Source organism: Tasmannia lanceolata, unplaced genomic scaffold (assembly GCF_043159265.1).
Source record: "Tasmannia lanceolata isolate RefF3 unplaced genomic scaffold, GAP_Taslan_0.1 ptg000005l, whole genome shotgun sequence".
Classification (NCBI taxonomy): domain Eukaryota; kingdom Viridiplantae; phylum Streptophyta; class Magnoliopsida; order Canellales; family Winteraceae; genus Tasmannia; species Tasmannia lanceolata.
In genome coordinates, this window is record NW_027518682.1 from 295,370 (window position 1) to 350,712 (window position 55,343).

The 55,343-nt window shown below is 38.7% G+C and overlaps 3 protein-coding genes across 10 annotated transcripts in view; 2 read left to right on the plus strand and 1 right to left on the minus strand.

Annotated features, from left to right (window-relative positions):
- Window positions 1–6,736, plus strand: part of LOC143876969 (zinc knuckle (CCHC-type) family protein) — an 11,311-nt gene extending 4,575 nt beyond the window's left edge. Inside the window, exons 6-9 of one of the 8 annotated variants that reach the window (XR_013250499.1) lie at window positions 1,046–1,160; window positions 1,248–1,578; window positions 3,417–3,476; window positions 3,840–4,069. Coding sequence is in view for 7 of the 8 variants with exons in the window: in XM_077378648.1 (XP_077234763.1) it covers window positions 1,046–1,160; window positions 1,248–1,549 (417 nt within the window). In the remaining variant the exon portion in view is untranslated. Of the gene's footprint in view, window positions 1–1,045; window positions 1,161–1,247; window positions 1,579–3,416; window positions 3,477–3,839; window positions 4,070–4,239; window positions 4,699–4,721; window positions 5,072–5,175; window positions 5,337–6,266 lie in introns of those variants that run through there. The other 7 variants (XM_077378648.1, XM_077378651.1, XM_077378646.1 and 4 more) reach the window with 7 other exon arrangements.
- A 5,570-nt stretch (window positions 6,737–12,306) lies between these two features.
- LOC143876970 (F-box family protein) lies at window positions 12,307–39,325 on the plus strand. Its single transcript, XM_077378654.1, has 9 exons — window positions 12,307–12,526; window positions 12,793–12,951; window positions 13,064–13,137; window positions 22,195–22,270; window positions 22,735–22,845; window positions 22,954–23,131; window positions 23,235–23,353; window positions 30,510–30,570; window positions 39,017–39,325. The coding sequence occupies exons 1-9, from the start codon at window positions 12,449–12,451 to the stop codon at window positions 39,085–39,087; spliced, it is 927 nt and encodes a 308-aa protein (XP_077234769.1). The 5' UTR covers window positions 12,307–12,448; the 3' UTR covers window positions 39,088–39,325.
- A 1,673-nt stretch (window positions 39,326–40,998) lies between these two features.
- Window positions 40,999–51,604, minus strand: LOC143876972 (tRNA (guanine-N-7) methyltransferase). Its single transcript, XM_077378656.1, has 8 exons — window positions 50,918–51,604; window positions 50,778–50,831; window positions 50,482–50,557; window positions 49,062–49,141; window positions 48,834–48,883; window positions 48,671–48,755; window positions 48,360–48,458; window positions 40,999–41,300 (listed from the first exon to the last, which is right to left on the minus strand). The coding sequence occupies exons 1-8, from the start codon at window positions 51,140–51,142 to the stop codon at window positions 41,076–41,078; spliced, it is 894 nt and encodes a 297-aa protein (XP_077234771.1). The 5' UTR covers window positions 51,143–51,604; the 3' UTR covers window positions 40,999–41,075.
- Window positions 51,605–55,343: the final 3,739 nt, after the last annotated feature.

Sequence of the window (55,343 nt, forward strand, 5' to 3'; positions counted from 1 at the left end):
CACCGAAACGTTTCGGCCGAAATTTAAAACCATCCTTTAAACTACCAATTTCCAACTTCCAGGATAAACAATATTCACTAGTAAACATACACAAGTACTGGTTGTTTTTTTTTTGGGGGAATGGTACACACACAAGTACTGGTTAAGCTCTAGAACAATGGAGAAGCCATGATAAACTGTCTAAGATTACTTGCCACCTAGGTAACTGTAGAAGGCCGAAGTGGGTAGCGTGTTTTTGGTTGCTATTGAAGAAGATAAAATGTGTTAAGTTTTACACTTTGAATTTGATTTGTACACCTGCAAACTAGCTGTTGCACATGTTTTTTTGAAGTTATATATATATATTTTTTTTAAAACAATCTCCTAGCCCAAGCTACTCAACTGGAGGAGCATAGAATGTTGTATGACGTTGTAACTATGGACAGAGTTCACTGCTATAGATTTTTCTTCCTCTCATATGACCCTCTCTCTTTATGCAGGAAACTTTTTTGTGAAACAAAGAAAATCCCTATAACTATTATTTTTTTTGGGAAAAGTAACAGTTTTCATTCCATTAAAGCAGAGATCAAGTTACAAAGTGAGGGGGACAAGCCGTCCCGAAAAGAAGAGCAGACCATGTGATCGTCTACTACATAAATACATAAGGAATCAACTAACACAGCTACGAAAATACAATAAAAAACCAAAAGAGCTGTCAGAGATGCTAGCAATCTGCTATCTAACACCATATTCATGATGGATATTTTGAACAACCTCAACTGTAGACAGATTCACCCCCCTCTTTGCTAAGCCATCTGCAACCTCATTGGCCGATCTTCTCATATGTTGAATTTTGGGGCAAATTGCACGAACCAAATACCTATAACCATTATATATTCCCCAAAATCCCTATGGACATTCTATACTCCCCAGTCTGCACTTGCCCAATTGCATTCATGTTGGCCGAGTTTAATAGCTTTATACCGTAGTCTAGCATTAATGGTTCCTTTATGAAATTTCCAATGTGAATGATTTTGGCTGCATCCTGATTTGTGCTCATTTGCAGCCTTTGAAGTGGGAGCTGAAGCAGAAACCAGGTATGAGTCCTCCTCGTGGCGGCTTCAAACCAGATGATCCCAATCAGCAGATAGTTGCAGAGGATATATTTGATGAATATGGAGGTAAGCTTGTCTCATGGAAATAAAATAATTACTTAAATTTCTTGTTTGCTTGGCTCAGAGATGTTGCATCTTTCTTTCCCAACACAGGATTCCTGAACGGTGGCAACATTCCTGATCTGCTGACCACTTTCTCAGCCAACAAACCTAGGAAGCATTCTAGAAGTAAAAGTAAGCACAAACACAGGTCATCGACACCTGGTAATGATTCCAATGTTCATAGCAAGACCCGGTCACTATCACCGTCAGACTCTAATGGTGATAGGGAAAGGAAAAGGTTGAAGAAGAAGAAGAAGCACACGAAAAAGAAACGACGTCACTCTGATTTGAGTATGTCTGATATCTCGGAGTCTGATCGGTATCGAAGAAGAAGCAGACACCAGCATCCTTGAACCAATTCAACATCCGGGTCCAAATAGAGGTTGGTTACTTCATGTACATTTTTAAACAGTTTATCAACACAAATATGGATATGGTGAATACTGTATTCTCTTACACCTATGATTCATTTATTAGGGGGCTGATAAATTCGCCCCAAAATATTCCCATCCACCCCCTTTACTGGTATTTAGCCCCTTTTACTGGTTGTGAAGCCCACAACCGGTAATCTCTCTCTCTCTCTCTCTCTCTCTCTCTCTCTCCAAAAGGCTGTCATCCCACAACCATAAGCGTACATGTTCGAGCTGCCCCAACACAACTGCCGGTTTTAGCAAGTTCAAACCCTGTCCCAAAACGCCAGTTTTTGCAAACCTATCCATCCACTGGCTCTCCTTCCTTCCGGCAATGTCGTTTCCCTTCAATTTCTCTGCTTCTAATCTCTATTGTGGTGGTTATGCCGACGACATGGCCTCATGGGATGCTGATAATTGGATTCTCCGATCTCCAGAAACTCCCTACGCCTCCCCATCCATTGACTATGACTAATCGATTGCCCGTCCCTTTGATTCCAAGCTCGACTACATGCCTCCATGGTAGATATCCTGCAAGAGATGTACGAAAAAGAGACAAGGTGGAAAAGAGACGAAGGTGGCTGTGGTGGCGGAGATGAAGGTTAAGAGAAATAGCAAGAAAATAAAAGAGAGACTAGTGAATTTGCAATCTGTAAAGGACACAAATATCAATAAAAGAGTGATTGTTGTTTTTTGGGGGTGGGGGGGCAATTGGGAGGGACTTATCACAGCCCTTCATTTATTACCTTTTGGTTGTTCTTTTTTTCTTTTTCTTTTTTTTTGTTTTTTAAGGAATTTAATTGTTTTTATTTCTCCACGCTTATTTTCAAGCTTTTAGGCCATGTTTGGTCACCATGAAAAATTATTCCAAGGTATACCTTCTACCAAAAGGGGCCACGCCCCCTCTTGGCGTACCATCTAAAGCCCCAAGAGCGACGCTTTGTCTTCCGTCTCATTAGCGTCATAAAATCTAGCTGCTCCAGAAAATGACATCACTCATCTCCCATTTGAGTCGCGAATAATACCCACAATTCCCGCTCACCCTGGGTTTTCTATGGAGCTTCCATCAATGTTAAATTTCAGCTAACCTACTGGTGGCGGTGATCATTTTGGTGCAATGGTATTGATGGGGACCATCGTAGGGCCATATTTTATTTTTTAAGTGTGTTTTAGGTGTCTTTTAAGTCCTTTAAGTTATAGTAATGGTATTTTAGTCTTTTACATCAAAATAACTTAAGTTCTTTGAGTTATTTATGTTTTAAATAGGCCCCACATGTGTATTGCGAGATTTTCAAGTAGGAAGCATGCGAAAGGGTATTTTGGTCCAAAAGTGTTAAGTTTTCTTTCGGGTGATGATATTTTCACCCCCTGCAATACGCATTCGGCCCCCCTTTTAACGTGATTTGACGTCAAAAAGCGTTAAAGTTGCCCACTGTTCACGTTATAAGGGGGGCGAATGCTTACTGCAGAGGGGGTGAAAATATCAGATCCCTTTCTTTTAGGGTTTAGAACTTTCTAGTTCTCTTCTTTCTTCTTATATATTGTAGAGAAATTATATGGTGCAAGGGCTTACAACAATAAGGCCTTTGTACGGCCTAAGTACCATCCTTGATATCTGATCCAACAGCAGCTCCTCAAAAAGTGAGCTGCTGTTGGATCAAATATCAAGGGTGGTACCTCTACCGTATTGTTGTAAGCCCTTACACCATATAAAATCTCTATATTGTAAAGATATTATGCTATGTTATGTTATGTTATGATGAATGAAAAGATTTGAAGTTTTTTCCTCTCGTGTGTATGTGATGTCTAGTCTTGCGATGGTGCAATACCTTGATCTTCCCTATGGTGCGATGCCTTGGATTTTTAGTTGGTGAGATTCCGACCTTGCTATTTATCTCTTTCATATTTTTTTTTCTACTTTTTCCCATAAATCACCTTTCCAGGAACCCGAAAATCTCTCTTCCATTATTTTCCTCTCATCTTCTACACAAAACCCCTAGAATACCCATATAAAAATTTCTCCAACTTAGAAACATCATTCAAACCCATTAATGCCCTATGCCCTTTTCATTTTTCCCAAAAAGTAATTCTACACCTCGGCATCCTTCGAAAGCTTCCCGGCATATGTTTGCATCACTCTAAACCTACCCTAAACCTAGTAGAAATATTTGTCCAACCTCATAACATATTTTAGGAACCAAAACCTAATTTTTGCCCACCCTTTTCACCCCAGCATCTCTTCTCCCACTCTCCATCAGATTTGGCATCGGACGGAAATATCAGTCAACTTTCGATCGTCCTGCATCAGGTATGATTTATTTTCTTTTCCATCACTACCGATTGTCACTTTCTAAGCACCTCTCCCACATTGTATTTGAGTGTCTCCTTCTCATTTCTACCCAAGAGAATGTGAATTTTAATGTCTCAGATGATTTTCCCAACTGTTCACTTTTTCTTCGAATATTCAGTTATTTCTTTCTTTCCAAATGTGCCACACTAGTGCCAATGGGCTCAGCCGCCATGGTTCATGTCCGATCTCCCCAAAAGGTCCATCTCTCCAGCTTTGCAATAGGGTCTTTATATATCTTGGCAGCACCCATGGTATACTGAAACCTTTGAAGATTGCCTGCCAGATATGGTACAGAAATGGGCAGTGCACTGTCAAGTGATCCAGCGACGACTCCATTTTGCAGAAAATGCACCACCTTGCAAGGTGAAAAACCAAATATTCAAAGAGAAAAAGGTGGACCGACAAAAAAAAATGGTTGATTCAACTCTATGAAGATTCCTGGGAGATAATCTTTATATGAATTGAACTGGTGAACTTACTGCTTGGGTGGATACCCCTCCTTTGATGGAGAAGTAAACGTAATTGTTATTTCTGCGCAGCCAGGAAGCCCAAGCTTCAAAAATAGTACTGAAGATAAATTATTATATAGACTGAAAATCCTACTGAACATAAACTATTAGATAGAGTGAGTTATGCAATTTACACATGGGTGATGCTGAGAATTTTTTGTTTGTTTGTTTCTGATTAATTCATATGATGAAAATGTTATATATTCAATCACGAGCAATTTATAACTTCAGCATTATTTTCTCTGATATTTGAAAGCATTTTCAGTGGTGATTTTGCCGTGGTTGGTGTGGATGCTTAAGCACAGATGATCCATTAACAGAACAGTATTGTGAGAGTACTGATCATCACTTGTTACTGGGCCAACCGGTGCCAGATTTTCACCTGGGCCATCATGAATTCTTGAATTGATACGAGCAAGAATTTTGGGGTTTCTTAGAATCGTAACAACCATAGATATTAAGAGAAACAATGGTTTTGGTCCACGCATCTATTTTCTGTAGCACGATATTATCTATGTAAGAGAGGACACTACCTATCTATGCCAATGGGACTAATCCAACCTTGGGCATCAGCTTCTCATGGCTGCATTTTTATTTGGCTATAAAGCTTGGTGATTTTCTCTGGTTTGATTTCCCTGTCAATCGAATTGGTGATTTTGTGGAATTATTTAACAACGGAAGTTGATTTTGCTTTCCCATTTCTTTGATAGATGCAATGTGTACGTTGTTGCAGAACCCTGTGAATAAGAAAGAGATTCTTTGTGACGAGAAGCTGAAGACCATATTTGATGGGAAAGACAGAGCTGGGTTTCTGGAGATTGCAAGGTTGCTGTCGCACCATTTCGTTAAGACTACCTGACTATCTCCTTCTACCTTCCCTTGCACTAGGACTATAGCCTATTTTGAGCTCCTACTACCACCTTATTATCAGCTTCGTTGTATGTGTTTCAGCCGTGCATTACCAAAAGTACTGCTTTCTGAAAATGGACTCTATGTGAGTTGGATTGTGTCTATGTACAAAATAGTCTGGCTGTGTTGCTTTTTTTCCTCTTCGGTCACCTGTCATGGGGGCTCTTAAAATGCTGGGTTTTGGATGGTCCTGTGCCTGCTAAATTAGGTTGTGTTGTTTAACATGTTAGGTACCTAACCAATACGCACGCCAAGCTCTAGAGCTGATGGAACACGTTAAACTAGGCCCTTTAAACTTGTCCATAAGAGGCCGGCCACACCTAGTCTCATACCTAGGTAGGCCCCTAACATAACACTTCTCGATTTAGGGGACTGTTTTTTTTTTTTTTTTTTCTTAAGAGCTGGTGAACTATGTAGAAGAGAAAAGTGGAGCAGCATCTCGTTCCAAAAAAAATCCCTGCAAAACGACTCCAAAAGAAGCTCAAAAAGTTGAAATTGGGAGAGATGCGAAGAATGGGTCTGATTTGCCGAACGCCATTCTCCTTTTTTCGAAATCATTCTCTGCAATGACAAAAGTGAATCAGCGCTGCTTGATAGAGATACAAAAATGCAGCTTGTGTCTGAACATTGGAAACGATATTTCCTTGAAGCACGGATACGACTTGTATAAGGATAGTAGTGCTACCATTTAGAAAAAAAAAAAAATTTGGAAGGATCGTAGTGCTGCTTTGCTTTTGATTTTACTTCCGTATTTCCCTTGAGTAGTCAATGCTGGTTCGACATTTCATACGTTCTCAGAGTTCAAAATTATAAAAAAAGTGTTCATTTGTATGTACATAGGAAAGTTATATACACAATCTTGTTCTGATAATGGCACTCTCACTCTTCTTAGCGGCTGTTTATAGCCTTTTGGATACTACACTGGCTTTTAACTGCTTACTTAAAAGGTGAAACAAAGAGGCGAGCCAATTATCAAAAGATGAAAGTGCGGATACCGGTTCTTTTGCGTGGAGACCTTAAAAGCACACTTTTGAAACTTGCAACTAGGTGCGGGGTGCCTCAAACGAACTGAAAATATCACCAGAGGGCCTAAAGACAGTGAGGATGGGTCTTTTTTCAAGAATGAACTTCAGTTTAATATGGTCATCTGTTCTCATTTTGTTACTCACGGAGCTTAGAATTGGAGAATTGAAAGACAGGGAACTGACACATAGGTGGAACTAAAAGATTAAGCTATCTTCATACATTGGTGTCTTGTTTTTATTCATATAGGCTGTAAGGCAGATATTCCTAACTTTTGTTATTTTGAAAGTCTGTATTTTGCATGTCGATTTGAGAAATATAAATTTTATTGTTTTTGTACTCTTGTATTGGAGGAGGTCTGAATGTTAGCGTATGCTAAAGGATTACCTAAGAGTTAATGTGCATAGCCAAGAGTAGCACAGTAAAATAGTCAACTTTCGTATATTATCATGCAAGAAGATATCATTCCCCAAAAGACATGCTTCTTTTCTTGTTTGTTTTTTTCCCCTTAAAGGAGAGATATTTCATCATCTCTTTTCCCTACATGTAACACTCCTTATTTTATCCATATTTGGATTAGCGATAACAATATCTTATGTAACTTAGGTCTAGTAAACGCAAATATCTCTCTCCTTTAAGAAACAACAAGAGACATCTCATAGTTTTAGCAACCGGCCAAGACTCTATATCTCTCCTTCCTAATCTCATTAAGAAACAGCAAGGGAGAGTCTATTAACTGTTTTCCAGCCATCTTTAAGATTTTGTGTTCGCTTCTTTGCTATTTTGTTGTCAATGCAAACATCTATTGGCACTCTACAACAGAAAATTACATACATACATCATCATGGTCCTGACTCCTCCTAACTCTATCAACACAGCCAATTAAGATATGTAGCTACTCCAGTCAGCCTTGGAGAGGGGGCTTGATCCGTCATCTCTACCACCAGGAACTGTCATCTCCTTACCATCACCTGAGCCTAGACATCCATCACTGAATCAACTGTGAAATATGATCCTGTGCGCACACACGTCACTTGATTTTCAATCAACCAAAAAAGCACTCAGAACACCATAATTACTGTGTTCCTCATTAGATGATATAAATAGTCACTTGAAAATGGACAGATACTGTTTGTCCACTAATCTGCCCATTTTTTCACCCATCCTAAGATGATCCAATGGAGCTGATTTTTGGCGGACACCATATCCATGAAAGGGCCTTCCAAATGAATGCTTTGGATCCCCCAACAATGTGGTCCCACCCCTGTTTTTGCACTCGAGTGCAGATAAGCTTATCTGCACGCAGAAACCCTTTACTCATATATATATATATATATATATATATATATATATATATATATATATATATAGAGAGAGAGAGAGAGAGAGAGAGAGAGAGAGAGAGAAGTGTAGCTACACATACGTGTAGCTAACTTAGCTACACCGACGGCTTAAAATACAGTGGGCCCCACATTGTTTGGGTGATGCAAACCATTCATTTGATGGGACTTCACATGGATAGGGTGTGCCCAAAAAATCAGCTCCATAGGATCATCGCAACCCTACGATTTGTGGAGGCAAAAATGGACGTGTAAAAACCTTCAGAAATCTGTCCATGTTTGCCTCCATAGTTTGAAGGGTTGAGATCATCCAATAGAGCTGATTTTTTGGGCACACCCTATCAATGTGAGGCCCTATCAAATGAATGGTTTGGATCACCCAAATAATGTGGGCCCACTGTATTTTAAGCCGTCAGTGTACCTAAGTTAGCTACACGTATGTGATGAATGGTTTGGATCACCCAAATAATGTGGGCCCACTGTATTTTAAGCCGTCGGTGTAGCTAAGTTAGCTACACGTATGTGTAGCTTCACTTAACTTATATATATATATATATATGAGGAAAGTGAAGCTACACCACCGGTGTAGCTAACTTAGCTACACCGCCGGCTTAAAATACAATGGGCCCACATTGTTTTGGTGATCCAAACCATTCATTTGATTGGTCCTCACATAGATAGGGTGTCCACAAAAAATCAGCTCCATCGGATCATCCCAACCCTTCAAACTGTAGAGGCAAAAATGGACAAATTTGTGAAGGTTTTTACACGTTCATTTTTGCCTCCACAAATCGTAGGGTTGGGATGATCCTATGGAGTTGATTTTTGGTGGACACCCTATCTATGTGAGGGCCAATCAAATGAATTCTTTGGATCACCAAAACAATGTGGTCCCATTGTATTTTAAGCCGGCGGTGTAGCTAAGTTAGCTAAGTTAGCTACACCGGCAGTGTAGCTTCACTTTCCTATATATATATATATATATATATATATATATATATTTGCTGCGCTCGAGCCCAGCTAAGCTTAGCTGCGCTCGAGCACAGAAACAGGGTGGGGCCACATTTTGGGTGGGATCCAAAGCATTCATTTAATGGGCCCTTTCATGAGTAGGGTGTCCACCAAAAATCAGCTCCATTGAATCACCTTAGGGTGTCCATTTGTAGGGCAAAAAATGGACAGATTTGTGGACAAACAATATCTGTCCATTTTTTGCCCCACAAATGGACACCCATTGGTGATCCAATGGAGCTGATTTTTGGTAGGCCCCCATCCATGATGGGGCCTTCAAAATGAATGCTTAGGATCACCCCCCCCCCCCCAATGGCCCCACCCCCCTGTTTCTGTGCTCGAGCACAGCTCAGCAACCCTTTGCTATATATATATATATATATATATATATATATATATATATATATATATATATATATATATATATATATAGAGGAAAATTATTGTACGCTCGACCGTACCTAAAGTTAGGTACGGTAGAGTGCCAAATCACATGGGTCCCCCATTTTTGGTGGGCATCTAAACCATTCATTTGCAAGGCCCCATCATAGATAGGTTGCATACCAAAAATCAGCACCATTGAATCATCCTAACCCCTCCAAAACTGGAGGCCAAAATGGGCAGATTTGTGGACAAACACTGTCTGTCCATTTTGGCCTCCACAAATGGATGGGTTAGGATGATCCTATGGAGCTGATTATTGGTATGCACCCTATCTATGATGGGGCCTTGCAAATGAATGGTTTAGATGCTCACCAAACCTAACTTTAGGTACGGTCGAGCGTACAATCTTATTCCTCTATATATATATATATATATATATATATATATATATATATATATATATATATATATATATATATATATATATATAATCTAATCTAATCTATTGTGATTGTAACCCCTGTAATTATACTGTTGCTACTTTTCTACCGATTTCAGAATCCATACTAAACAAAATTTGCTTTTTTATTGTCACTATAATCAATCAATTTATGCTCTTAACCATCACCTAAATTAGACTTCCAACTAATCTCATTTGACAGAAGTACCTTGTGGCTTCTTTTAATTTTAGTATATCCTTCCCGAACAGTAGCATGATCACCATATAATTATAAGAATTATCCTTCCCAGACAGTAGCATAATGCCATAATCACCATATGAATATAGGAATTAGGAAGAAAAGTGGAAGAAATACGGTATTGTCTTCTTCTCGTATCTTTTCATCAACATTATTATTGGAAATATTCGTAAGATAAAAGAGCACATATATGGTAGTGGGCCAGTGGCTTAAAATCTATAGAGGCCTCTGGAACATTAGCTTGCAATTGATATATGCAATCTCGGAGATTTGTTGAAGTCTCTGGAACATTTCCTACACAGATGGAAACGTTCCCTGCAAATAGATGGAAACAATAAATCAGCAAGATTCTATGGAATCAGCAAGATTCTATGGAATCATTTAGAACAATTCAATTGTAACATTCTTTGCATATAAATTAGACCTGGCAAAAAGTGACCCGGAGTCCACCCGGCCTGCCCGTAAATTCAGGGTCCGGGTCACCAATTTGTGACCCGTTTAAAATTGACCCACGGGTCCACTCGGCCCGTCAAAACTGGGCCGGGCAGGGTGGACCCGCGGGTGCCCGTAGAGAATTACAAAAGTTTTATTGTGGCATTTTTTTTCCAGTAATTGTCATATTTTTTTAATTTTCTTTGTAGTTTTTTTTGGTAATTGTCATATTTTAACACCTTTTTGTATTTTTTTGTAATTTTTCTACACTGCTTCCCTTTTTCCATAATTTTTCATTTAAAAGTTAGTAACCGTGTGAATATTATAAATTGCTATTATTTTATTGCTAGCCACCTTTGCGCAACTCGTACTTCTGTCAGATCTTTGCAGCAAAGGATGGGGACAAGCTGAAAAGTAGACTCGGAGAAGGTGGCTAGCGAATCCCTATTTTTTAAAAAAAACCTTAAAAATAATGTCAGAAATCCGGGCGGCCGGCGGGTCGGCCCGGCCTGCCCGTTTGCCAGGTCTAATATAAATATACATGCTGTACCTAAGACAAGGAACACAGAAGGATCAATATAGAGATTTGTTTCCTCTTTATTAACCTTCTCCTGACTTTAGCTAGTATAGCTACCGCTTCAGATACAATTAGTTGGCATTTTTTGATATGAGAAACTTTCCAAACTTTTCCTATAATTTTGGCATAAATTCTTCCTCAATGGAGTGAAACTACATCTTGGAGGGAAATAAAATGACTAGTTAATTTAGTGGGGTTATTATCATAAACTGAAGGTTCATTTAAGTAAAAATTGAATAGGGTTGGTTCAAGTCATCGTTTTGTTTTGTAAAGAGGTAAGAAAATTTTAGAAATTTTCTTCCTTTTCAAACTTTTTCAAAAAATTCCTGCATTCCAAAGTCCAAACAAGGCATTAAGAAGGATACATATCACGGGCTTAGCAATTTCGTTAGCTAAAAGCGTGCATCACTTGCACTTAGCACCCCAATGCTTAGCACAAGTCAGCCTTCTACCCAACTAGGGGAATGCTAAAAGTAAAAGAACAAACTGAGAGTTTAGAAAGAAGGCTTCTATTAGTTGAAGGATGCTTACAACTTTCTGAGGTCATCTACAAATGAAGGTTCTCCCCCTTTTATAGGCATAAGGGGAATCTTCTAGATCTCTTTCTACACATTTCTTCTTTTAGGATATTCTAAGGATATTCCAAGTACATTCTTTACAAAATATCTAAACCTCTTTTAGAATATTCACATGCATCTACTTGTAGAGCCTTCTACCATTCTACCCAATTCTAGAAGGTTCTAAAATATCCTACATAATTCTAGAGAGTCTAGAAGATTCTAGAGTTCTCTGCATAATTCTAGAGATACCTAGAACATTCTAGTACATTTTAGAATCTTTTACATTATTCTAGACATGTGTGCAAGGTTCTAGAAGCTTCTCCAAGAAACTTCTATATAACTCTAGCCTTTTGGAAGGTACTTTACTTTTGCATGCTTGTTTTTGGCCTCTAATATACTTATAAAATGAGATGTGGTGAGCCCGTGACAATATGGCTTCGGATGATCCTGGGATTAATAGACATTGATATTCATTCGATTTATTGTTATTAGTAACTATGAGAGAAAGAGAGAGATGGTTTGGTATACAGGAGAGAAGGGCCATCTGAGAGGTGAATGAAATGCCATGGGCATTGGTTTGGCTTTGGGTGGTTTCATCATGCAACACAATTGGAATCTATTCATTTATGATTCGTCATGTACGACAAGAAACTAGGCCATACCTTGGATCTCTAGTGGCCACATGGATCGCGCGGTCCTAAACATGGAATCGAATGTGCCTGGGGTTTGTTGAAGTGAATATAATTATCGATTTAGATTAATTAGATTGCGTAATCAACGTAATTTTCGGGACATTGGAGATGGAAGGCGAGCAACTCGATCGAATGATGGAAAAGTGGGACAGCCTATCTTATACGGTGTTCGTATATACACGTGGGACCCTAGCGACACATCTCATGCCTTCTTCCCACGCATTCTTCTTTGTCGGGGTTTGCAGTATTATTGCAGGGCCTAGTGAGCTGCCTGAAGGGAAGGGGGAATCTTGTGGTGATTCGAACCCACTCCCCTTTCTTACTATCTTCTTTCATTTATAGGTTAGGTTTACCACCATGACAGCTTCCGATGACGAAGATGAAACCCTGGCTCATTTCCTCGAATCCGAGGTCCTCTCCCAAGTCTCCGACAAGGTCAGTCAGTCAGTCTCTCTCTCTCTCTCTCTCTCGCCCTAGGGTAAGAGTTTTCCTCCCACTATATTCATGTCTACTAATCTGATTGGTGCTATTAGGTTTTTTTCTCTCTTTCGCCTATGACCTCACACAAAATATGAGTTTAACCCTAGGTCGTCCCTTGTCTTCTTCCCTTCTACTATTTGAGAATTGAATAGCTTATTATCAAAGCAATGGAAGGAAGAAATCATATTATGGATGCATCATGTATGTTTGTATGGTTGCAGGAAGAGACTGTTTCGAGGCCTTCGAAAAAGTCGTGCCTCGATGAAGGCACCTCTCAATCCATTTGCCACTGTAAAACACCAGGGCAGATCCATACCGGAATATTCAGCAAGGTTCCTTCAGAGCTGTTCCATCACATCCTGAAATTTCTCTCGTCCGAGGTATACCATTGCATTTCATTAATTAACACGCTATTCAGATTGGAAGTCTGTCATCCCCACAGTTGAATTATTACGCCTGATATTACCGGAATCATCTGTTTGAAATTGGCAGGATCTTATTGCATGCTCGTTGGTTTGTAGATTTCTCAATTTTGCAGCATCTGATGAATGCCTCTGGCGCCGTCTGTGAGTCTATGTTAATTCTTCATTGCTTAGCTACATCCAAAATATCCTTTCGGTCTTCTCTTTTGTTGTTTAAGGCATTCTGCTCCTTCCTTCTTGCTTCTTTTTCCAAGGCTAGATGCTGGAGGCCTAATCACTATAATTTCTTCGGTTTTGCTTTGCTTGCTTAGTGTTTTGAAATTCATAAATGGTTCTATTGGTTAAGTAAGAAAATATACTAAAGTGCTGTTTCAAATATGTTTTCCTTATTTACATTATTTCCTTCCAACTAGATTTCCATATTGCAAATATTTCCTATTTTGCTCTCCCTATTTTCGATAACATGTCGATGCCGTATGGCTATTCGGCAAGACCAAGCAATAATCATGTTTAGTGCTGTTAGAATGTTGGAGGCCGAGTTTCTTTGAATTAATTCATTGTTTTCGCCACTTTCTCCAACTCTATTCTTCTTCATCTTCTCCACTTTCTCCACTTTCTCGAAGTTCATCCGTACCAATATAATTTGCAGATACGGAATACCTCACGAGTTGATTTCAGATAATGGATCACATTTCAAGAAAGAGGTTTTTGCTTGCTATAACTGTGTTCTATCAAGTTGGTATCAGAGCACTTCCCGGTGGATGCCTCTAACGCACCTTCAAAAGAACGAGCGTGGTATCAAGGATCTAAAGGCTTATTCGATGACTATAGGAAGTCGATGACTATAGGAAGTAAGAATGTGTCGTCCTCGGGAGAACGAGCCCTGGAGGCGAGGTTGGATGCGAGGGGTGTGAAGATCGAATCATGACTTGAATCAAGAATCCAACCCCCTCAAAGAGAATATGCTAAAGATGTTTAGAGAATTTCTCTCTCAAAATCTCAATCCTCCCTAGGCGATGGCCACCCCAGAAAGACATGATCTTGTGTTTGAATCTACCATTGTGCATAGGGATCGGGGATGTTACAAACTTCCATGATCGTCATATCAATGAACGAGATAATCGAGGAGGTATAACTTATATTGATCGAGATCAAAATTTTCCTCTCATTGAAATAGAGTTACCACGATGTGATGATAGTGATCCGATTGGCTGGGTGTCCCGAGGGGAGCGATATTTTTTATTCCATCAAATGACGGAGGCTTAGGGTCGCAATCGCTTTTATCAATCTCGAGGGCAATACTGCCCTATGGTATGATTGGTTTGAAGCAACATGCCATGGAGTTCCCACTTGGAAGTAGTTTGTAGATGGTTTATTGGTTCGGGGTACGAAGATGTTCATGGCGAGTTAGCAAAAATACGGTAAACGACAACTGTCTTGGAGTATCAATGCGACTTTGAACAACTCTCAAATCGAGCCCGAGACTGGTTAGACCCACAATTGGTCGGGGCGTTTTTAGTAGGACTTCGCCCATATATTAGACGGGAAGTCAAGATATATCATCCTCGCATGATGATGGCAACTATCTCGTATGCGCAATTGCAAGATGACAGATTCAATTAAGACACTCGACGTTCGAATAAAAGGCTCTACTACTCGACCCCCTGATGTGCTTCGAGATGGTCCGCTCAAATCCACGGGTCGTAACCTCCTTGTGAAGTGATTGACGAAGGAACTCGAGGACCGAACAATGAAAAGGCTATGTTGCTATTGTGATTAGAAGTTGCACAAGGGTCATCATTGCAGACATAAGCGGCTGCTGATGATCGAGCATGCTGACGGTCCTGACGAAGAGGATGAAAACAAGGGTGAATCAGATCACGAGGATGCCGATCAAGAAGGTGATTATTATTTGCTATTTATGTACATGCTTTAGCAGGATATTCTACTCCTCGTACTATGTTGGTTAAGGGATACATCAAACATCAGCTCGCGACGATCTTATTTGACTTGGGCAGTACAAAATTTTTTCTCGACATTCGGCTTGCCAAAAGACTCTCTTCCCCTATGGAACACTGGTAATTTTGAGGTCAAGTTAGCGGACCATCGAACCTCAACTAGTGAGGGAAAATTGCTCTAATATGAAAATTCCTGTACAAGATCAACAATTATTCACATTTATTTCTATTGCTGCTAGATGTTTGTGATCTAGACCTAGGAGCCCAATGATTGCATACTCTGAGATATTACTTGGAATTTTTCCAAAATCCTTATGCAATTTTCATTGAATGGGAAAAGAGTGACTATTAAGGGCAAAGGTGGAGGAAGTGTGCCTATGATCATCAATCATTGTATGGAAAAGCTAGTGCGGAAGGAGCATGATGTCTTCCTAGTGCAGCTGCAAAGGTTGGAAATTTCTAAATTTTCCACAGAAGTTGCTGACATGGAAATTCTTCTCTTAGAGTTTGCAATCATATTCAAAGAGCCGAAGGAGCTACCTCCTAAACGCTCTTATGATCACCACATACTACTTCTTTCAGGAAGCAATCCCGCAAATGTGAGACCGTGCCACTACCCATATATACAGAAAGCTGAGATTGAAAAGGTTGTTCATGAGATGTTGGCAGCTGACTTTATTCAGTATAGTGTTAGTCCTTACTCCTCTCCTCTCTTACTAGTGCAAAAAAAAGAGAAAAAGACAGGTCTTGGAGGATGTAAGTAGACTATCGGGCGTTGAACCGAACCGCCGCCAAAGATAAGTATCCAATTCAAGTGGCGGGTGACCTTCTTGATGAGCTCAGAGGTGCCGAATATTTTTTAAAGTTGGATCTCCGCTCGAGGTACCACCAAATTCGTGTTCATGAGGACATTCCAAAGACAGCGTTTCAGACTCATGATGGCCACTATGAATTTTGAGTGATGCCCTTTTGACTAACCAAGGCTCCATCCACTTTTCAGAGCCTCATGAATGACCTCTTCCGACCATACCTCTGTAAGTTTATTTTAGTTTTCTTTGATGATATTATGATATTTAGTTCTTACTGGGAAGATCATATGCATCATTTACGAAATTTTCACTCTCCTACGTGAGCATTGTTTGTTTGTTAAAAGATCTAAATGTAGCTTTGGAAGAACAAAGGCTGAATTCCTTTGCCATAGATGGGGTAGCAGCAGATCCTTCAAAAATTAAAGCTATGGTCGAGTGGACTAAACCGGCAACAATCAAGGCATTGCCAAGATTTCTTGGGCCGATAGGCTTTTACGGAAAGTTTGTGTGAGATTATGGCAAAATAAATGCACCTGTGTAACAGCTCTACTGCGGAAAGACAACTTCAAATTCGGCGCTTATGCTGATGTCTCCTTTGGAAAATTAAATGAAATATTTGTGATAGAGTCTGATGCATCAGGAATAGGCATTGGTGGCGTACTGATGGAAGAGGGTCATCCGTTAGCATTTACAAGCAAGGCCTTGTCCCATAAACATCAGGAGATGTCAGTGTATGACATGGAAATGATGGCTATCGTCAATGCTGTCACAAAGTGGAGGCCATATCTCATCGGGCAACTTTTTAAAATACTGACTGACTATAAAAGCCTAAGGTACATAATGGAGCAACATATTTCTTCCAATGAGCAGCACAAATGGGTCTCGAAGTTTATGGGTCATGATTATGAAATCATCTATAAAATGGGGTTGAAAATGTGGTGGCTAACGCACTATCGCATATACCATTGAATGAATCACTTGTAGCCACATCGATGTTGATCTTCAATGACCTCAAAGACATTCGCAAGGACTGAACTTGTGATCCTGTCATTCAAAGTTGTAAAACTCCTGATTACTCCAAAAGCTTAAGCTGTTGGAGAACCCTTTTATACTTTAGCACTCCCCCTCATGTGTGGCCTCTCTTTCTTTGGTTGGTCTACACGTGGCACGTGTGGCCCCATTTTTGGGTTGACCATTGCATGTGGATTTTTGACATCAAGGAGGTTTGAACTCGGGACCTTTGCTCTGATACCTTGAGAGAGAGAGAGAGAGAGAGAGAGAGAGAGAGAGAGAGAGAGAGAGAGAGAGAGAGAGATGGTGATGGGAAAACTCTTCTTCCTCTTTCCCTTAGGATCTTAGCTCTGATACCATGTAAGAAATAGGGATAACGTTAGAGAGGAAGAAGAAGAGGGATGGAGAGTCTCCACTAGAGAGCTCCCATGTAATATGATGTATATATAAAGCCCAAAGTAGGGTTACATGTGTAAAGACTAGGGGCGGACATGGTTCGGGTCCAATCCGAGGAACCAAACCGAACCGGTCACTTTGGTTCGGTTCGGTTCCAATTTTAAATGGTTCGGTTCCGATTCAGATTTTTGGGAATCGATTATATATGGTTTGGTTCTGGATTTGGGTTCCTGGAACCAAGAACCGAGCGTGATGCGCCCCCTTTCCCATGAACCCTTGATAATTTGCCATGAACCCTTGATTATTTGCACCCTCCAAATGTCCCAAAACATCATCTGGATTCGATCTTCTCCCACGGCCAACCGTGATAAATTCTGCTAAAATCATAGATTGTAGAGGCTCTTATGCCAATTTGATGTGGACGTAATGATGAATATTTGATAGAAAACCAATATAACTGTTTGTAGTTCATGGAGCAGAAAACCACACGAAAATTTTCTTTATTGAGAAGATTAGGAAAAATATAAGATTAGGCAAAATATCTCCATTTGGTCAAAGGTTGGGTAAACCCAGAACCGAATCGATCAAGTTCGGTTCGGTTCCAAAGATAAATGGTTCGGTTCTAGTTCCAACTTCTGGGAACCGATTATATATGGTTCGGTTCTGGGTATACCCTAGAACCGAACCGAACCATGTTCACCCCTAGTAAAGACAACAATACCCTCAATACTACACGTAATAACCAAAATACTCTTCAACAAAAGTGTCATTCATAAATTACGACAAGCCATTCCAGGCTACACACGGGACTTGGCCAATCTCAGATATAAAAGGCGAACGATAACAATCTCAGATATAAAAGGCGAATGGTGTTATCTGCTTACTCTTCTAAGAAGCTCGATATACTTCAAGAACTACACCCGTCACCCTTTGCTGGACACTCCGGATTTCTTCTCACATACAAGCGGATATCTTGAGCTTTCTATTGGAAGGGGATGCGACGAGAAGTCACAAAAAATTGTGGAAGAATGTGAAGTATGTCCACAAAACAAAGGTGAGATGATGGCAAGCGTTGGTTTTTTTCAGCCCTGCTAATTCCGACACAAGTTTGGACCGATATTTCCACAAACTTTATTATGGCTTCTCTTTCACAAGGGATAGTGCCATATTTCTTGTCGTCGATCATCTTACAAAGTACGCTCACTTTTGCCCGTATCTTACCCATATACAAGGTCGAAAAGGAACTTATACGAAATTGATTTTTACAAGATTTCGGCAAAATTTCACCGAAATTCTAAAATTTTGCCAAAAACTCGGTGAAATTTTGTTTTTTACCCTTTTTTACAAAATTTCCACCAAAAATTTATAACTTTCCACTGAAATTTTATGATTTCCACCAAAATTTACAAAATTTCCACCGAAATCGTCGAAACTTCCACCGAAATTTTAGACATTTCGGTGGAAATTTTAAAAAGCCGAAATTATTATCATATTTTTACATGATTTCAGCCAAAATTTCCACCGAAACCGAAATTTAAAATCTTGCCCTATATTGCTGCTACTATTGTGCAAATATTCATTGATAACATCTTTAAGTTGCAGAGACGCGTTCAGTGCACCAAGGATTGGGGCTCATAGCAAGAGATGCCATTACTAACGTGGTGGTGAAAGGGGACTCATTGACTGTGATTCTTTGGATCAATGGTCTTCAAAAGCCGCCATGGAGATTTGACAGTCTGTTTGATGAAATGTTTGATTGTGTCAAATCTTCTTCAGTAGTTTTCCAGCATGTGCGTCGCTCCTTCAATGGGGTGGCAGATAGTCTTGCTAAAGTTGGAGTATAGGATTCTTTGGCGCTTTATTATTCTCTTCCCCTTGACTTGTGTTAGCTTTGTATTTGCTATTTTTTTGTTTTGTCCATCTTTGTACTGACCATCTCGGTCTTCGATATTTCTCTTAATAAAATTACTTGCCTCTTTAAAAAAAAATAAAAAAATAAAATCTTTAAGTTGCACGGGATGCGTCAGTCTATTGTTAGTGACCGCGACTCAGCGTTCATTAGCAAGTTTTGGACGAAGTTTTTTTTGCTCTCAGGAGACTAAGTTGCTCATGTGTACGTCATACCATCCCAAAACTGATGGCCAAATCGAGGTAGTCAGCCGCTGCTTAGAAACTTACTTGCGTTGCTTCACGAGTGATCTACCTAAGGAGTGGGTCTGTTGGCGTGCCCCACCTCTCATCACTTCTTACATCCACGGGTCTTCTTGCGTGCACCAAGTCCACTGTGACTTACATGATCGAGACCGAGTACTGCGGTTTCTTAAGGACAATTTACCTGTTGCTCTAGTCTGCATGAAGCAACAAGAGGATAAACATCTAACTGAACGAGAAGTCCAAGTTGGTGATTGGGTATTCCTACGTCTAAAGCCTTATCGACAATTATTTGCCAATATTGGCGCTTCCAAGAAATTTTCTCCACGTTTCTATGGGCCCTTATGGACATGTTGCTTACTAGTTAGATCTCCTAGAGGGTTAAAAAATACACCCTGTTTTCCATCTATTGTGCTTGAAAAAGAAATTGGGAGAGCATGTCATTGCTCAAAGTCAACTACTAGACACGTGTCCAACAGGTGAAGTTAGAACCAAGCCATAGGTTGTCTTGGCCCTACGAATTGTCAAGCATAATAATCGAGCAGTGACTGAGGTTCTTGTGCATTGGAGAAATTTACCAGTTGAAGATGCTACGTGGGAGCCTTACCATTCCCTCCAACAGGTGAAGTTAAAACCAAGCCATAGGTTGTCTTGGCCCTACGGATTGTCAAGCATAATAATCGAGCAGTGACTAAGGTTCTTGTGCACCGGAGAGATTACCAGTTGAAGATGCTACGTGGGAGCCTTACCATTCCCTTCAACAGAAATTTCCGAAGTTTACTACTAATCAACCTCGGGGACGGGGTTGAAATTAAGGGCGGGGGAAGGTTACAAATATGTTTTCCTTGTTTAGATGATTTCCTTACAACTAGATTTCTATATTGCAGTAGGTTTTCATTTTCTCTTTTTCCAAATTTGCCGATTTATCTTTCCTATTTTGCTCTGCCTATTTTCTATAACATGTAGATGCCGTATGTCTATTCGACAAGTAATAATCACGTTTAGTACTGCTAGCACGTTGGAGGCGGAGTTTCCTTGAAATAACTCATTGGTTTCATCATTTCTCCTACTCTATTCTTGTTCATCTTCTTTATTTTCTGTTTGTGTTTGATAGAACTGTGTTCTATCAAGGGCCAATTACTGGTATTTAATCGCCAAAATTCTCCCTGGGTTGGGAAGTTTCCTACCCCGTTGGCTAGGTCTACTCTTGTAATAACAAAGGGCTCGGCTTGCGGGACGTCTCTATTCAAGATACCAACGATGCTTGCTGTAAGATCGATAAAATGCAAAGAATCTTTCTGTGGAAGGTGATGATGATGCCAGGAGGATTGATCTGCATGCACAATTTCTTCTGCGCTTCAAGTTCATGTAGTGCATAAACAAAAATGACAGAGACGTAGACAGGACCTTCATGTAATAAATAAACACAAATGAGAAAGAAGTAAACATGACCTGACATGTCCATCGACACACAAGCAGCATTGTAGTTCACATTAAATTATCAAAACATATATTTTTGCTGTACAAAAGATTAAAGTAAATAGGATCGTTCTAAAACCTCCTTATTCAGACACTACAAAAGCTTCAAATAGGCCCACCTATTACCACAATAATGACTTTCTGAAACACAACAAAAATAATCCGAAAATTCAACTAAAGCTTCCAAAATTCATGTAAATCTCTTTCTTTGAATGTCATCTTTCCTTTCCAAATTTCTAGCTTGAAGGGTTGATAGATTTTTGCCACATCAGAGTCAGCTCACATACATGTGTGCCACATCTATATGATTTGAGTGATTTATGCTGAAAAGCAAAAAAATGTCTAATTTAGGATTACTTTCCCATACAATAAAAGTTAGGGGTCCTTTTTATTTGTTGCCACTTTCCTTTTGACGTTCCACCTTTAGCCCTTATTAGCTTTGGTGTAGCTTTTTACCTTTTTTGACCATCTTGGTCGCTTATAGCTGTTTCCCCTTTTTTAATAAAGCATTCTTAACGTTAAGAAAACATTAGTTTGAGTTATGTAAAAATGAACATGTTAGTTAAAAAAATCTTATTCTATTTGTTTGTGTAAAATTTTGTAAAAACCCTTATAGATTTTGCTGTAGATACTACAAGTAGATGTTTATTTTAGTAATTTATGGGTTTGCTTTTTCTCTCTTCTCCTTCAATTGGGTTGACCCTTGTCGCCATCACATGGAAGTTACTCCCACAGCATGCTGCCACCACTGTGACTGGTGATTGTAAGCTTGTAAGCCCTTGTTATTTAGAAGCACCCTTTATTGTCTTTCGATATGCCGCAAGAAGGTTTTTTCCGCGCCCCCCCCACCCCACCCCACGCACACTCTCTCTCTCTCTCTCTCTCTCTCTCTCAAACAAGAAGGTTTTTTCATTCTGTCAGAGTTGGATACTTGAAAAGTAGTTTTGGGATCCCTGAATTCTTATCCTTCGAAACTTAATTAAGTTTGGGAATAAAATTATTCAATTATACGAAAAAATATGGGTGTGTTTTTTTATTTTTGCATCATTTTTTCTTAACAATTTTTTTTCAACATATGGCTTATTTTTTGGGGGTTTTTATTTCTTGACTGGAGCTAGTCAGTTGGTCAAATCCATTGGTGTCGTCTGGTATTCATTCGTGTGAAAATTAACATTAGAATGATTATGAACTAGGTGATGGGTTGCAAATCATAGGATTCATGGGAAGATTTAACAAACGGCTCTATTTGGCACCCAGGGCCTAACTAGTGCCTGTTTGATTTCTGATAGATTTGTGATCATATGTGTGCATGCTTGTATATAAAATGTGTCTGCACTGCAGTCTGCACATTTATATAAATTAATTTTTAAATTCTGGTATCCAACTGACTTTTACAGGTATTGTATGCGATGGGGTCTGTCGTCTCCCACTGGGAAGTTACGTGCATGCGCTTGGAAAAAGCTTTATATTCAGGTATTTTCTGTAACTTTCTGCAGATTTCAATTGCTGGAGTTTCTTGTGTGTGATGTCACATTTGAAACTGGATCTCTGTTCCATGAGTGAACATGTTCCCATTTGTCTTGGCACACATGCATTTTTCTTTGAAATGGAGGGCAATGTGCTATACTTATAATTTTTCCTGCTCCTTTAAGACCCTGAATATTGATTCTTCACTTTTCCAGTTTTAAATTCACTCTTCTGAAAATGAGAAACCAATTTCTTCAGAAAAAAAGGGTATAGAATTAACCACGTTGATCCCAGGATCTGGTTATTAGTTAGAGTGACCAGGCCTGGCGGTTGGAAGTATAAACACCGTAACCATTTGGATCATTCCAGGCGGGCATCTTTTTATTTTTACTCTTCCGCATTTGAGGTTTACTGCATTTTGCATTCAGTACACTAATGCAGTCCCTCGTTTTGACTTGCTTTTCTTGCAGCGTGATCAAGACGACATGATCGAATTTGTTAGGAACACTCCATCAGAGTTCAAGGAGTATTACATCCAGATGCAAGCTGCCAAGAGAAGCCAAACACCTCTTCCTTCTCAAGTAAAAAAGGAAGCGGCTGTTGTGTTGTGTGGAAATCTAGTGGTTCTTATGTATATGATTTATGGTATTTGCAAGAATCATTCTTATTCATCTTTTTTACATGTGAAGGTGAACGATGATCGCATAATTCTTGACAGAACAGTAGCTGATCAAGTCTCTATTTGGAAAAGCAGCAGAGGGTTGAGTGATGAGGTGGTGATTGCGGACCATGTTTGCTCTGGAACGACATGTTCATACTCTCAGATTGGAGATGTGTTTCTTTGTGAGAAGACTGGCTGTGTTCATGGTAGGAAACGATTATCAGAATAATCTTTCCCCATAAGTCTCTGCATACTGAATGTACGGCTTAATGTTTTTGTTTTCCTGTTTGCAACATGCACTATCTGCAGTGTGCGATGATACATGCCGAGAAACTGTTTTGGATCCATCAAATGGCCTTTTGGTTTGTACAATTTCTGGGCATTGTTTTGATAGATGGGTCTTACCCTCTGAAGAAGAAACAAATGCTGTGAGTAAAATCCCTTTTCCAACCTCCCTTCTTGCATTGGATGAATCTCTGTATCCTGTTCCCCAGATTAACTTATGGAGATGACCTGCTTATTAGCTGCTATGTGGCTTGAGGCCTAGAGTTTTTTTGGACTCCCCCTTCACTGCTGCAACTGTTTATTTGTATTGCAAAATTTAGATATTCTTCTTTTTAATAGCTTTCGATATTTGTCATAATCTGTGAAATGTCAAAATATTGTTCATTTTTTAAGTGACATGAAACGGCCTTGATTAAGGACATCAAAGAATGTTGATAATCTAAAAAAAAAAAACTGGAAATACCCAATCTTCTATTTGGAAAATGGGGATGGCATTTTCTTTCCCTGTTGTGCTGAAACCTGGAGTTATGCTGATACTTTATTGATGGCTTAGAGTACTGTGATATCAGAATATATCGCATAAGAAGTTGATGGAATGCCAAAGGGTGTTTTCATATTTGATCTGTCAACCGTTGTTCAACTTTTCTGTGATTGGGATAAACATTTTACCTCTCCTTTCAAATAATTAGAAACTCCTTTATTCTTTGAATCAAATTGCAATTTTTTCATTATTAGAGTTTCTTTTAAAATTGAGGGGTTCTTGGTGTTGTTGTTCCACGTGCCGGAGGGGTGTTGCGTGGTAACAGTCAGTCAAAGCAGCTAGAGATTACAATACAATATCCGGTTCTTTGAACCCTCAAGCACTCAGACACGATGCCCATGGATTTTTTTTTTTTTTTTGGAAATGGGCATGCTCATGGTAAGAATTCGTGCTTAAAACTGTTAAAGCATAAAAGATTAAATAACACCTTCTCCAACAGCTTAAGCTTTTGGAGTAACTGGTAGTTTAACATGGTATCGAAGCAGGTCTGAGTTCAAACCTCCTTGATAGCAAAATCCACATGCAATGGCCAAACCCATAAGAGGGGCCACATGAGCACGAATGTGGCACGGACACTGTCACTTGATTCACTAAGTTGGAGATTTCTTTAGATTTGTACGCTCATGCCTTGGTTATAAATTCCATTCCTTTTGCCGTTTCGTTTTGGTGACCTGAAACGTTTCGGTGTTTCATCTGTTTTGTTCGAAGCATTTCATTCTGCTATGACGTTTGAATTTTTTTTAATAGTTAATAATATGAAAAAAATATAAAAAATAAAAAATTGTTAAAAAATATAAGAAACAATTAAATGAACCAATATGCAAAAGATCCATCATTTTCTTAAAGGAAAATCACTATCAGCTGAAATGCCTATGTGGACCAGTGCCCGACAAGATGAAAACATTTTAGAGACCAAATTATGAGACTTTTGTACCAGACTTTTGAGATTTAATAATGTTTGGACCTGATAGAATTTATGAATTTTTGAAATTGGAATAATACCCCATCGTTTGAAAGTTAAGATTTTGACCCGACGAAGGAAGGATTCCCACCGACAATGAGCCCGAGATATGTACCTTCTGCATTGCCACCATCACTTTTACTGACGAGGATCTCCAATTAGGCTCTTGTCCTCACAACAGGCCTCTCTATGTCACTGGACGAGGGAGTACATTTCACGAGTGATTGGCCGTATTTTTCCGAATTTTGTCCTAGAACGGGAAAGTTGACTTTTTATCCTTTTAGATTTGGGTCTTGAAACTATTTTTAATAGATCCAAAAGGGGGGTATTCCCTTATTTGCATGTAAATCTCAAGTAAATGGACATTTACTTAAATGACTTTAAATGTAAATACTAAAAAGAGGAAAAAAGAAGAGAACTAAGATGAGGCAAGAAGAAGAGGAAAAAAAAGAGGGTATTTTGGACGAAACAGGGCATTTTGTCCGTTTCGTCTGAAATACCGAATTTTGTTCGAAATGGACGGAATGGAACGAAATCTGGAAAGAAACGGAATATATGCGGTCCGAAACAAAACGTTTAGTCCATTTCGGATGAAACAAAACAGAATTTATAACTTGCTCATGTCTTGAACTTTTTTTGCATCGGCATATGTAAAGGGGCTGGAATAATAAACTTCGAAACCGAAGGTTGAAGCTTGGCTTATTGGGTTTGCACACACATAAGAAACAAAATCATGCCAATAAAAAGAATAAAATAACCTTGAACAATTTCAACCACAAACTAATTACATGTCATTTAAAAAAAAACAAATTACATATGCTGCCATCTACCATTAAAAAAAATAAAATGCTGCCATCTATGTGTTCCAAGATATCCCTTAAATGCAAACAAAATTAATGAATTTGAATCAGGAAAATACCTTGCTTGGAAGAGGGTTTTTCGGGTGCTGTAACTCACAATTGGGTGAAGAACTGCACGTCGGCGTAGAAGAAGCGATCAGGAGACCAAACTACACATTTTGGCCAAATTTGGTACAAATCTGAATCTTCTGATAGTTATCGAAGAGGGAGAAAGAAGTGATTAAGGGATTCATACGGACGAGGAAGTGATTAAAGGATTAGCAGGAATAATGGGTTGCAAGGTGGACCATTGTCTTTCATCTTACCTTGGGCTTACCCTTGGGAGTGGGCAGGCCTAACAAGTTGAACTGGGATCCGATAGTGGAGAGAGTGGAAAAAAGATTAAACACGTGGAAGGGGAACCTCGATTCGAGGGGTGGAAGAATAATCCTTATATAGGCGGTGCTGGTAATTTTTTCAGTTGAATATTATCAGTTATATGTTTTTAAATGCCCAATGAGTGTAATTAAGAGACTGGAAGTAATCCAAAGAAGATTTCTTTGGGGGGATGAGAGGAGAAGCGGGGTATTTCTCTAGTTAGTTGGGAGGACGTTTGCAAACCCATAAAGGTGGGAGGATTAGGGATCAGAAAGATTAAGGAAGTGAATCAGGCACTTTGGGGGAAATGGTTGTTGAGGTTTGGGGAGGAGTCGCAGTTGTGGGCCAAAGTAATTGGAAGTAAATATGGAACCGCTTGTGAGCATTGGGAGTCAGAGGATAGAGGATAGATTTAGTTAGCTTGGAATCACGGTATGGAGAGATATCGTACAGTTTAAACACATCTTTCAACCAACGTTTCGGCCGAAATATTTCGGTTTCGGTGGAAAACGAAACGAAATTCACAGTGAGTCGGAAAAGTACCAAACTTCGCCGAAACGTTTCGGAAATTTCGGCTGAAACGTTTCGTTTCGGTAAAATTTCGGTGAAACGTTTCGGAAATTTCCGAAAATTCACCTAAATTTCAGTGAAATTTTTACAAGATTTCGTCCGAAATTTTGTACCGAAACCGAAACCGAGATTTAAAACCTTGGTTTCAACCAGGTATTAGATTTAGAGTCCACTTTAGTGATCGAGTAAGGTTTTGGCATGACAAGTGATGCTTCCCCCTTCCTTTGAAGGGTCTTCTTTGAAAGAAGAGGGGACAATGTGGTATGGTTGCCTGCTTTTAGAAGAAACTTCTTTGACAGAGAACCTCAGTCGGTGGCCAGGCTCTTGGAAATCTTAGATGGATGCTATATAAAGAGAGATGGATCAGATATTAGGGTACGGGTTTGGAATTTCTCGGGTAAATTCTCTATCAAATCTTTCAATCTTCACCTTGTGTCTTAACCTGTTGTCTCCAAAAGTATTTCTAACCCTTTCTTAGGGTTTGTGCTTTTGGTTGGACTGCTCTTCTCTAGCGGATCCAGACGATGGATTTCTTGCGAACTTAAAATTTGTTGATCATAGATCATTGCCCTCTGTGTATAAAGGTGGGGGAATTCGTGGATCATCTTCTCATTCATTGTAAGCTCGCTCGGGAATGAAGCTAGATAATTTGCCAGGGTTTTGTGAGTCTATTGAGGCTCCTAAAAAGAAAATGAAGTTGTCACGCCCTGAGACCCTCAGGGCACGTGGCAGGCGCCACACATGCGCTAGGGCGAACCTCACACGCGTGCAAGGCCGATCGGAGACTGAATCACATCAGATCAGATATCAATGGTACATGAATATAAATCAACATCCAGAGAAAAACTAAATAACCAAACTGAACCATACACACACACACACATCTGAGAGTCTGACAAGATACATATATACAATATTGAAAAGAAACTATTAATCCTACCTAACGAACTAATAGGCTCTCGGGTAACCTGGTCTGTACTGAATCGTTCCCTCACTGAGTCTTAAAAATGTGATTTAATACACATCGGTTCCGCAGAACGAGGAAGTAAATAAATCACAGATGTAGCATGACCAATACAAATTTACAACTAGCAGTTGATAAAGCATTTTAAATCTATCATTGGGCATGACTAACAGATATGTGAAACATACTATCAAAGTAATAATGTATAGCTATAGCTCACAGATGCTCATGAAACAAACAGAAGGCACTATTGAAATAATATTGAAGTAATACTGAACTAACGCTATGGATCAGGCAAGTACAAAGCAGATACAAGTTGACAAGGTCAATATTTTACCTCTATTGACAAGAGGGCCAACGTATTTATATCCCATTGGCGGGCATACTGATATTGTCCAACCATTCATGAGCCAGATACGAGTGACACCAAAATGTTGACTGCGTAAATACAATTTTTACATACTCAGGAGTTTCAAAGCATATTTCAAAGCATAACAACTGACTGATCAAAGCATGAAAAACAATGTAAATTTTTACATAAAACAATTTTTTCATGCACATGCAAGGATAATGCAATAATTGTGCTGAATTACTTACCTATGAACACTTTAGTTTTCCCCTTATTTTTCTTCCTTCTTGATTCTGAATCACCTAAATACACAAAATAATCATCACAAAACTTGTCCCCTAATTTCCAAACCATTTGCAATAGACAGAAAATTCAATCTTCCATATCTTTTTCTACAAAGGAATCTCAAAATCTTCCCAACAAGAAAGTTGGTCCATTTACTAAGATCTACAACTTTCATGTTGGTCACTCAGGTGAATTCTCGCCGGAGATGACCAGAAAAATGAATTTACATTCTGATGGTTTTAAGGTTTGCAGAAAACTTTCACATGCTGTATCTTTTCATACACAAAGATTTTCAAAAATCCCCAATATGAAAGTTAATCCTTTCATCAAGACCTACAACTTTCATGTTGGTCACTCTGGCGAATTCCCGCCAGAGATGGCCGGAAAAAATCACATTTTTATTCAGAATAATGAAAGAGGGTTTTAAGTTCAGCTGGAAACTTAAACTTCGCATATCTCTTCCTACATAGAATTTGAAGATGTCGTAAACATAAAATATGTTTTTTTCTTTTGAATGTTTCATTTATTATTCCCAAAAACTTTTATGTTTAGGTCCTCTGGCGAGAGTTCACTGGAGGTAACATGATAAAACAACATTTTAAACCCTCTTTTTAGCATAATCTTAAAATTAACATACCTCACTCATTTCTTAACCAAAGTTTGCGAACTTTATATGAATTTGGATCTACGTAAAAAGTTCTACAACTTTCATGTTGAACTTTCCGGCCAAATCTTGCTGCAAAAGTTCAGAAACATCAAAGCTCAGTTTAAAGCACAAAAATCCCTTTTTTAACACAAAATTCTTGCTTACCTTGGTGTTTTCTTCCATTTTTTCTTATCCACCTTGATTTCTTTCAACTTAAAGTTGCAAAAAAACTTTTTGTTCATGACAACAAACTTCCCAGCTGTCTCTCTCTCTCTCTCTCTCTCTCTCTCACATCCATGCTACAGATATTTTGAATCATCAATTTTTACACCAAAAATTCCAAATTTGCCCTTTGGGCTTGTCCATTTATTACATTTTTATCCTTTATATCATTTTTACTGATTTACCCTTAATTATCCGTGATAATGACATCCACATCCTTTGATGAATTTACTAAAATATCCTTTAATATTTATTAGTTAATAAGTTACACTTTATTTACCCTAATCACAGTTCGTGTTCTTAATTACTTTTGTTAATGGAAACTCAAGTTTAAGTTATTTCAGAAGCTATCCTGGCTAACACATGGAAAAAGAAACTATGCTTGTGATTATAAGCAACTAAAATGACCATCTTATTACAATGACTCTTAACACTTCCATTTGAAAGTGAAACTCTTCCAATTCGCGAAAACCCACTATTTATTATCGAATACTGTATTTATCTCTTCTTTCATCGTTAGCTCTTATTATGTTATTAACTCTTCTTTAATTAATTTTTTAATGATCCCCCTATATCATCAATAAGCAAATACTCTTCCAATATTATATTCACTGTATCATATTGGTATCTCTTTCTCGATGCATATTGGAGACTGAAGATAATTAGATTAGATTAATGAATGCACTGTTATTTGATTATCTCATGTTTCTTTGAGACATAGCTACGTAATCTTAAGATTTATTAGTTTTTTAAATGAATATCATATTTATTTTTGTTGTAAATTATGATTAGTAATATGTAATTTTATATGCAAGTATGCGTGCGGGCGTGTCCGTAGGGGTGCAACTCGGGTCGGGTTGGGCTAGGATTGGCGTCAACCCTAGCCCAACCCGAGGTGCCATTCCCTCAACCCTAACCCAATCCCACCCGGGCCTCGGGTTGAGGAGGGTCAACCCTAACCCAACCCGCCTCTAAATCTCTTAACCCTAACTTAAACCTTCTAACACGTTTTTTCCAAATTGGGTCAGGTTGGGTTCAGGTTGGCCCGGGACCAAAAAAAACATAACCAAAGATTTTGAAAATTGTGATAAATAGGGGGACGAGGTCGGGTCGGGTTACCCAAGGACTCAACACTAACCCAACCCAAAACTAAATCAGGTTGGATTTTTCCAGCCCTAACCCAACTCAACCCGAGCGAAATCGAGTTATACCCATCGGGTTCGGGTTGAGCCCGAACCAAGTTGCACCCCTTCACGTCTCCATTTCTATATTTTGAGGGGCCTTGTCAGACACCTCATATCTGTGTCACACTTGACACATGAATCAGTGTCCACAGTTTGTAGCCCAAAATATAAAATCTTAAATCTAAAAATAAATGCAAAACACTAGAATGTATCCTCCATCCAATGGCTTTGACAAACAGGCCGCTTCTTCTTGTGTCTTTGATACTCTCTGATATACTCAATTACTCATATCGGATGTTCCCCATCACAAGCAGGTGCATTAACATTCATTTCTGGTTCTTTGATTTTTCAAAATGTCAGGAGCAACAACAGAGTGGTGTAGTTGATGAAGCAGAGCCTTTCATGGGATCTGGCCGATTTGGTAAGAGCTTGTAGCTATTCTTATCTGCATATTGTAGGCATGGGCATGAGGTGGCTGATTCATGGATCTAAATATCATCTGATCTGATATGTATTGCTTCTCAAATGGGTGATGTGAAGAACATAACTGCATATTTTGGCATGTATATTGATTTTTGGGCGTTAAAAAAGTAATAGCTGTTGAGAGCTTTTTGGGAATTGTAATAGCCTTTGACAGCTGGTTTAAACATGCAAGACAAAGTGAGTTTGTCCCATTATCAGAATATGGTCGCGTGGATATCAGTCCCCAAAACCTAATATGGGGAATTTGGAAATTTCAGCACTGACATGATACCAGCTGTGAAAGGCTATTACAATTCCCAAAAAGCTCCCACTAGCCAATTAAAAAAGAAAGGACAATTCAAAACATGGTAGTGTCAATATCTGTAGCCTATATATTATGTGTATATACAGGCTAGTGGCCTAGTGATATTGCACTACCATGTTTTGATAATATGCCAAACTCACCTTATCTTTTATAATTTAACCAGCTATCAAAGGCTATTATAATTCCTAAAATGCCCTCAGCAGTCAATTAAAAAAGAAAAGACAAGGTGAGTTTGCCCCATTATCAAAACGTGGTTTATATACATACACATATACACATGCATGCATACAAATAAAAGGAACATGTGATGCACGTAAATGAGGAATAATTCATCAAAATAATGGATTCCTTCAATATACTTGCTTGTTATGCAATGTAGTTATTGGTAGGCATAAAAGAAACCATGTTGGCCGGCATTGGGTGTGTGTGTGTGTGGGTTGGGGGGTGGGTGGGCGGGTTGGGGCGTCGTGGGGGGTCGTGGGGGGGGGAGGGGGGGGGGGGGGGTCTCTCTAGAGATGAGGGCGGATCAGTGAAGTGGGCTTTTGCTGGACCTATTGATGTGGCGGACGCTAATGAGGAGGTGGTTCGTGCTGGGCATCAGGGTATTAAGTTTTTGGGGAATGAAGATTTGGACAGTAATGGCTGAAGGTGATTCCCTAAATGGCATTCGGTGGTTGTGTGGATCTCATGTCTTCCCTTGGAGATTTGCGGAGTATTTTGAGAGATTAAGGACATTTTGGGCACATCTTCCATCTCCTTTAAACATGTTAGGAGATTGGCGAATGGGGTAGCGGATAGGCTGGCTAGGGATGGGGTGTGCTTGGAGAGCATTGAGCAATCTGATTTCCTCCCTCCTCGACTTTTTCTTGTTTTGTTCCATTGTATTTTTCTATTTTTTCTCCGTGCCTTTTATGTTCATGTAATTGACCATCTCGGTCTTCTTTAATGAAATCTTTGCCATTCAGAAAAAGAAGAAGAAACAAACATTTATATGGTATTTAATAGGTATAGAGAATTTTGCATTCATAAGATACACACACATGTGTGTGTGTGTGTGTGTGTGTGTGTGAGAGAGAGAGAGAGAGAGAGAGAGAGAGAGAGGATTTACATTTATAGGGAATCTAATTGGTAAAATGAAATTTTGATGTAGGATGGAACATGATGACAACTAAATATGTAGCTCTAATACCAATTAGCATAGTGCAACCAACTGATGACATAGCTTTCTCTAAGATTAGGCTCAAATCAGGGTAATTAGTTAAGGAAATTGGCAGGGATAAAGGGGTGAGCTTAAGCACATAAAACATGTTAGTGACTTAAGCATTATAAGCAATCTATATGCTGATTTTTAGCATACCTAGTAAATTCTTTTGGTATAAAAGTTAAAATGCATGAACACAACCCATGCAACAACCCAGGTAATCACAATCCATGTAAATATGTGAACACAACCCATGCGATAGACTGGCTTATGCATGAGTGCAATGATGCAACAAACCTAGACCCATCCAATCGGCTAAACTACTTTGAGGTCAAGATATGGTTTGTTAACACACAGAAAAGAGTGTACCATTTGAAATTTTGGATCTAGAACCACTATAATAGCGGACTGAACAAATTTATCTGAATAAATTGCATGGACACACACTAGTGGGCTGAACATTCTAACATCCTTTTGAAATTCTAATTGTACAATGTAATTAGGACCTACTAGGACTTCCAATGGATGGTCCGATTTGAAATGGATCGTGACCGAGACACGGCAAGTAGGATCCGAACAACACTCCAAATCCGATCTGACCGATAATGGATTTGAATGGATCATGACCAAGGCATAGGCGGATTCAATCTGAAGTGGATCCGTTGACACCCCTATCCATAAGGTTTTTCATTTTAGTTATAGTTGCTTTTAGTGTTTTGTCGAACTTTTTGAATTGAGTAGTTTGTCTTTTACTTTTTTAATCAATATTGTTTTAGAGTGGGATAATAGAGTCTTAGTTTTAGATATCATCTTTCTTTTTTTTTTTAATGAGAGTTAGCAGTTTAATTAGAAAGTCTAAGAATAGAAGCTGCGTAGCAAAAAAGAGCTATTTTTAACTTTAATAGTATTATCTCTCTATATATTCTAGGCGTTTTGGCCATATTGAACATGGAATGGAGATGAATGATAATGGATGCTCTTACTGGTGTGATGCCACTCATAGTTTTAAATTTCGGCCGAAATATTTCGGTTTCGGTTTGGACTGAAACCAAAATTACATTGAATCGGATTTTTTCACCCTTATTTACAAAATTTCTACTGAAATGTAATAGATTTCCACTGAAATTACCGAAGTTCCCACCGAAATTTTGTACTTTTCGGTGGAAATTTTAAGAAAACCGAAATTTTTACATGATTTCCGCCGAAATTTCCACCGAAACCGAAATATTTTGGTTTCGGTGGTGGCCGAAACCGACATTTAAAACCTTGATGCCACTTTCCGTCCAACATGTGATGCCTTAGGGGAACCTGTGGGTGTGATGTCCTATGTCTTGTTGGTGTGATTACAACACAACTATTTGTAGATCTTGGTGTGATGCTTGATATCCTTTGGTGTGATGCCCTAGTTGACCCCCGGTGTGATTCCAAGTCATCTTTTATCGAACTAGGATTTACCTGGCACTTGGAATTTATTGCTGACACACATGCCATGTCATGTCCGACACGACACCCATGTCCATGCGTGTCATTCCTTTCGACACTTGTAAATGTACTACTAGAAGTGTTAGACTTAATGTAGGCGTGTTGACACATTTTTTTACGGTGTCAAGTGTGACATTTTGTTTTATTATTGAATATTGTGTTCACCTCTTATATCATTAACTCTTCTTATATTATAAGCTCTTCTTTTAGCTCTTTTTTAACTAATATTTGTTGTTATATCCCCTCCTAAACCTAAAACCCTAAACAAACTCTTATTCCAATATTATATTCATTGTATCCTATTGGTTTTATGTGCCCCCATTTCTGGTTTCGCTGTCCCCGTTTCTAAATTTTGGGGTTTGCTGTGTCTGACACTCTGTGTTCGTGTCGACACGCGACACTCGTGTCGGTGTCCACAAATCATAGATCCCGAACCTTTTCCTTTTCTTTCATTCTTTCTTCTTCTCTCCTCCAGCATTCTTTTTATTTTATTTTGTTCTTGAAGTCTGCAGCCTATGAACACCAATAGCCCTTCATCCAAATCCCAACCAAACAGTGTATCCACCTGAAATCCCAGTTGTAGTAAAAAAAACTGGTACAGATTTAGTGCTGATCTATTACAATATTTTACTCCAGATCTGTTACAGAATTTTTGTTACGGACCTCACCATCTTCTAAACTTTCCACTTACCAGCCATAGCCTGATCCAGATCAACCTAGATCTGTTGAAGATTTTCCCTTAAAGCTTTACCCTAGAACTTTACATCCAATGTTACGGTCCTCTTCCCCTTCAGACTTAAAATATATTTCATATCCAGAATCTGTCCTATACCCTATAGACTTGATCAGCCTGTGCCCATCCATAACACCTTACACATGAAAACAATGAAGGAAGAATGCAGTAAAAAAATCTTACTCGTATTTTGTTTCAGAATTCTTTTACAGGCTTTGAACTTCTTGTTTGAAGGAAGAAGACGGTAAAAAAAGAAAATACCTTACACATATTTGTTCCAGAATTCTTTTACATGCTTTGAACTTGTTTTTTGAAAATCTGTTACAGACTTGAATCTGGTACAGAATTTTATTTTATGCAGTTCATTGTTCCTGTCATAACCAACTATACTTCTTTACCGCTATTTAAGCCTTGTTACTACCCAGAATCAACTGTTCACCCATCTTATTCCATAACTGAAACTATTTCAGACATGAAGCCGTAGCCTGAGAATTTTCTGTTTATGAACAGTCCACACCTGTGAACTGTCTAGTCTTAAGTCTTAACACATCATCTCCAGTCCTAGATCTAACCCTGAAACCATCTGATTGTCCTTTCTTATACCCTAAAACCCATACCATTGGAATCCTCTGTTACAAAGCTACAGATCATTCCCTCCATTGAACCGTCCTGCATTGGGAGGCATTGAAGAAGGGGCTCTGCTATGACGAAGGGGTTCAGTGTCTTAGACTGCTATTCTCCAATGTGAAATATTTCCAAAGTTTCGAATGATGAATCTAAAAAAGAAATTAACATCAAAACGTTCAACTACAGTAAGGAAGAAGGCCTTTGAGAATATCTAATCAGAATATAATTTAACATTCAAGGAAAAGAAAATGGATCTATCGACGAAAAGAAAAGGAGAGATGAAGTCGAAAAAGAATGCCAAAGCCTTCAGCCCGCAAAGGCGTGCAATCCTTATAGGAATGCGGTGAAACCAAAATCGAATGTGGCCTAGAGTAGTCGCAGCGGTGTATGAGAGTCCAATAGATAGAGAAAGAAAGATGACAACCTGTGTTTTGTGGTTATAAATAGTGTAGATATATACCCCACTTCATGGGTATATCAATGTTTGCCAATTTTTTTTGACAAAAATGCCCTTAGATTTTTCTCTGTTAAAAAATGATAAGTGTTGGTCATGTTGGTAGCATGCCTTTCTTTTTCATGTCCTTTTTTTCCTCTATCCACTCCCACACCCCGCTTCTATCACCATTCCATGAATCCTCATCCTACTACTCATATTTCGTGATGGAAATAAAAACATGCCGATTTTAGATAATTAAATGGTATGGAAACATATGTAAATGATGGACGTTTAAGATAAAACTTCAGGAAATGCTAGCATAAACACAAAGACACATTAAAAATCACCACATGGACAAAAGAGTCACCTATAACTATAATAGTTTAATAACATCGAACACCTAGTGGAAAGCAGGATAATAATTCGATGCATTCCACATTTTATATGCAAAAAGTCACCCATAATAGTTTATTAACATCAAACACCTAGTGACAAGCGCGATAATAATTCGATGCATTCCACAATTTATATGTAGTTCTTATAAAGATTTATGTATAATGCACCATATTTCGCATTCAATTCATATAAATATAATTATGTAACGGGTGATGATAAATTCACACCCCTTTTAACGTGATTTGACGTAAAAAACTATTAAAGTCTGCCACAATTCACGTTATAAGGGGTGTGAATTATCCTATGGGGGGTGCGAATTTATCATCTCCCTTATGTAACACATACTAATATAGTATATCACTTGTAAACCTACGATCTTGGTTTCAGTATGCATTGCGGTTTCGGGATGTGTTTTAGTGCGGATGAAAACTGGACATTTCGGTCGTTTCATGTCGGTTTTAATGGGAATTTAAAATGTTGTCTTCATCAAATCTCTGCACTTGTGACCACTACTTCTATTGCCATTATTGGTGATGAATCAATCCTCTTTGCATCTTCACCCTCACAACCACCACTTTTATTGTCATTCACGACCATGAATTCTCATCATGTCCCCGTTTACTCAACTCTCCGAAAGGCTGCATGGATGGGAGCCATCCACAGCAAGAAGGCAGCCATGAGAAGAATTGTTGATATTTTTTATTGATATTTTAGTTTTATTGTTTCTATGTGGCTTTGTAATTATGTGTTGTAATGTGTAAGTGCCAGGTGTCAGTCTATCTTTTAAGAGAGAGTTCCAAGTAGTCATGTCCTACCAAAACCATCTATTGTCTTGTGTCATTCTCTCTTTTAAAGAGAGTCCAATGTAGTTACCCACCCAAATAAGTATATCCTACAAAAACCGCCTTTTGCCACGTGTCATTCTCTCTTCTGGAGAGGGAGTCCCAAGTGGTACCCAAGTAGCTATGTCCTACTAAAAACACTCATTGCTATGTGCCATTCTCTCTTTCAAAAAGAGAGTCCCTAGTAGTTATGTAACTGCTAGAACCTCCAATCGCTTAAAAGAGAGAGCATTGTACATTTTATAAGGATTATAAAATGAAAAAAATATTAAAAGCTTTTGCTCTTGGTGGATGTGACTTACATTATTTTGAGACATGGGTGTGATGCTCATGTTATCGCCATTGGTGCAATGTCTTTGGTGCCATTGGTATACCTTTGGTAAGTTAGTGGTGCGATGTGCTAATTTCTATCCTTTTTTAAGCTCGTTATATATTTTTTTCTTTAATCACTATTTTTCTTCTATTCAAGCATATTATCTTTTCTGCCCTCCAATCTATTCATTCCTTATTTAAAATCCATGCACTCTTGATCACGTGGACTGCTGATTTCATGCAATCTATTTCAATCGATTGATCATAGTCATTGATCTAACGGTCAAATCTCTGTGAAATTTTAGAATTTTATCTTAGATTTCATAGTTAAAATTTATCCCAATCCAACGGTCACTTGTGGTCTATGATTGGTTTCAGATCCTAAAATTGAAAATCCAGCATATTTTAAGAAACCACCCAGATTTGATTTTTGGTGATCCGATTGACCTCGAATTATGATAGTCATCCAAAATTGACCTCCTACCGCTCTAAAATGTCAAAGAGATCCAACGGTCAGATCATAGTCAATCCTTTTGACCATATTCTTAAAATAACCATTTTTCTAGGGAAATGATTTCAGCGCTCCAATGTTTTGATAAACATGCGCTTACTTGTAGTATTTAAAGGGTTTTAAGAGCTTTTTGAGAACCGTAATATCCTCTGACATCCCTTTAAATACTACAAGATAAACAAGTGGAGCTCATGTTTATCAGAACACTGGAGCGCAGAAATCATTTCTCTTTTTCTAAATCTAAAAATTTTCGAAGGGTTATTTTTTTTTTAAATTCTCGAATTGGATTCCTTCTAATTCAGTTATAAAAATCTAATTCCTAAACCCTCCTACCCATCGAGCATTCCCTTCCCTAGAAATGACTTCGATCATTGCAATCCTTTGGGTAATTGATAATTGATTTTAATGTTGCGATCCATGTTGAATTCCAAGTCATTATGTTTTTTATTTTTTGAATGGTGGATTCAAGTCATTATGTTCTCATGTCTACCTCAGTACATGCCATTCTCTATTGCAGGCCCATGGGATTTTTTTGTCCTCCCTCAAAACATCAAATCTATCTTTTAATCTCTGATTTTTTCATCTATTTCTTCTGCTCCATGACAATTTTGAAACCCCTTCTCCACCATTCACATACAAAACTCCCATCATCACTCCCATATCCCAAATACCTCTCCGAATCTTTGTAATTCCTTTAATTCTCTCTTTTGCCCCAAAGCAGATGAAAGGAGAGAAAAACCTCACCTATCCATCCCTAATCCATTTTCTAGGATATGGACAATGAAGAACCCTAGGATCGTATTTTGGACCCACTCCTCTCTCCTCCAAAGTCCCCAACAGAAGAAACCCCATGTTCTAACAAAATTATTTTGCCTGTTTGGTGTCACATTGAATCATGCAAGAGGTGTTGATGCTGGTCGAGGAGACCACTGCCTCCAATTGAAAGTGCACTGGACAAGAAAGGAACTCATAGCATGTTCTCATTGCCAAAGTTGACCAAGTTTGGGAGATTTAGTTAGTGTGGATCAGGGGTTTCGATGGCTATAGCCATATGTACTAATGCAAGTATTCTACAACCATTTGCTATAACTGAAATTTGTCGCTCTTCTGCATGCTTCTTTTGGAGTGAAGGTTGTGGAGAGATATAACTAATTGCAACTGTGAAATTTGTCACTCATCATTACCTGTCCCCTTCTCTACTTTTCTGTCAATTTTTTCTTCGATGAAATTAGTTCTCCATTTCTCATGTTTTTTTTTTTTTGGTGGTAGATTGTGACTCGTTGGCTTTTTGTGAATTATAATCTAGATTCTGGAATTTATTCTCTTTATTGGTCTAGTTGGTGTTGGAGACTTATTATTCATTCTTAATTTTCTAGATATTTAATTATCTTTTGTTATCTTTCCACGGGTTCCTAATTTTTCTTTTTTAATTTCTGTAAAATCCTCAAGTTGAGAAAATAAGAAAATTGAGAGGCTTATATATATACACACCATGTGATGATCCTTGCTTTACTCATTCACTTGGTTTGTTTTACGACAGCACGGGCATACCTCCTGGGGTATAATTGTGCTGATGAGAAGGAGCTGGAAGCGGCGCTAAGGTTTTGCTGACTCATCAGTTTGGGGGGGCTGCGTGTTCTTGTGGGGATGCTTTTTACAGGTTGAAACAATAGTAGAACCTGAAATGCAGCAACTTCATCACCATTCTATCATGTAATGGTGACTTATTTATTTTTATGAATGAACTTATATATAAGATGAAGAAGGGGAGGTGCCTGGCCTGTATCTATTTTCTCCATCATGAGATAATAAGATTGCTATTATGATATTCCATTACTCCTGCCTGGTCTGGAAGGTGCCCCTGTTTGTGGTGTTTTGTATTCGGTATTATTACATTTTTAGAACTTGCTTGCTTGCCTGATTGCTTGCAAGATTTGCAGCAGGATTGGTTGCCCAAGATGAGTGTTGGTTTCACTGCTACCCTTGTTTTTCAGCACACAACCTTTAGAGCTACCTGCCCGCCTCCTTGCATTAATAGCATGTATTGTAGCATTAACATTTGTTTTCGCTCTTAGCCCAAGTAGCCTATGCAGCAGTTGATTTAAATTGTGCTAAAAAAAATAAAATGGTACTGATATTCACGCCCCTTCTCATTACTAGGGACACCCAGCTACACTGTATCTATGACTGAAAAGGTGCTGATGTACTTCACATCTCAAGGAATGAAGTGAAGTGATTGCCACGTACAATACACAGCTGGGTGTCCCAAGTGAGGGAAAGGGCCGCATTTATCATTTCCCTAGAAAAAACCTCTTGATATGTAGCTAAACTCGTTACATTTTTCTCATTGACAGAGAAAAAAAAGAACAATATACAGTTAGGGCTCTAATAATTAATGCTCCATGAAATTATAATCTCTTATATCTTATTGCTTAGATCAATATCCAGCAATATTCCGCTGCTGAGAATTTATACTCTTATTTCTAATACTTAACACTGAAATCCAATGATATAAGATATAAGAAAGGACCACATGGAAAATGTTGCCCAAAGTACATACTAGTAAATACAATCTTAGTAGTATAATACACACTGTATGCAGGTAAACATGAAACATTCTTCGTTCTCTTTAATGGAAGTAGTTACAATAACAATGAACTTTAGTGTGGCGGTGCCAATGGCAGTGGCAACACTAGTAGATGAAGGCAGAGTAACAGCACCAAACTCTTGTTTGGCAATGCCAGTAGGAAATTAATTGCTAGGCTTTTTCTTGCGATGCAGGCAGAGTAACAGCACCCAACTCTTGTTTGGCAATGCCAGTAGGAAATTAATTGCTAGGCTTTTTCTTGCGAGACAGACAAGTTTTATACACTAGATACATGGGCAAGGCAAGGAATGACTAAATAACTAATATAAATGTTGCTACCGTCAATATTAATTATTAGAACCGCCTTAATTGTAGTCAAATAAAAGAAACAAAGCATTTGATCTAAAATGTTAAAAAAAACCTCTTACAAATAAAATTCACAAGGAACCCCAAGCCACCCGTACAAAAAACAAGTATGCAAATCTTAAAAAGGATAATGATATATTTACCCCCTGTAGTGTAAAAAGCGTAATCATAAATACACTTGAGGTGGGTGGACCGGGAAAAAATTCATTTCCCATCATAAAATTATGGGATTTGCTAGGGACCATCGCAGAATGCATCTCGCAGGCAGGCTGTCGGTCCGCGAAATGCCTACTGCAATGGTACCTAGCAAATATACGTCAATCAGTGAATCGTTCCTACGGTGCCTAGAGGACGATCTCTCATAGTGACGGGTGCAAGAAGCAGGATATGATCACTCGGCAGCAGCAGAACAACAAACAAGTACCATTCCATTAAAAAAAAAAGAACAAACAAGTGCAGCAGCAAACAACAACAACGGCATTGGCTTAGAAGTGTTCACGACAATCAATCTCAGGTAATATAAGGAAGAAACTAATAATACTCGCAGGACTAATTCCTGCCAAAGAGAGAGAGAGAGAGAGAGAGAGAGAGACTAATACTGCGAAGAAAAAAATGGAAGTATTTCAGTCTGCATGGTAGAAACATACTAGAATCTTTTCTGATACATTCTTCTGTATATTTTTGCCCCTTCAGACTCTGCATGTATCTCTCTTTCAGTTCGTATTCCCAGTGGGTTTTCTAAGATAAATCCTTGAGGGTCACATAACACACTGGGGTCGGTGCTATCTATGTGTTGGAACACATCTGGCCAGGCATCTAATTGTTTCCTCATGTCAAGTGCCACCTCAAGCACATCAGACTGCACGAAAACCTATTCAAAGGCATATCATATAACGATGAGAATATCCATCATCTCAAGGATAAAGCAAAAGAAAATATAGAAACACCAGAATTAAATATACTTAGTTAAAATCAATTTACAGCCCACATGAAAAAGGAACCATCGCAAAGTGAGGTTTCCTGTCTTATCAGAAGGTAGATTATGGTTAAGATAAGGTGTAAAAAAAATATCCTCCCAAGGGCAAAGTTCGGCTACCATGAATTTTACAAGTAAAAGCGTAGTTACAGGTTGGAAAAACATTGGGAGAATGCCATTACAAAAAATGGTACAGGGTTTGAAAAAAAAATTTAGAAAAATTTAGAAATGCAAGCAACAACCACTGATCTAATTGTTTATCTATCAAAAAGAGAGATATGAGAACAATGTGATAATAGTTGGGTGGTCAGTCATGAAATCCAGTTAGGGTTGATGGAGAAAATGATGGGGGAGTTGTTGGAGGCTGTGGAAGGGGCCGGTGTAAGAAAAAGGGTGTTCAGAGTCGGGGGAAAAGGAGGAGGTTGGATATGGCGGTGAGGGAGGTTGTGGATAGTGGCAATGAACCTTGTAGGGTTAAGGTTTGAAGGAGGAGGAAGAGGAGGGGAGTTTTAGGGTTGTTAGGGTTAGGGTTGATTGGGAAAGGAGGTGGGGGAGTAGTATAGTCTTTAGGGTTACGGTTTAGGGTTAGGGCTAGGAGTATACTTTTGGATGGGATGATTTTGGGTTAATGGAAGTAAGTTTTGGAGAAGATGGTGGAAGAATTTGATATATTTTTAACGGGGAGCCGTCGGTGTTTGGTGGTGGTTTGAGGTGGAGGCCGCTGGAGATTGGATGATGATGTTGGGTGGTTGGCTACCGTGCACAGTTAGGGGTGCACAATAGCTCTGGGACTTCGAGCGGGATTTTTGAAAATCGAATTTGCCAGCGGATTGCAGTGGAGAAATCGGTGTCCCACAAATTTGGCACTTTTTGCTAGATTCGATTAAATTGAGGCTATTGGGTAATGTAAGGGGTAATGGGTTTTTCTTTTGGGCCAAGGAGAATGCTCCTGGGCAATTCATACAATGCAAATCTAGTGGGACTACTGGTCCCCGTTGTAATTTTGCTGGTATGAATATATTTGTCTCTTGGAGAGAGAGAGAGAGAGAGAGTTTATTGCTACCGAATATAAAAAAATGGGTGAATTTATGGCACAAAAGAGGAAACAAAATATGGTATGTTTGGATAAAAATGGGCGAAGCTTGAATGGATTTAAGAATTTATTAGCACCTAAAATAATGGTCACCTGTATGCTTAATATACAAAGATAAAATCAAAGCTTAGCACTTAAATATACAGTATTACGGTGAATGGCTTTAAACATGGCAAAGGAAACATACCAGAATTAAATATACAGAGGTAAAATCAATTTAATAGCACTTAAAATATTCTTATATCCATTATTTAACCAGAAGGTTGTTTTCCGATTCATTTCGATCAAGCAACTGATATTTTGAGGAGGGGCGGAATGGCTTGCGGTGAATGGCTTTAACGAATGGAGACATGGAATCCTGCTTACAGAACCGGAGCAAAATCCATATGGATCCGCTTCTATGGGATTCCTTTGAAAGCCTGAGATCAAAAAACTGTTTTATGCCTTAGTGAGCTCTTCGGAACAGCGCTGGAAGTAAAAATGGACATGGCGTGGAAGGAGAATCGTCTAGAAACAACCGAGTCATCCGGAGAAAAAGCAAGCACGGAGATGCTGTTAAGGAGAATAGCAATGGAAGGATTTTGGTGAGCGTTTGAAGGAAGAAGATGATACTCTGGACCGTTTGTCAAATGGAGAAAAAAGAAGGGCTGAGATCAAAGCTGGTAAACGGGTGAAGGAGATTCAATCTGATGGATCCTCCCCGGAGGATGAGTCAATCGTAGCGGTTCATTCAAATGTGAGTGGTATTCTCAAAAACTGCCAAAACCTAAGGATACGACTCTACAATAGACACAGATTGAGGGAAAAAGGCTGGAAGAAAAGGACACGTAGCCGGCAGTAGTGCAGATAAAGCAGAAAACTCTGAAATTGCAGAGAAAAATGATGAAAAGTCCTTAAAGGGGAAGCATCCCAAGAATAGCTTGACACATGGCTCCAACGCAGCTGTCCCAGTGAAATTGAAAGAAAAATAAAAACGCAGTGGGTACCACCGCTGAGTGGGTTTTCATCGGCAGAACCTGAGGGTCCTTCGAAAGAGGAAAGTCTCAGTATGCCACATGGAGAGAGGATATCCAATCAAGCGTCGGCTTGGGAAAAGGGCCCTTCAAAATCTGATTCGTCCATGATTGGACCCCAGGAAACCGAGTTAGATGAAGGCTCGAACAGATTGATTAACATGGACTGCTTTAGACGAAGGTGCTACGAGAAGCTGGCTGATATTGTTCGATCAAACATGGTGAACACTCATACCCATGATAAATTCAATGAGGTACTGGATTTTCTGTGGAAGGTGACGGTTTTAGAGGCATCTCTGTGGGCCGGGAAAAACAATAGGAAGCACAACCCGGAAATCAGGGTAGCTAGGCCAGGGGGAGAGCTCGCGCCAAGTATTTTCAATTAAAAGGGGCACTAGGGTAAGGAATTGGGGCACAAAATCAGACTCACTGAAGAAGAACAAGACGAATTCCTTAAATATTTGTGGAACAAGGCCATCAGTAGTAGAGCAGTTTCTCCCTCAAATCCGGTAATGCCTAAGGAGATGTTGATAATATCCATAGAAAGAGACAACAAGAAGAAGTTATTAATGCAGGATGGGGAAAATAGGGAAAAATAATGAAAGTATCGCCAGAGAAGTTGGTAGAGCCACAAAGTGCAGAAACAGTAGACAATATGATGGACAAGCCATCTTCTCGGGCGGCAGAATCGGAGGATCTGGAACAAGAATTAGACCCCGTTAAAGAGGAGTTATGCTGCAATTCGCCAGAAGCCTGCAGCAAAGAAGACTCACCGAATGCTGAGGTTCGGGCCGTCATTGAAGCAGCACTGAACCCGGAGGAACAATCCTATATTTCAGGTAGCTCTATCCATGCCTCTCTGAACAGCAATCCATGATGGCAAAAGGAAAGGAAATTAGTATTTGGTTTGAGGAGAATCTGGAGCAATCAAGAAGAATGATAGAAGACTTGGAGAATAGAGAGGAGGGTGAAGCCAAGTCAAATAAAGGAAAGACAAAGGGGATGAGGGAACTGCGGGTTTTGATTTGAGTCAAGCCAATGGAAGGTGAGAAAAAGTAAAAAACAGTCAATGATGAAGATACTGTTTTGGAATATAAGGGGGCTCAGGGCTGAGGCAAAGCAATTGGCAGCCAAAGAAATTATTCGGAGTAGAGGAGCGGATATAATGGTAGTGATAGAATCCAAAATGGAAGGGGTGACTGAAGCTCTCATAAACAACTTATGGAGCAGAAGAATCATCTATGGACCTCTCTAGATGCGATGGGTACTGCAGAAGGTATCATTGTCATATGGAAGAAAACCCAATTTTATATTATTTGAATATCAAAAATGTATACTCTATTTCGCACCAATCATACAGTGAGCACTTACAGGTTCTGTGGAGGCTGACAGCTGTTTCTGGGCCTCCAAGGGCTCAAAACCGGAAGGATTGTTGGACAGGGCTCAAGGGGATTTATGAGATTGGAGTGAGCCTTGGATTGTGGGCGGAGAGTTCAACACTGTTAGATTCCCTCATGAAAAGAGTAGTGGTGGATGTCTAACAAGAAGCATGTAAAAGCTATCTGATCTCATCCAAGATAGTGAATTGGTGGATCTTCCTCTAGAAGGCGCTAGTTTTACTTGGACAAATTATCAAGCAAACGCCATTCTAAGCAGGCTAGACCGAGTATTGGTGTGTCTAAAGAGTGGGTGGATGCTTACCCAATCATTTTGCAAAGGGTGATCCCTCGACTTATACCTGATCATTGCCCAGTCTTGTTAGAAATGAAAGCTTATGATGGCGGTCCGAGGCCTTTCAAGCTCTATTTGGCCCTTTGTGAGATACAGGAATTTGACAATAATATCATGAAATGGTGGGTGGAGTCTAATGTGGATGGGTGGAAGGGCTTTGTGCTGAGTAAAAATTTGAAAACATTAAAAGGAAAAATAAATAAATGGCAGAAAAATTATTCAGTAGAAAAGAAACTCAAAAAAGAGCAAATCCTGCAATATATCGCCCTTATGGATAGAAAAGAAGAGGAAGGGCGAACCCCACTACAAGAAGATGACAATATGGCAAGGATGACACTCAAATTAGAATATGAAGAATTATTGAGAAGGGAAGAAATTAGCTGGAAGCAAAAATCCAGAGCTACATGGCTCAATGAGAACACTACATTCTTCCACAAAATGGCGAGCGCTAGGAGAAGGTAAATGCAATCAACTGCCTACGGAATGGGGAAGCCTTAGTTGAAGATAATATTGGCATTCATAACCTCATTTGTCAGTACTTTTCCCAGCTTTACACTAAGGAGGATGATTGGAGACCGAAAATGGAAGGTATTGTTTTCAAAAGTCTAACTCAAAGCCAAATGGAATGGTTAGAAAGAGACTTCGCAGAGGAGGAAGTGAGCTTGCCAATCTTAAGAATGAAAAAAGATAAGGCCCCAGGTCCGGATGGTTTTCCCAATGCGTTCCATCAAAGAAATTGGGAAACCATAAGCAATGATGCCATGGCTTTTATCCAGGAGTTTCATAAAAGGCGTAGGCTGGGAAAGGAGACCAATACTACTTTCATTACCCTTATTCCCGAGAAGAGGGGGCTATCGAATTCAAAGACTTCAGGCCTATCAGTCTTGTACATAGCATGTACAAGATATTGTCAAAAGTTTTAGCCAGGAGGATCAAAGTTGTATATGGGGCAAATCATATCAAAATTCCAGGGAGCTTCTGTTGATGGAAGGCAAATTCTAAATGGTATACTCATAGCAAATGAGATGCTAAATACCACCAAAAGAGCAGGTAAAAGGGGTATATTATGCAAAATAGATATGGAAAAGGTCTACGATCATGTAGATTGGAATATCTTGGATTTCATCCAGTGTAAGATGGGGCTTTGGTAAGAAGTGAGTGTGTGTGTGTGTGTGGTGGGGGGAGGATTAGAGAATGCATCTCCACAACATTCTTCCCAATTATTCACAATGGATATCCGATCGGATTTTTCAGGAGCTCGAGGGGTCTAAGACAAGGAGACCTGATTTCCCCCTATCTGTTTATCATGGTGACGGAAGCTCTAAGCTTACTTTTGGAAAAGGCAAAAGAGAGAGGATTTATAAAGGGGTTGAAGCCTTCTAGAAGAAGCCAATCATTATTTCACCTGCAGTTTGCCGACAGCACACTTTATTTCTGGAAGATGAGGCAAATTTGTTTTGAGACTTAAAGAGAGCCTTCAAATGGTTCGAGTTAATTTTGGGCCTGAAGATTAACTTCACAAAAAGTTCCCTTGTCGGCATTAATATGGAAAAGGAAGAAGCTTCCGTTTACGCATCCATCACCGGGTGCAAAGTGGATAATTTAAAATAGTTTATCTTGGCCTACCATTTTGCTTTCTGTCTTTTTGGTATTCTACTAATCCCATTTTGCTCCCCAAGTCATCTATTTCAAACCTACAACTGTGTTTTGAAGAATCTTTCCAGAAAACATGATGATGAGTTGATAAGAACGATGCCCAAAAAGGAGAAGCAGATTGTAGTTATTGGATCATTCTGGAATTTATTTGTAATATCCCATCTTGAGTAATAAACAAACAGCAAAAGAGACAAAGAAATGAAGCTTTATTTGTAACACCAAAAGCTAGAAATCTGCAGAACACAAAAACCTAATAATAAAAAATAAAGGAATGTAAAAGATGGAACTAAAAGAATAATCAGAGGCACTGATTACAAAACAGATAAGAAAACAAAATGGCCCAAAGATAATTCTAACACCCCTTCTTTTGTTGCATTTAGATCATGGGCGAGGTTGGTTTGGTAAATATGATTATCTATCCCCTCTCTAATTGTCTTGTGGAAGCCCCTTTTCTCGAACATTCATTTGTTGTGATTGGATTATGAACCATAGAATTCTGAGTCTAAATTTTATACGCAACTTCATGTTTAGTTTCTTTTTTCTCCTGACACTGTAAGAATCCATGTGTGGTACCATATAACTGAAAATCAACCAAAATTTTCATAAGAATGTAAAAGAAGGAATTAGTCCTCATATGCATCAACAAAACCTCTCTATGTAAATACTAGAGAACACAGCCATAATTGACTGACCATTTTTCAAACTTAATCAGCTTAATATGCCTTTTCATATCTTCAACATCGGTTATAGAATTTAGTACCTAAATATCCAACTTCATGTACATCAGTAAATCATAGATTGTTACAATAAAGTTTTAGGTGTATATATCAAAAGTTATAGTTTTTGCTAATAGACCTATTCTAAAGGTCTATGCCATATATAGGCCCACCTTTGATTTATCTGATTTGTCATCTTTTGATTTTTTGACTTTAGAATAATTTTTTGATTATTATATAACAACCTCTCTCTCTCTCTCTCTCTCTCTCTCTCTCTCTCTCTCTCTCTCAAGCAAAGTCCTGTCTCCGTTCCAGAGCTTTAGTCCATATAGGATGAAGTTTCGTTGGTTTTATTGGTCATCCCGTAAGGAGAAATGGTTGATGTCCAGAAGTACCACTCCTGTACTGGTGAAGTTGTTTCCATTTAAACATATAGCTATTCTGAGCTGCTTGCTACAAGAAAATATGCAGCATTAGTAACATTGTGATTATTGCTGTAGTGAAGATGCACCTGAGGTCCTTTATGAATTAGTCTCACACAAGCATCAGTTGTAACTCTAGATGTCCTAGTTCAGGAAAAGACGATTTGATTCAACAAGTGAGAATAAATTCTAAACTACATGACTCACTCCAGAAGAAGCATGCAGGACATGTACACTTAATAAGAAAATCAACATATCACGTCTATCCTGTACATAATAATGAACTACCTTCATGCACGTAATTGTAATGACAAAGTGTATACCTGTCCTCCAGGACTCAAATTCTTTACTATAGAATCCACTAGGGGCTTCTGCAGAACTCTTCTTTTGTGATGCCTTTTCTTGAAATGTGGGTCAGGACACTGCAAGCAATATGCTTTCATGAACCATGACGTCATTTAATCTGAAACCAACATCTTCATCATTTTCTACCATACAGCCAAAGATCACACATTCACTTGGGAGAAGATCCAAAAGTTGATTTAAAAAAAAGCACGATGGATCCCATGTGTGCGAATACATGTCGACTGAATGGCACTTACAAGACAATTTATGAAAAGATAACTATGCTCACCAGGATTGAAACTAGCGTTAAAGGTCCAGGGTACGTGGACACTAGTTGTTCGAAAGAAATTGTGGCATTTGCAAACATGAAATAGCTGGATTCAAATAAAACATCCTTAGGCGCTTGAAGCTTGTGATCTTCTTTTGTGTAAGAGTGAATAACAGGACCTTACATGTTTTTGAGACACAGTTCATTGACCCAAAATTGTGCACGTATGGCCAACTGCATAGTAAAACCATATAAAAAAAGTAAACAACGTAATCAATGAGGGATACTAAATCCTAGTGCTGTTTGACGAAAAATAGTTAAGCACCTGTTTCTCATGGTATGATGGCAACAACTAATTCTATAGAAATTAAAATGGATAGTATGAAGTAAAAAAATGATGTATGTTCCATACCTTCTGTCGTATTTCCAGACCCAAATAATTTTTCGAGTCAGGGCACCGTTTTGCAAGCCAAATGAGAAATCTTCCGCTACCTGGGAGTTCTGATTTGTTAGTCTGATGTTCAAACTCAAGGAACTCTGTTCTTTATAGAACTGATAATTGAGACATTAAATTCGCCCAATTTGCCTGTATTTAAATAAATATGTGAGCAGATAAGACTTTCTCAGTGCAAACCCAAAAATTGATCACCTGGAGAATATACATGCAGTAATCCAGCAGGAAAGCAAATTCAGTTATTTGCGACTCATTAGATTAAAAAAATTAATGCAATTTGAAAAATTATGCGGGCCAATGTTGGGCAACCAAGCATTCACATCATCCTTCATTGGGCAAACAGTGGGCTGCGACGCCACTGGAAGGTAGAAGGCAGAAGGGGCCTTATGTTTGTTGCTAGAAAAGGAGAAACTGTTCCGCAATATATCAACCTTCAAACCATTCAGTGGTTGGTTCCCTACTGGGAGATACACAACCACCATTATGCAGGACATGATGCTGAAGACAGTACTCTTCCAGTTCAAGTTATCACAGATAAATTATGCTGAAGACACTACTCTTTCCTGATACATCTCTAATGCATGGGGTTGTTGATATATGCTCTCGTTAGCCAAATTTCACCCAACTTGTGCTATAGTTGTATCCACGGTGGAAGAGTTACGGTTCGTTGGATGTGCATTATAATTAGAAGGGATTTGCAAGGGAATTTCGCGGAAAGGCATTTTGCGGCTGACTTTGGCATGAGAGAACAGCCACCTGTTATGAACCTGAATCAGTTTGCAATGTGATTGATCTTCTTAGAGGGAAGATCAGCCTTTCGACCCACTTCGAGGGAAGGGTCAATCCTCATCTGTGGGCAGAAACAACAATGTCCGGAATAAATTTCTTCGTTGATATGAAAAAAAGAAAAGAAAAAAAGACTACTTAAATATTAGATAGAAAACCCGCTTTGCACCCGCTTACGATTTCCTCAAAAACTCCTACCCAAATCAATCTAGATACCATAACCCTTTTCTCTAATACTCCTACTCATACCAAACAACTAGATAGCAAAGTCACAAGCTACACAATTGTAAACTAATTTATTCCACCCATAACCTCAGATAAACAAAATGAAGAAGAGAAAATCTGCTGAAAAGTGAGCCTGCCTGTGTGGCTGTTGTCTCATGCAAAAGTTAGCCGGGAAATGGCTTTGAGTGAAATTCCCTAGCAAATCCCTAATTAGAATGTGGGGACAATTAGATTGTGAGTTGACACGGAAATAGCACAAAATGCAATTAGACTGCATCTGAGAATAGGGCTTGATGTATGAAGCAGAGTAAGGAGTGGAATTTATCAATATTAGAAATGAATAGATTAAGATGAGGGGATTCGTAACCAGAGCCGATGTCCAGCATAAGAGGGAGAGTTGGGTCCTTGAAAACTTCATTCCAGTGAGGTACCTGAGCAGGGGTCTGCGAACAAAAATCTAGAGTGAAAACATTGAATGAGGAAAAAAGAAAAAAGAAAAAAAGAAAAGAGGAAGAATGCAAAGATTAAGATAGAATGGAATGGCATGAAGAGGTGTGAAGAAAATAGGGTGGAAGAGAATGGCATTAAACGGAAGTGAGTAGAGCATCGTTTCCATAACAAATTGAGTTGGGAAGAGGAAGTAAGTCTGTCTGTCTGTCTTACCGTAAATGATGCAGTGAGGGGGTTGACATGCTGCCGGATTCGAACGTGACCCACCTGGAAACGACGAAGAAACCCATATAATATATATTCATTGGGGGAACACAAAGTAAATAAAAAAGGTGCATACAACCTCACCTCACCTCGCCAACTATCTCTTTAAGGCCAAGGTCGGCGTACTCCAAATCCACCAGTTCAGGGCTTCTGACGACATGGGTGAGGCTTCTGCAACAGTCTGTTGTTCTTCTTCTTCTGCTACCGATGATGAGGGTCGGATGATTGCGAGGCATGGTTGCTGCAGCGGGCCATATAGAAAAGGCATTCCCCCAAAACATGTTTCTTCTCATTCCCCAACTCACCATCCCCATTTCTATGGTTTTTTTTTTTTGGGTGAGAAAGAACCCTAGGACTAAAAATGGTCGCTCTGTGACTAAATTACCCCCTGAATCAGATGATGGGGAAAGAGCAACTTAAAACGGGTGAGGGTACTTGATTTTTTATTTCCCTCTACAAAAAGTTATCTATAGTCGACCAAAAATTACTCTCTTATCATATCTTCTGCAGAATACAATTGTTCCATTCTCATGGATTGAACATGATGCAATTCCCATCCAGTAACAGATGGTGTATACTCGAGTAGATCTCAAAGGGGGTAGACTGGTCATCATATCTAATCAATGATTTCGTTGTATAAATCCAGGAGTATGAGCTTGATATGATCCAGATACTTTTTCAAAGGTATTTAAAAGTTCTAATTCTTTTAAACGGTAGGACCTAAAATCCTTGGATGGTAATGGAGGTTGGGACTTAGTTGGCATACAGAAAGGTGATACACCCATTGGCTGCAAACGGGTATTTAAAAGAAAGTGTAATTCAAAATGTGATGTAGAAAGATATATGGCTAGGCATGTAGCAAAAGGTTTCAATCTGATTATAAGGGGACACCCAAGTATTCTCATTGTATGATATAGATAATGGGAAAATACGGGTGGTCATGTCTTATTTATAAATTAAAAAACGTGGGTTCTCATGCCCATGCTCACAACGCACACCCTCACATCATTTACAACATTACAAGTTTACAACCGTATACATGCTACATATAACTATTAATCACTATTAAACACACATAATTGATTTCCTAAGTTTTGGATGGAGAAGGTGGACCGATACTTTCTATGTCTGGGATGGAAGAAGTGGGCCAACCAACCCACCTCTCACCTCTCTCTCTCTCTCTTCTCTCTCTCTCTCTCTCTCTCTCTCTCTCTCTCTCTCTCTCTCTCTGTGGCCTAACTTTCTAGTATATATAATATATTTTTCTCCCGCTGTATAGTAGTAGATGCATGCTTGACTATTGCTAGCATATAATATTCGTAGAGCTAAGGGAAAATTCTAAAAAAAAAATAGAATTTTTTAACTGAAAATCTCAAAAAATGGTTGAGTTGGCTAAATTCTCAAAAAGAAGTGAAACACATCCCAAAGCATGTTTTAAGACAAAATGCCATTGAGTTGCTTTTCCCTCCAAGAAGGTAAGAAACGGATCCCAATGCATTTCACCTACCCTTTCTACTTTCTTACATTCTTTTTCACCAAGCCAACTGCTGAAACTCCATTGCCTATTGTAAAACTCCATTGAAATTCCATTGCAGGCCTTTGAAACTCTCCTTGAGAAAATGTAGATTTTATTGGATCTCTTTATTTTCTTTGGCTATGAAACCTAAGGTTTTCAGGAAGGTCCATTGTCATACATATTCTCAGGTTTAACATGTTCCTTACAATGCTATGGTGTATTGTCATCATCTTGTTTATTTGTTAGGGATTTGTTATGGTTTTGTTAGGCATTTGTTATTGTCATCATCCTCTTTACAATGCTATGGTGTATTGTCATCATCTCTTTATCTCTCTATTGCCCTCTATGTTTCTATTTAGATTAAACCCGGATGAAACTCATGTCTATACAATTAAAACCACTATTTAAATGTATATAAGCAATATTTTATTCTTGGAACCATTGTTGATATGTGGGAACCAGTATTTAGTCATCTCAACCACTAAGTAGTGGTTCCAATGGTTTGAATAGTGGTTCTGAATGTGGAAATACAATTAGGACCCTATGTAGAAGATCAAAACCACTATTTAAACACTTAGGTAATTTATTTATACTGTCCTAACCACCATGTAGACCTCTGAACTATATAGTGATTCCGAGAGTATAATAGTGAGAATAAAATGTTATGCAGCCAAAACCAGTATAAAAAGTGAGAATCAATGTATAAATAGGGGATTAAACACTCAGAACCACTAATTATACCTAGGAATCACTATTTACCACTATATAGTGGTTCCGAGGTATAAATAGTGGTTCTGAGGTATAAATAAAGGTTCACACATTCTACTGGTATTTCATGGGTGTCAAAGTTGCAATGAATTTATGAACAATGGGTTAAATATTTGTCTAAACACTCAGAACTTATGGTGGTTAATAGTTTAGATGGCCTAATACTTGTTCCGAGAGTTTAAATTGTGAGATTGAAAATTTATGCACTCAAAACACTATAAAAAGTGAGAATGAGTGTATTTATATGGTTTTAAACACTCAGAAACCACTAATTATACCTACGAACCACTATGTAGTTCCGAGGTATAAATAGTGGTTCCCGAGTATAAACATTGGTCATACATTCTAATAGTATTTCATTGGGTCTCAAAGTTGTCATGAATTTATAAATAGTGGTTTAAACACTCAGAATCACATTTAGATGAAATGAACAACAATTAAATCCTTCCAAGCACTAATTGTGGTTTCAAGATTCCTGGGAACTACAATTACAGTCAAAGCCACTATAAAAAGTGAGAATGAGTGTATACATAGTGGTTTAAATATTGAGAACCACTAATTATACATTGAGAACCACTATTTATACCTCGGAACCACTATTTACCACTATGTAGTGGTTCCGAGGTATAAATAGTGGTTCCAGGGTATAAATAGTGGTTCATACATTCTAATAGTATTTCATTAGATCCATTATCCTTTTTGGAGTGCTTTTCGGATCTTAGTTTCTGAGTTCGGGTCACAAGCTATTTTGAGTCAAGTGGGACCATCCATCAAAGTGTCGTAAGTCCTACTTATATGGTACATAGTTAGCACTTAGAGTTAGGGATCAAGAGAAAGTGGAAAGAAACTTGAGAGGATGGACAATTTTTATCCAAACAAAAAAATACATAACATGAAATGTTGTTTGAAATTTTGAGTATGTTTTCCATAGGCTGATCCTCGTCCTTCAATCTACAGAGGTTTCCATAATCCGAATTTCCTCTATGGATTGGAGGGCTAGGATCACCCTCTGGAAATGATTTTTTAGGCACAACCTATTTGCATTGTGACCCATCTAATGGACGGTTTGGATCATCCTATGGTGTGACATGTACAATACTTTTTGAAAAATGCTGGAGTATGTGGGTTTACACCATATAAAAACTCTTTCTCATGAAGAAACATTAGGTCTTTCCTACCACCAAGTCAAAAAGCCAAGTGTATTTATGTAATTGAATACAATTTCTAGAAGGGCAGTGATAAATTCATCTTGTATTTTTCAAAATGGACTGTACGGCCCACACCATAGGATGATCCAAACTGCCCAATTGATGGGCCACAACATAAATAGGTTCTGCCCCAAAAAATACTTCCATATATGATCCCAACCGTCCAATCTATGGAAGTTTTCATAATCTAAGTCCCTCTTTAGATCGGGCGGTTAGAATCATCCAATGGAAATGATTTTTGGGGCACAACCTATTTATGTTGTGGCCCATCAATTGGGGGGTTTGGATCATCCTATGGTACGGACTGTATAGTCCATTTTGAAAAATATAGGCTGAATTCATCCTAGCAGGGGGCTGTACAATGGAGTTTTACCAAAGGCAATGGACTTTCAACACTTGGCGTGGGGAAGAAGAAGCTAAAAAAGGTGAATAGGGAAAAGCAACTCAAGGGCATTCTTGTCTTAAAACATGCCTTGGAATGCATTTCACCATTTTTTAAGAATTTAGCCGACTCAACCCTTTTTTAAGATTTTCAATTAAAAATCACATTTTTTTGAGAAATTTCCCTAGAGCTAATGCTGGTCTGATATAGGCAATTCATTGTTAGGATAGGATTTACCGTATAGTCCATTTATGCCACATGTCAATAATCTGCTCATTTGATCTTATTTTCCATTGTTCTTATTTATGATTAGATCATCCTACGCCCTTGATCAAGTTGATTTTTTGTAGGTATAAAACTCAGGACCAAGTGGAAGGTGGGCCATGTTTAGCCATGTAGAGAGGTTGTGCATGCACTGTATTGGGAGTTTGGGACAGCATGACACGTGCCTTTTTTTTAAAAAATAATTTTTTTTGGGGGTTGTTGACTATTAAGTTTTTTGGTACGGGGGGAGAATCGGATCTTTGGTCTCTTCTGGTTTATAGAGAAGCAGAAGCGGCAGTAATCCAATGAATGAATTGAAAGGAAAGAAGAAACAAAAAATGGAGTGTCCTCGGAAGTTAGCCGTCTTAGTTTGTTCA

Excerpts from the sequence above, each read along its gene's own strand:
- LOC143876970 (XM_077378654.1), top strand. The coding sequence starts at position 12,449 with ATGACAGCTTCCGATGACGAAGATGAAACCCTGGCTCATTTCCTCGAA. Across the intron at positions 13,138-22,194 it reads GAATGCCTCTGGCGCCGTCT|GTATTGTATGCGATGGGGTC; the intron begins GTGAGTCTATGT and ends TGACTTTTACAG. Across the intron at positions 30,571-39,016 it reads CATGGGATCTGGCCGATTTG|CACGGGCATACCTCCTGGGG; the intron begins GTAAGAGCTTGT and ends GTTTTACGACAG.
- LOC143876972 (XM_077378656.1), bottom strand. The coding sequence starts at position 51,142 with ATGGGGATGGTGAGTTGGGGAATGAGAAGAAACATGTTTTGGGGGAAT. Across the intron at positions 50,558-50,777 it reads CCCTCACTGCATCATTTACG|ACCCCTGCTCAGGTACCTCA; the intron begins GTAAGACAGACA and ends TTTTGTTCGCAG. Across the intron at positions 48,884-49,061 it reads GTCTGGAAATACGACAGAAG|TTGGCCATACGTGCACAATT; the intron begins GTATGGAACATA and ends TTTACTATGCAG.